The 72,089-nt window shown below is 39.7% G+C and overlaps 1 long non-coding RNA gene across 1 annotated transcript; it reads right to left on the bottom strand.

The window, feature by feature from the left end:
- Window positions 1–34,127: 34,127 nt before the first annotated feature.
- LOC142164917 (uncharacterized) lies at window positions 34,128–53,974 on the bottom strand. The gene is made up of 2 exons (XR_012696004.1): window positions 53,635–53,974; window positions 34,128–34,660 (listed from the first exon to the last, which is right to left on the bottom strand). It is a non-coding gene; the product is annotated as an uncharacterized LOC142164917 (long non-coding RNA).
- Between the last annotated feature and the right edge of the window lie 18,115 nt (window positions 53,975–72,089).

Raw genomic sequence — 72,089 nt, 5'->3', positions numbered from 1 at the left:
ATGTCTAACTCTTGGCCTAAGCATTCTTCCAGGTGTAGGCATGAACCTAAGCCTACTGTCCTGACTTGCTTGAGTGGCTTGAGGTGCTGAACAGTTGATATCATTTGCAACTTGAGGTGCTGACCTGTGTTGACTTGGTTCAGTTTCATGATTTATCAAACAACTTGGCCTCTTCCTTTGCTACTTTCCTTTTGGTTTTGTTGAAGCAGGTGCTGAATTGGTGGCAGCCTGCTCAGTTGTTGCAGCATGTGCTGAACTGGTGGCAGCATGCTCAGTTCTTCTACTCTTACTTTGGTTCTTTCCCTTTGGTTGCAGTTAAAAAGACAAGTTAGAAAATATTCTTCATGTCTAGTATTTAATGCTTTGAAGTTCATGTAAAACAATTACCTGACCAAAGTTCTTGCATTATGAGTTGTTTCTCTACATTTGCTACAAGTCATGATTCTTCCTTTTCTAGACTGTAGCCACACTTCTTATTATGAACCGACTGATTCTTGCATACTATGTCCATATATGCTCTACACCAGGCCTGAGGTGGATACCTCAACAAAGCTTCTGCAGCATCTTTGTTCAAGTCCCCCAATTTTTCTAGCTGATCTTTAAAATATTCTGCATATGTGCACCATGTACACCACCATAAAAGCTTCTTGTTTTCCTCGGTGTTGTACTGTTTGCACCAGTTAGACTCAATATGTCTAACACAATACATGTGATGTGCTTAGGAATCACTGTTTTGACTGCATCAAGTAGTCCTTACAATGGTTATCCAAAAGCTAGTCAAAACATATATCAAGTAAAAAGTAAAAAAAATAGAAGATTGAATTGAGCAGACAGAATTGTTCAGAAACTTCACCTTTTGCATATCTGACATGAAGGTGATTCCTTCCCCTTCCTTGAGGTCCAAAGAAGATTGAAGCAACTATAGGAATCAATTCCACGTATTTTTTTTCTCCTTATCAACAATTGCTCATGCCAAAGGGTAAAAATGATTCTGTGAGTCCTGTCCAACTGCCACTAACATCTGTCACACCTCCTTTTTACCTGCGCCCGCAGGGGCGTAAAGGAGTTTTTTCACTTAAAGGACAATCGGAAAAAGATTTATAATTATTTATTCAGAGTTGCCACTTGGGAGATTAATAGTGTTCCAAGTCACCGGTTGAATCCCGAACCGAGGAAAATATGACTCTGTTAACAGCCCGCGAACCAGAAATCTGAGTAAGGAATTCTGTTAACCCGGGAGAAGGTGTTAGGCATTCCCGAGTTCCGTGGTTCTAGCACGGTCGCTCAACTGTTATATTCAGCTTAATTATCTGATTTTAGTACATGTTCAAACCTATGTGCATTTTTAACCTTAACCGCTTTTATTCATTTTTAGGAAGATTGCAACGTTATTAAAACACGTCTTGAACCACGTCACATAAATGCACCCGTGGTCTTTGACATATTTTAACATTGTTGAGATTTGTATTTGGGTCACATAAATGCGCACCCGAGTTTAAGAAGGTAATATTATTAAATGTCGGGCCTAAAGCAACTAGCGTATTATTAACTTTGGGGGAGGCCATGAAATTCGCTAAATGGCACGTCCCGAGGTTTAAAATATTTTTACTATAATTAATAGGGCCACGCAATGTATGATATTTGTTTGGCGCGGTGCACCTCATTTATTTTAAAGCCAACCTAAAAGAACTATGATTTTTCTATTAAGTATTGTCTCTAAAAGGGCCCTAATTAATTAGCATTGTTAATAAACCATCATTGAAAGTATTACATCACAATATTAAATCAAAAAGCTTTAATAAATAACCTAGTATCTTCAGCAGATTGGGCTTCAAAATCAGCCCCAAAGAAGGAGAATTGTTTAACCTTACAAGAGGGGAAGAGCTGTCTGATGCTGGGCCTTAAGCAGATTCAGGCCCAGATCTTGTTCAAACAGAGGCTGTCACGTTTAGGCTCCTAAATGAGCCTAGATCCCGTACTGATTTTATTTGAATCTCAGCCTACTGATTTTAACTCACAACGGGCTCAATTATTGGTGAACACATAATCATTTCTGAATTCATGCTAATTTCAACATGCTAACTTTGAATCATCACATGCATATTCACTGATTCATACATGGTTAACCAAACATGCTGAAATCTGTCACACAGTTAAAATGAGTAAAATAAATTCCTTTTGGCAGGCACTTCAATTCAAATCTGTTGTGGCTAAGCAACACACATTGATTGTTTGACGAAACAAAAGCAAATTTGTTGAAACTGAACTCAAGGTTATTTGAATCTGCATAACTGGTGACTTTTCTCTTCATTTTAAATGACCTACACGTTAGGTAAGTTTTGAATCTCGATTTGGAATTCACCAGTGATACTAGAATACGTAAAACCACGGCTTAAAATCTTCGTCGAACTATGAATTCATTAATTTAATCGCAGCTCTTCAACATCACTCATATCTCATAGATACTCTGAGGTAGAGTATGAGATGAGTAATTCCAGTCAATATAAGTTCTAAAATACTGATTATTTATAGGAAATTAAAATACACTAGGACTAAAGTAATGAAGCAACATACAGACAATTCTAGTTTGAACAGTCCAATTATACAAACGATACAAAGTTTCAAGTAAACGTGACTGTTTTACACTTTTAAACCAAAACGGAACAGAAGAAATTCAGAGATCAACCCAAACAACACTTTATCATTTAATCCCCAAATCAGACCTATATTGATCCTTTACAGTTCATACGAGATCAAGGGGAGTACCTGGAAATTGCAAAAAGAAAGAAGGTGAAAGCAATGAACAGCAGCAGAACATCCCAGATTTATAGATTGAAACACTACAACCAACTTGAAAATCCAATGGAATTGTGGTTCTTAGCAACTTGAAACAGATAAACTCTTCCAAAACTCAATATCACTCTATATAAACTCTCAGAAAAGTCAGAAACTATGTCAAGACTTGAAAACTTCAGCGATTGACCAAGAAAGGAAAAGGAAGATTCAATGGAACAGGAAAACCTTATTCGTTTCTTTTTTTGGATCCTCCCTCTCTCCTATTTCAGAATTGTTTTCTTTTATTTCTGAAGACCAAACCGTTCTTTCTTCGTCCCGTCTTCCCCGGCTCTTCAACTCTCTTCCCCTCTCCCTCCCCTCAAACTGATCAAAGACCCCCCCTTTTAAAGACCAATGTTAAACTCTTTTTTATTCAAATTTTTCCACTGTTCAGCCTGTTTATTCCCTCCCATGTGCACTCCTTTTAACTTTTATCATTAGCCCATGTTGTTTTCTGATTTCCAGCTCTTAAAAGGTCCTTAAACAAATGTAATTCCCACTACTGATCTTTCTTTTCAATTTTTAATTCCCTCCACTAACTTAGTGCTTTTAATTAATTCAATAGTGTACCACTACCATTTGTTGTCAGACTCAATTAGTAACCCCTCGCGCTAAACTTATACTAGTCAGTTGGTTATTAAAACAAGAAGTTATACCAAACCATTGAACTAATCCTATTGTTCTGACTAAGTGAAAAACGAGATGTAATTTCAATACCTTAAAACAAACTGATATCCTAATTGTATGAAACAAATCCGCAAAACCAATCCTAAAGAAACCACAGTGAATGAAAATAATCTATACAAGGAACTGATGGAATTTCAAATGAAATTGATCATAAACAGAAAAGGAGACGAAGAAGACGAATATCAGAATAAGAGTTAATAGAATACAAACATAGAATCAGGACAGGGACTCACCGGTCATTAGTAATTGAAGAAAACCTTTGAATCTTCAACTTTTAAACCAGATTTTGACTTTAACTATGTGTTCTCATCAAGAACACACGGATAAAGTCCAAATTAGCTTAAAGTATCAGTGACTCTTTGACTCTACAGTTTTAGGTTCAAAACTTAGATTCATTATTCGACAGGTTATGGTTTGATTCGAGGGTAACGAATCGCGGATTAAGGAAGAGGAGAGGGAGGTGGCTTCAGGGTGTTAATTTGGGGTTGATTGGGTTAACTAGGGTTCGGGGTCAAATTTCGATCGAAGATTCGACGATTTTGGCCGTGATTCGAAAGGAACGGTTTAGGGATTTGAGATGCTGAGGTGAAGGAGAATCAACGGTGTAAAGATGGGGTCGTTTGGACCACCGGAACCGCCGTGAGGCGATTTCCGGTGGGCGGAGGGCGGTGGTTGAAGGTGGAGGGTGCTGGGCCTGTCTCTAGGTTAGAGACGAAGGCGAAGGGGGGGTATGGCTTAGAGGGCGTGGGGTGAGGTTTTAGGAATATATAGTGGGGAGGGGATTTGATCTTGGCCGTTGGATCATTCACGATCAATGGCCTGGATTACTTCACTAATGAGAAACGACGTCGTTTGGTTTTGTGAGGGGATCGGGTTAGACGGGTACAGGGAATGGGTCAAAGACAGGTTATGGGAGGGGTGATTTGGACCGTTCGATCAAAACAAATCAAAGGCTCTTATTGGCCAGATATGACGTCGTTTGGTTGAGGCAGGAGACGGGTCTGAGCTAGTTGGGCCAGTTTCGAACGGGTTTGGACGGTTTTCTGATGGGTTTGGACTGGTTTTGTGTTTGGGCTAGGGATTTTTGGCCCAGATCTTGTTTCCTCTCTTTTATTAATTCTCTTTTTTTTTTCTTCCTTTTTCTTTCAATAATTAGGACTTAAAAATCCTAAATTAAGCTATAAAAACCCAAATTACCTTAAAATACTAATTATCTCTAAATAATAATTATCACACATAACTAATACCAAATTAAAAAAAAATCGCAAAATTTGACATTAAATACTAAAATGCAAAAATACGTTATTATTTTTTTGTGAATTTTTTATTTTGTAAAACAATATTTTACTAAATTAACCAAAAAATGTAAAATCAAATCCTAAGTGCATATGCTATATTTTTGTATTTTCATTAATTTAAAAAAACGCATATGCACACACAAATGCAAACAATTACAGAAAATATCACGAAAATTCATAAAATTGCACACAAAAAGAAAGATTTATTTTATTTTGAATTTTTAGGAGTGGTTCGTGTGAGGCAAAAATCACGTGCTCACAGCTGCCCCTCTTTGCTCGCAAACACGAAGAGTTTTCGTGCAAAGACCAAGTGAGCGGACATGCGCGATTTTTGCCCGTTTGAGTACTCTGTGTGAAGCATTTTTGAAAGATTTGACCGAACCTCTGCTTCAAAGGTTTCCTACATATCCTTGGCTGAAAAGGAATCAGGTCAATGTAGTTCGGGAAGTTTCGGTAGCTAGGACTACCATGAACTGTGGTTTCACTTTTACTGCTGCTGCTGCTGATACTACTTACTGAACTCCTTATTACACCTTGATAAAAATAAAGAAGTTATACTAAGCTATGGTCTATGAATTACAAAGATTTATTCTCAAACTTGGTCATGTGACTGTTGTTGCCTTGTTGCCTTGCTGTCTTGTTGCCTTGTGTTTCCTCTGATGTTTCTTTACTTCTGACTTGACTTGTATTCTCTCTTGATTGCCGAATTTGAACTGCTTATTTCTTTCTTGTGAGCTTCGAATTATTTTTCCTTCGAAACTTGAGCTGCCTTTTTCTGACTAGTGTTGCCTTCCTTCCGACTTCTGAACTTTAATTTATGTTGGGGATCTTTGTTGTAACCCTCCGCTTTACTGACTTCAAACTTCAATGTATTCCTCTGTTATACGGGCGGGCCCCCGACTTCAAAACTTGAAAAGTAAAGACTGAAATGTATTCCTCTGTTATATGGGCGGGCTCCCAACACCAAAACTTGAAATGTATAGACTGAAATGTATTCCTCTGTTATATGGGCGGGCTCCCAACTTCAAGACTTGAAAATAAAACGCCATTCCTCTCTTCAGGCGGGCTCCTGACTTCAACAACAACTTAAAAATAAAATGTCATTCCTCTCTTCAGGCGGGCTCCTGACTTCAACAACAACTTAGAAAATAAAACGCCATTCCTCTCTTCCGGCGGGCTCCTGACTTCAACAACAACTTTGAAAATAAAATGCCATTCCTCTCTTCAGGCGGGCTCCTGACTTCAACAACAACTTAGAAAATAAAATGCCATCCCTCTCTTCAGGTGGGCTCCTTTCAATAACAACTTCGAAAATAAAACGCCATTCCTCTCTTCAAGCGGGCTCCTGACTTCAACAACAACTTCGAAAATAAAACACAATTCCTCTGTTATATGGGCGGGCTCCCAACTTCAAAACTTGAAATGTAAAGACTGAAATGTATTCCTCTGTTATATGGGCGGGCTCCCAACTTCAAGACTGGAAAATAAAACGCCATTCCTCTCTTCAGGCGGGCTCCTGACTTCAACAACAACTTAAAAATAAAACGCCATTCCTCTCTTCAGGCGGGCTCCTGACTTCAACAACAACTTCGAAAATAAAACGCCATTCCTCTCTTCAGGCGGGCTCCTGACTTCAACAACAACTTAGAAAATAAAACGCCATTCCTCTCTTCAGGCGGGCTCCTGACTTCAACAACAACTTCGAAAATAAAACGCCATTCCTCTCTTCAGGCGGGCTCCTGACTTCAACAACAACTTAAAAATAAAACGCCATTCCTCTCTTCAGGCGGGCTCCTGACTTTAACAACAACTTCGAAAATAAAATGTCATTCCTCTCTTCAGGCGGGCTCCTGACTTCAACAATAACTTAGAACTGCATTCGTATTGCCATTGTTCCCCCTTGCCTCCTGAACCATTTTCCTTCTAACTTGAATTATCTTTCTTCAGAACTGCTTCCCTCAAAACTTGTATTGTCTTCCTTCTTCAAAACTACTTCCCTCAAAACTGGTGTTTCATTCCTCCGCAAACTGCTGGGGATAACACTTTTTTTTTTCAAAATATGTTATCTTCCTCCTTCAAAGACTACTTCCCTTAAGACTGGTGTTTCATTCTTCTGCAAACTGTTTCCCTCTTTTTCCTTTTTTTTGTTATCTTCTTCCTTCAAAGACTACCTCCCTTAAAACTTGTGTTATCTTCCTTCTTCCTCAAGTGGGTACCTGACTTCAGGAAAATTTTCAAAAATGAACAAAAAATTTTCTGCCCCAATTTGATAACTTTCCTTATATCATACCTTTCCGTCATCAATAGCATTTCCTGTCCCTATTTCAAATCAAATAAAGAATTTGGTCAGTTTAAAACGTGGTGGTTGGTTGTGATACTCCTGCTGAGGATGGGTTTCCTTTTTTTTTTCCATGCTATGCGTTGTCTGACCATCTTGAAACTTGGCTGATACCTTCCGACCTTCTTGACGATTCCTTATTCACAAACCTCTCAACCATTTTCCCAGTCTCCTTATCTGACCCCATGTATTTTTCATGACAGCTGATTTCATTTGAAGATCTTGCATGTTTATTGATTAACCACTTTCTCCATCGTCTGTGTTACTGAAATACCTTTTTCCTATGCAGACCCAATATCTTCTTTTGTGGTACTGTTCGTTAACTGGCATTTCCCCAACCTTTGAATCTCCTATGAATTTCCAAATTATGTCCATCGCTTTCCGCGTTGTTCTTTCTTGATTTCTCCGCTGGCCTTGGACTTATAACCTTCGATTTCTGCTGGGGATATCCTTCTTGACACTGGTCCACCCTTTTGTCAATCTCATCATCGAATATACCCTTGGTTCAATCCCCCTGGCCCTCCTTTTGTTGCACTGTCCCTGAATTGATATGGACCAATCTTGGGTATTTTGCGCGAACCTCAAAGCATGTTGACCATTACCAGCTTATTGCGCTTGTTCTTTCTTGACTTATACCACTTTGATGTACTAGTCAGATCTCGTCTTGCATAATTGGAAAGTTGATGGCAAATTTTGAAATCATTTCTCACTTGTTCTGACCAAAGAGACTCAAGAAGAGGAAATGACAAAGGTAAAAGGAACGGAGTAAAAGACAAAAGAAAGAGATGACTCCTAACAAGAAAACTACAAAGTAAACCCTATCAGATGTGGATACCAACTCTATTGGCCATGACATGCACACGTGGCCTATCCTCCGTCGTTAATCGCCTTTCACAATCTTCGTCTGGTGCTTTCCTATCTGATTCTCAATCTTTATTTGACTTATAGTGAACGAAGGGTTTTCACTATCAAGCCTCTCTCATTTGGTTTTTCTCTCAACTTATAGCCGCCTCAAGGTGCCCATGAAGGTTTTCACCGATAAGACTCACTCATTTTATTACTTTTCTGCCGGGGATCAGAGTGTTATTCTCGACTTCCATTTGCATGACTTGACATCTTTCGAAGACTGGTCAAAAGGTCTTTCTTTGGACCGTAACGTAGGATTTTGGATAGGGCTAAATAAAAGGGTATTAGCGGCTCAAAACGAATCAATTTGGGTTCAAAATTTACAACCTTCAGAACCAGATTTCTTTACATCAAACACAACTTCTGTCCCAGTTTCTTGCTTGGGGATTTTTGATTTTTTGTTACACTATGACCGAGCCGTGAAGCGTCTATGTATCCTCTTTGAGGAATCAGGTCAGACGTAGTTCCCAATTCCTTTTTTGTTTTCCTTTTCACTTATTTATTATTTTCTTTTCTTTTTCTTTTTCTTTCTCTTTTCTCATTTCTCCTTTCTCCTTTCTCCTTTCTCTTTTGTTGTTTTGTTGTTTCTGTTGCTTTCTTTTCCTTTTTCTTTTTCTTTTTCTTTATCTTCCATGCTTGTGTTTTCTAATATTTGCTACCGATTCCGAACGAGGGGTATGAAAGAAAACCAATAAGGCTCAAAGGGTTAACGAAGGATAAAGTGTTTAGATAGAAGAATAAATTGCCTTCGTCATTCCAATCTTCAAAACATGCCAAGCACAAACAACACAATTAAACATTCGCCACCTCTTCTGATTGTGCCAGACTTGATAACCATATCCACACATTCACCTTTTTATTTGTCATTTTTAAAGCACCGTTGGGCAACACTTTCACTTTCGTTACCATGAACGACCCCCTTGTCAATATGGCTAACTTGCTTTTATGGTTTTCTTTATGTTTTACTTGCCCCAGTTTCACGTGGCTCGGGCTTCAAATGATCTCAAGTTGTTCCTATTTCCCTTAAGTGTCCCGATCATCTCCTAATGGCTTTATAATTAACTTTTAAGATTAGGCCTAAACTGTGCGCGCATGTCATGTCACTAGAATCGACGTTTGAACAAAAGAAAACACAAAAGGATAAAAAAGAACTAAACAAAGAAGATGACTGGAGGTAACAAAAGACCAGAATTTGCATTAGACAATCGGTGAAACGGTTCGCACAATAAGACAAGTAAAGCAACTAGAGTACAATCTTGGAACAAACCTGAAACAAACCTGGACAAAACTAAGCAAACCACTATGACAAAATGGAAGGATAAGAGGGTTTGACACAAGACAATATCCATATCACAACCCTAGAATAACCCGGATAACATAAATGACAACAAAATAAACCACCAAAAGCTCTACTCTGGCTGACCAAGGATTGAAGCGTCTTCCCAATTACCAAGCACGTCATCTTAGCCACTAAGCTTCGCATCAATATTTCCAAGACCACTATCCGCTTCAACATCTTCAGCTTTAGTCAATATCCCAAGCGGGTTCACATGCTCTTTATTACTGTCGTCGATCGCAATCACTCCTTCGTGAATCATTCTTTTTATTTCCCTTTTCAACGAATAACAACTCTCAATGCTATGCCCTGGGACATTGGAGTGGTATGCGCATCGTGCAGTAGGATCAAAGCTTCTTGCACGTGGATCTGGAGTATATCCGAGGAGCGGCTCAATCAGGCCAGCATGCTTTAGCCTTTCAAACAGACTTGCATAAGATTCTCCGATAGGGGTGAGAGCCTTTTCTCATTTCAGCAACCTCTCGTTCCTAAATGCCTGATTTGGCCTAAAACCTAATCCGGGGGGTTTCTGGTGTGCTCGTGGGGGTGGATAGGCATTTTGTGGAGCTGGGTACTTGGAAAGTGAAGCATATCTTTGGGAGTCCCATGGAGAGAAATCCGTTGGGGAGGGGAGTAGCGTTGGAAAAATATAGTTGGACGACGAGTGATGGAGCTACTCAGGTGGCTGGGAAAGCCGTCATAAGTGGGTAGATATGGAGAGTATGGAAGATCATCCATTATTGTGTTAGGTGTTTGGGTAAGGATAGAGTTCAGGAAGCTAGGCGGTGGCGGGGGTGGTGCTTTCCCAGTCATCCATGTCCGATACATGTCTGCCACATGCTGTCTCAACATTTTTACCTCTTCTACCAACCCGTAGTCCCGTTCAACCAGCTGTTTCGGGCATCGGTACCAACCCACTTAATTTTGTTGTTCTCTGCCATTGTCTTTTGCCTTTGTGTTGCAGGGAAGCGTCACTTTAGAACCACAACCAACCACCTTTCTGGATTGAAAGAGAACAAAATAGGAGCAACCTGTTAGCATTAGGGTTTTCAACAGATAGGAAAACACACATTGAGGATGCAATGCAACTAGGCAGTTAACCCTTTCTATCATGCATTTGCTTCAGTTACGTGCGTCATTCCGGCTTCTTATAATTGTGCTCCTTTTGAACGCCTTCCTTTATATATATTTTTTCTTTTTGATGGTGGTCGAATCTTATGTGGATTGCCTACGTATCATGTCCCAGCATGAATCAAACCGTGCGTAGTTCTGACCACAAGTGCAAAAAATAAAGACACCATTTTTGGATTTTTCATTCTTCATTAGCAAAACGTTCTATTACAAGGCAAAACATTTTTGAAAGGAAACTGACAGACTTGATACAGACTACAGACTTTATGCAAAAAGGGAAATACAAACTCCAACAGATAACAGACTCTGAAGACAAGGAACATACAAACTTCAAACTGTGAATGTCTCAGAGTTTTGAATTTTGGCGCCCGCGGGGCGTCGTTCGGCCTCGCTGCGGGCTTTGGTACAAGGCCCCTCTGCAGATCTTTCAAATCTTCTATGATCTGGTGGACATAAATCATTATTCAAGCAAAGAAGGTGGTACGGGACATATCCTCATAAGCTAGGCACTTTATGGTGATGTAGTGCCCGATATCGTCGATTCTTCCCTTGATTCTGTCCCTTTCCATAAGCAAACGCTCTATTTGTTGATTCCGTGTCCCTAACACTTGAGCATTGTAAAAGAGTTGATCCTGAAACTCATTCATCTGTTTCTCCATTCGGGCCATCAGATCATAGCAGCGCTTCCTATTTGTTCTGGCATTTTGGGCTTGTCTGAAGATCCGCTCTTTGAGAGTGGATATTGTTTTTCTCAATATAGCGATGTTCCCTTCGTAGTCCCTCTTTATTTGCTGCATATGCTTTGCTGGCGCTTCTGTACCCCTTGCCCATCTGGCTCAGATTCTTGCTAGCTTCCGATCTTTCTAAACCTTTTTGACATTTGGTGATTTGATTTTTTAGCCCATTTATCAACCTTTCGTCCGACCGACTCTTTTGTTGGTTGTCAGCATCTTTTCTTATTTGTCAGATTTGGGTCTTCAGTGCCCCTATTTCTTGGGCCAATTTGTTCTTTTCCCCTTTGTCGGCAGCAGCTTGCACACTGTTTTCAAACTCCAGGTCCCTAATCTGTTGTTTCAGCTTGCCTATTTCTGCCCTGTAGTTTTCTTCTTTTGCAAGCCAACCCCACTGTTTTTGCGATGACTCAGCAAAATCTTGGAGGTGAGGTCTTTTGGTTGGCCGTTCTTGTTCATCTCTTGCAATGCTCTTCTTTCTATACCAGGCGAGATAAGCAGGTGAGACTTTGCCTCTGGATAGGTCACGCACTCGAGTATTTGCCGGCAAATACTGGCATTCGCTCCATATATAACGAATGGTCTTTTCATGAAATTGGCCGTCGTTGCCAACCTCGACTGCATAAATACTGAGATCTTCATCTGGGTGTACCACCTGACATCTTCCCAATTGTCTCATCACCCGGTAAGGCGCATAAGGTTGAATACCTCGGAGTCCCATTAAGAGGAAGTAAGGACCAGTGGCGGGCATATACACAACATGAAGCCAACCCAATGTCCAATCTATTTGTACCGCGGTGATGGAACGGAGATAGGATACCCAGTCTTCAAACCCTTCCGACAATCTAAGCCCTGAAATCCTCTTGTCATATTCTTTACTGCAGCTTTTTTCTGTAGATCTATAGCTCATGCACTGAGGATGATGACACAAGTGCTCGATCATCCACATCTGCAATAACAAACTGCACCCCTCGAAGAAATCTGCCTCGGCTTTACAAGCTGTGAGAGCTCGGTACATCTCGGATACTATCATAGGGGCAAGCGTGCTTTTGTTGTTGGTAATCTGGGTTTTGACGACTCCCGCCACCTTTAAATCAATATTTCTGTCTTTCCGGGGAAACACCACAATGCCCAAGAATGCTACCATGAAGGTGAACCGCCTATGTTCATCCCATTTTGTCCGATTCCCTTTGCTGCAAACCCTGCTTTTTGGATTGTCGAACCCTCCTATATGCCCATGAACTGCAGAGTAGAAAAACCCTATCCAACTCAGAGTACGGGACTCCCTTGCTTTTCTTCAGTAGATCCATGAACTGGTGTGCATTGACGGCTCTTGGAGCAATCAGATATTTGTGCCTTAGCCCCTCAGTAATGTCTATATAACCTGCTACCTCTTCTAAGGTTGGGGTTAGTTCAAAATCTGAGAAGTGGAATACATTGTGGGTCGGGTCCCAAAATGTAACCAAATCCTTTATGATATCCCCCTAGGATTAATCTTCAGCAACCCAGTGAGGCCTCCCAGGTATAGCTTGACCGTGTCGCGCCCTGATTCGCCCAAGTCATCCCACCACATGTGCAACTCCAAAGGGATCTTGTTCACTATTGTTACGTGTAAATTCTGACTTGTGCTCATTCTGCACATTTATTAGGGTGGTTAAGCAAAAATCACGATTCAATTGACTCAAGGATAACATGGACACTTTTCTATTTAAAATAAAACCCGATTTTGCCAATACGGCCTTTCAGTACCTCGGGGTTGAAAATTTTAAGGTTGTGTCGGCTAACCGGTGAAAGCCTTGAAAAAAATGACCACAGGCGGCTGTTCTTGCAAAAATAGCCTTCCGGCGCCCTTTTAGGGACATTCGGCTATTTCTAATAAGAATGGCATCCCCCTAATTATTTTCAAATAAAATTTTTGTTCTTTTGGCTATTTTCGCAAAGAGTGAAGTTGGACCCGATGGGGGTTGCCTACGTATCTCACACCCTGTGAGAATCAAACTGGCGTAGTTCGGGCAGATAAAACAAACTTCTTTTGAAAACAAGACTCTTTTTCATTGGCAAATAAAACTATTTTTTCATAAACAAAACCTTTTTTTCTTTTTCTCTTTTTTTTTCTTTTCTTTTTTTTCATTTTCTAAAAAATTCGGCAAAGTTTCGACATTATTTGGACATTGGTTTTTTTCAAAACAGGCGATTAACTCTTTTTAACCCTCGTACCTCTATCTCTCTTTCCTCAAAATATTCAAAAGCCGGTCAGCATGCAAGTCCGAAGCAAACAAATGCACAAGTAGCAAGTAAGATGCATCAGGATGATCTTTTGTCATTTTTGGTACACCTGTCCTAGACAGACCCAACCCATGTGTTGAGCCTCCAAAGTTAAATGCACGTGATGCAAACAAACGTTCCTACTAGGGATCCGGCATGAAGCTGAGTTATTCTAGGTTCATAACTTGGGATATTTGTTCTAGACTGTGTACCCGAGCGGACAACTCGAGTCGAGGAGGGGGCTACGTACCGGGAACTAAAAGGCCATCCGGCTTAGTAACTTGTCCGAGCCTCTTTCTTATTTCAAGTTATGACACTAACAGAATAGGGAGTCTCGACTAGCGAGCACATCCCCGAAGATGAGAAGAGAAGGGTTTCGTAATAGTTTATATATACAGTTCAGATAATATTAAAGCGATAAAAGCATCACTTAGCACGTTAGGCCCAAACATGTAACAAAATCAGATAAAGCCAAATATAACAATTTATCTAAGCTCGAATTCTGAACCCTGAACCAGAAGTTCTGGGCTCTGATCCCCAACAGAGTCGCCAGAGCTGTCACACCTACTTTTTACCTGCGCCCGCAGGGGCGTAAAGGAGTTTTTTCACTTAAAGGACAATCGGAACGGGATTTATTATTATTTATTCAGAGTCGCCACTTGGGAGATTCATGGTGTCCCAAGTCACTGGTTGAATCCCGAACCGAGGAAAATATGACTCTATTAACAGTCCGCGAACCAGAAATCCGAGTAAGGAATTCTGTTAACCCGGGAGAAGGTGTTAGGCATTCTTTAGTTCCGTGGTTCTAGCACGGTTGCTCAACTGTTATATTCAGCTTAATTATCTGATTTTAGTACATGTTCAAACCTATGTGCATTTTTAACCTTAACCGCTCTTATTCATTTTTAGGAAGATTGCAATGTTATTAAAACACATCTTGAACCACGTCACATAAATGCACCCGTGGTCTTTGACATATTTTAACATTGTTGAGATTTGTATTTGGGTCACATAAATGCACACCCGAGTTTAAGAAGGTAATATTATTAAATGTCGGGCCTAAAGCAACTAGCGTATTATTAACTTTGGGGGAGGCCATGAAATTCGCTAAATGGCACGTCTCGAGGTCTAAAATATTTTTACTATAATTAAGAGGGTCACACAATGTATGATATTTGTTTGGCGCGGCGCACCTCATTTATTTTAAAGCCAACCTAAAAGAACTATGATTTTTCTATTAAGTATTGTCTCTAAAAAGGCCCTAATTAATTAGCATTGTTAATAAACCATCATTGAAAGTATTACATCACAATATTAAATCAAAAAGCTTTAATAAACAACCTAGTATCTTCAGCAGATTGGGCTTCAAAATCAGCCCAAATGAAGGAGAATTGTTTAACTTTACAAGAGGGGAAGGGTTGTCAGACGCTGGGCCTTAAGAAGATTCAGGCCCAGATCTTGTTCAAACAGAGGCTGTCACGTTTAGGCTCCTAAATGAGCCTAGATCCCGTACTGATTTTATTTGAATCTCAGCCTACTGATTTTAACTCACAACGGGCTAAATTATTGGTGAACACATAATCATTTCTGAATTCATGCTAATTTCAACATGCTAACTTTGAATCATCACATGCATATTCACTGATTCATACATGGTTAACCAAACATGCTGAATCTGTCACACAGTTAAAATGAGTAAAATAAATTCATTTTGGCAGGCACTTCAATTCAAATATGTTGTGGCGAAGCAACACACATTGATTGTTTGACGAAACAAAAGCAAATTTGTTGAAACTGAACTCAAGGTTATTTGAATCTGCATAACTGGTGACTTTTCTCTTCATTTTAAATGACCTACACGTTAGGTAACTTTTGAATCACGATTTGGAATTCACCAGTGATACTAGAATACGTAAAACCACGGCTTAAAATCTTCGTCGAACTGTGAATTTATTAATTGAATCGCAGCTCTTCAACAACACTCATATCTCATAGATACTTTGAGGTAGAGTATGAGATGAGTAATTCCAGTCAATATAAGTTCTAAAATATTGATTATTTATAGGAAATTAAAATACACTAGGACTAAACTAATGAAGCAACATACAGACAATTCTAGTTTGAACAGTCCAATTATACAAACGATACAAAGTTTCAAGTAAACGTGACTGTTTTACACCTTTAAACCAAAACAGAACAGAAGAAATTCAGAGATCAACCCAAACAATACTTTATCATTTAATCCCCAAATCATACCTACATTGATCCTTTACAGTTCATACGAGATCAATGGGAGTACCTGGAAATTGCAAAAGGAAAGAAGGTGAAAGCAATGAACAGCAGTAGAACAGCCCAGATTTATTGATTGAAACACTACAACCAGCTTGAAAATTAATTGGAATTGTGGTTCTTAACAACTTGAAATAGATAAACTCTTCCAAAACTCAATATCACTCTATATAAACTCTCAGAATAAGTCAGAAACTATGTCAAGACTTGAAAACTTCAGCGATTGACCAAGAAAGGAAAAGGAAGATTCAATGGAATAGGAAAACCTTATTCGTTTCTTTTTCTGGATCCTCCCTCTCTCCTATTTCAGAATTGTTTTCTTTTATTTCTGAAGACCAAACCGTTCTCTCTTCGTCCCGTCTTCCCTGGCTCTTCAACTTTCTTCCCCTCTCCCTCCCCTCGAACTGATCAAAGACCCCCCCTTTTAAAGACCAATGTTAAACTCTTTTTTATTCAAATTTTTCCATTGTTCAGCCTGTTTATTCCCTCCCATGTGCACTCCTTTTAACTTTTATCATTAGCCCATGTTATTTTCTGATTTCTAGCTCTTAAAAGGTCCTTAAACAAATGTAATTCCCACTACTGATCTTTCTTTTCAATTTTTAATTCCCTTTACTAACTTAGTGCTTTTAATTAATTTAATAGTGTACCACTACCATTTGTTGTCAGACTTAATTAGTAACCCCTCGCGCTAAACTTATACTAGTCAGTTGGTTATTAAAACAAGAAGTTATACCAAACCATTGAACTAATCCTATTGTTCTGACTAAGTGAAAAACGAGATGTAATTTCAATGCCTTAAAACAAATTGATATCCTAATTGTATGAAACAAATCCGCAAAACCAATCCTAAAGAAACCACTGTGAATGAAAATAATCTATACAAGGAACTGATGGAATTTCAAATGAAATTGATCATAAACAGAAAAAGAGACGAAGAAAACGAATATCAGAATAAGTGTTAATAGAATACAAACATAGAATCAGGACAGGGACTCACCGGTCATTAGTAATTGAAGAAAACCTTCGAATCTTCAACTTTTAAACCAGATTTTGACTTTAACTGTGTGTTCTCATCAAGAACACACGGATAAAGTCCAAATTAGCTTAAAGTATCAGCGACTCTTTGACTCTACAGTTTTAGGTTCAAAACTTAGATTCATTATTCGACAGGTTCTGGTTTGATTCGAGGTATCACGGATTAAGGAAGAGGAGAGGGAGGTGGCTTCAAGGTGTTAATTTGGGGTTGATTGGGTTAACTACTGTTCGGGGTCAAATTTCGATCGAATATTCGACAATTTTGGCCGTGATTCGAAAGGAACGGTTTAGGGATTTGAGATGCAGAGGTGAAGGAGAATCAACGGTGTACATATGGGGTCATTTAGACCACCGGAACCGCCGTGAGGCGATTTTCGGTGGGCGAAGGGCGGTGGTTGAAGGCGGAGGGTGCTGGGCCTGTCTCTAGGTTAAAGACGAAGGCGAAGAGGGGGGGGGTATGGCTTAGGGGGCGTGGGGTGAGGTTTTAGGAATATATAGTGGGGTTGGGATTTGATCTTGGTCGTTGGATCATTCACGATCAACGGCCTGGATTACTTCACTAATGAGAAACGACGTCGTTTGGTTTTGTGAGGGGATCGGGTTAGACCGGGTACAGGGAATGGGTCAAAGACGGGTTATGGGAGGGGTGATTTCGACCGTTCGATCAAAACAAATCAAAGGCTTGGATTTATTGGCCAGATACGACGTCGTTTGGTTGAGGTTGGAGACGGGTCTGGGCTAGTTGGGCCAGTTTCGAACGGTTTTCTGATGGGTTTAGACTGGTTTTGTGTTTGGGCTGGGGATATTTGGCCCAGATCTTGTTTCCTCTCTTTTATTAATTCTCTCTTTTTTTCTTTTCTTTTCTTCCTTTTTCTTTCAATAATTAGGACTTAAAAATCCTAAATTAAGCTATAAAAATCCAAATTACCTTAAATTACTAATTATCTCTAAATAATAATTATCACACATAACTAATACCAAATTAAAAGAAAATCGCAAAATTTGACATTAAACACTAAAATGCAAAAATACGTTATTATTTTTTTGTGAATTTTTCATTTTGTAAAACATTATTTTACTAAATTAACCAAAAAATGTAAAATCAAATCCTAAGTGCATATGCTATATTTTTGTATTTTCATTAATTTAAAAAGACGAATATGCACACACAAATGCAAACAATTACAAAAAATATCACGAAAATTCACAAAATTGCACACAAAAAGAAAGATTTATTTTATTTTGAATTTTTAGGAGTGGTTCGTGTGAGGCAAAAATCACGTGCTCACTATAGTTAGCCTTTGGCTTTGCCCTTCAAAAAAGTACCATCCAGACAATTAAAGGTCTCAATCCTAGATTGAAACCCATCTTCAAAGCATGTAAACACGCATACATCCTCAAGAACCTTCTTCTTCCTTCTTCAAGTTCACTTTCTGAAAGGGTAACAACTACATCACTACCGGGGTTACTTTCCGTCAATTCATTGATATAAGCCTCAAGTTTATTATACTCATCTAAAAAATTACCATCTATTGACTCCAATACTATCCTCTTTGCCCTTTCTCACTTTCCATGACTAACATTTAGCTCAAAGATTCTCTTCAAATCTAACATCATCTCCCTTACCTTGTGCTTAGGATTATCTTATAACTTTTTCTTGAAATATTGTGCAATGGTACTAAAATCAACAATTTTGTTATCAAATGCAGTGCCACAATTCAGCATTTAAAGTCTTGATTTTAACCCCACCAAACTTTTCTTTTGATATTAAACAAATAAAGGGACAACCAACAATATCACAACTATACATATGCCTTTCTAGGTCACTTGTAACGACCCGACTAATTATTTTGGGAATCTGCACTCTGCTCGGTATTTGAGGGCTCGAGTATCTCCGCATGATGTATTATAACTTACGTAAATCGTTAGTATTAGTTTTCGAGTTATCCGGAATCGATTTGGAAGAATGAACTTCGAGAGTTGAGTACTAAGTTGGACGAGTTAACCAAGTTTGAACTTTTAGCATTTGACCACTGAATGGAGTTTCATCAGTTCTGTTAGCTTCGTTGGGTGATTTTGGACGTAGGAGCGTGCCCGAATTGTGATTTGGAGGTCCGTAGTAGAATTTGGTGCGAAATGGCGAAAGTTGAATTTTTGGGAAGTTTGAACGGGATGAACTTTTTGATATCGGGGTCGGATTTCAATTTAGGAAGTTGGAGTAGGTCCTTAATGTCAAGTGTGACATGTGTGCTAAATTAGAGGTCAATCAGAGGTGATTTGGTAGGTTTCAGCATCGGTTGTGGAAGTTGAAGTTTCAAAGTTCATTGTTTTCGACTTGAGATGTGATTCATTGTTTCGAGGTTGTCATGCGTGATTTGAAGCTTCGACTAGGTTCGTCTTGTCATATGGAACTTTTCTGCAAAATTTGGCACCATTCGGAGTTGATTTAATATGGTTCGGACGCTCGGTTGTGATTCTAGAAGTTCTTGAAGTTTAGTTTGATTTTCATGCGTTTTGGTATCCGATTCGTGGTTGTAGAAGTTATTTTGATGATTTGAGTGCATGAGCGAGTTCGTGTTACATTTTTATACTTGTGTGCATATTTGGTTTGGAGCTCCGAAGGCTCGGGTGAGTTTCAGATTGGTTTCGAAATGTTCTTGCATAGTTTTTAATTGCTAGTTCTGGTATTTTCGCATTTGCGAGGTTTTGATCGCAAATGCGGCCATCACATTCGCGAAGAAACCCCGCACTTGCAAAGCCTGGGCGACTGGGCAGTTTTTGTATTTGCGATGAACCAGCCGCATTTGCGAAGGCTAGTCTTCGCATTTGCGAAGTTTTCTGTCGCAAATGCGACCTCAACATGCATCCTCCAGGTTTGCAATTGCGATGTATTCTTCGCAATTGCGGGTTCGCAATCACAAATGTGACATCTGCAACCTGTTAAGTGCTGAGAATTCCGGATTTTTTTGCTTTATTCTTCATATTTTTGAACCCTAGCTTCGAGGTGAAGCGATTTTGAGAGGGGATTTTTATGTCAAATCATTGGGTAAGTATCTTTAATCAATTTCGAAGTATATTTCATGATTTTATACAAGATTTAACATCAAATTCATAGGAAAACTATAAAAAAATTGGAAATTTTGTCAAAGTTTTGAAAAATAAAAATTTGAGATTTTTGAGCCGAATAATACTCGGATTTGAAAACAAAATACATATTTGGACTCGTGAGGCTATGGGTAGTCAAGACTTACCCTTGGACCCGAGTTTTGATCGGGCGGGTCTGGGGTTTGACTTTTGTTGACTTTTGGGAAATCTAATAAAAATTACAACTTTATTAATTGAAATTGTTTTCTCTTGCATTGTGTGGTGTATTCAAGTCGTCATTGGCTAGATTGAGTTGAGCGGAGGCGAATTTGTAGAGGAAAAGGCTAAGTTGAGTGTTGAGTTAGCCGAATCGAGGTAAGTGTTTTGCCTAGCTTTGTTGAGGGAATTTTTCCTCCTATTTGTCATTGTTTGCTACATGCGGGAGTGATACATATATGAGGTGACGAGCGCATATGTATGTGCCATGTTAATCGTGCTCGGGGGTGGATTATGTTATAATTGTGTGCGTAGAATTTTGTGACATTCTGCTTAATGCCTTACTTGACTCTTAGATACTAAGGACATAATATTAAATGATAGATATCAAGACTTAGTTTGTTATAACTTGATCACACTAGATGGAAATTGTAAGAATACATTGATGCGTTTAATCCGATCATCTCTATGCGAAATCATTACTACATTACTATAACCGATATTCATGAGATGCTAGACTCTATACTTGTGTTGTGGATCATTTATGAGATTTGTGAAAGTATTTGAATAATATGGTTCTTGAGAGTTGTTGAACCATTGTTGACTTGGAAAGTTGTGATTGGAAATTATTTGGAATATCCGTTAAAACACACTCCTTGATGTCAGTTATGCTTCCTGCCTTATTTGTTACTGTTATATATGCTTGGTAAGGAAGAGTGTAAAGCACGAAGGGTGATGCCGTTCCATATCATTAAGAGTAAAAGCATGAAGGGTGATGTCATGCCATTTCATTGAGAGTAAAAGCACGAAGGGTGATGCCGTGCCATTTCATTTACATTGTTATTGTAGGCATACAGAATTTATTGGATTTAAATCCGTAAAATTAATTTGGACTATATTTTAAATTCAAGACATATTGGACCAAATATATATATTATGAGCTAATATACTTGTATTAATTATATAAGTCCAACATATATGGATTAAATAAATAAATCTTAATCCGTTGGGCTAGCCCATTTAATTGGACTAAAGTGATGAGCTCACTTCATTAAGCCCAAGATGACATCTTCCTAGAGGCCTAGTTTGGTGCCACGTGTCAAATGACGTGGTGCGCCAAGTCAAACGGAAGAGCCAATAGGATCATGTCACATGTCAAAATGACAAGGCATGCCAAGTCACACTAAAAGGCCAATGAAACCGCGCTACATGTGCAAGCGACATACTCTTCCCTTCCACAACTATAATAGTTTCAATTTGATTGATCGGAAAGAGTTTGTTCTTATCATAACTCTTCCCTTCCACAACTATAATAGGGGTCTTCATAACTTAGAAAAGGGACCAGAAGTTATAACAAGAAGCAAGAGAGAGCTCGTGGATCAAACGTCGCAAATTTCTCTACACGTTTCAAGCTTCAAGCAATCAAATTCAAGTTCAAGAACAAAGAACAAATCAAGTTCAAGCTCAAGAACAAAGAACAAATCAAGGTCAAGTTCAAGCAATCAAGCTAAAGCTCAAGAACAAGATCATCGTTCGTGGCAACAAACATAGATTCAAGATCAAGCTCAAAGGCCCTTGAATTTATTTGCTATTGAAAAGAAGAATCAGAGGATCCAAGTCAACGAAATACTCGTCAACGAAAGTGAGAATCACTTATCGACTTTATCAATCGTTGGAGGAATACAAGCCTCAACTGCAAAGATAGGCTTAGTGAAGCTTCAGGCATAGAGATGTGCATCCAAGGCATGCATTGGGGATTGCGCTACATCTTGCAAGGCATTAAACCTGGCACATTTGAAGAACTTGCAACTCGTGCCCATGACATGTAATTGAGCATGGCCTCCACTGGAAATGAAAGGATGCCCATCTATGAACCTCGCAAAGGGAATGACAAGCAAGAAGTCAGGATGTGGGGCAAGTTCGTACCAAAGTCTGAAATCAAAGAAGCTATGAATGTCAATACATCACCTATGAAGTTCATGACGAAGGTGAGCAAGAAGCAGAGTATGAAATCCACTTCTTTTCAAGATAAGCCAAGTAGAAAGTTGGCTCTAAAAGAAATGCAGGAGAAAGAGTACCCATTCCTGGATTCTGATGTGCCAGCCATTTTTGAAGAACTCCTCGAGTTAAATCTTATTGAGCTTTCGGAGATGAAATGACCAAATAAAGCTGGAAAAACAAATGACCCAAATTACTGCAAATATCACCGACTTGTAAGCCACCCTCTGGAGAAGTGCTTTGTCTTCAAGGACAAATTCATGGACTTGGCTCGCGAAAAGAAGATCGTGCTTGAAGATGAGAAAGTAAGCGCAAACCAAGTCTCTATCACCTTTGGCTCATTCGGTCCGGATGAATTATGTGGTTTTAAAGAAAGTAAAGATAAAGAATTACTGGAGAGAGACAAAGCTGAAGTCAATCAACCTGATGATGATGAAGGTTGGACCTTGGTGACTCGTCGTAGGCACCATAAAAGGAGCCCACAAAAAGAATCAATAGAACAACCAACAAGGAAAATGATGGTGAAAAGACCAAGGAGACGGAATCCAGTTAAATATTTGAAGAAAGCAAAAGTGGAGGTGCACCATCCTTAAAAGCCACGACATCCAGTGACCTTGGAGAAGTTCTTACCAAGTTGGTTCCGCACGAATATTTCCCATGAGGGCATTGATGCCTCTTGTTGCTATGCTGACAAAGGGGAAGAAAAGAGTGATGACCTACCATTGGCACCATCTTTGGAAAAGCCCATCGAGTCCACTCCTCAAGAAGTTAATGCTTGTGAGGAAAAGGTTAAGTTCACAAATGACGATCTTTTGCTAGGTGACACTCCTCATAACCGCCCATTGTACCTGGTTGGCTATATGCGCGATGAAAGGGTAAATCGAATTTTGGTTGATGGAGGATACTCAGTGAATATTTTGCCAATCCACACTGTGAAAGAACTTGGTATTCCCATGAACGAACTCTCAGAAAGTCATGTGATGATCCAAGGATTCAACCAAGGGGGGCAAAAAGCCATAGGCGCGATCAGGCTGGAAATCACCATTGAAGATATGCAATCAAGTGCATGGCTACATGTAATCGACGAGAAAACTTCATACAATGTCTTGCTTGGAAGGCCTTGGATACATGAGAATAAAGTGGTTCCATCTACCTACCATCAATGTTTAAAATACTACGAGGGTGAAGTCGAGAAGAAGATAGTTGTTGATGATGAGCCATTTACCGAGGTAGAGTCACACTTTGCTGATGCAAAGTTCTACTTGAAGAACCGCATTGTGAAGGAGATAAAAGTTGATGATGGCATAAAAAGCAAGAATGACGAGCTCATAACTAAAAGGGCTGAGGTGACTATTGTTAAAGCCAAAACTGTTACTGAGGAGGTACACACCAACTTGAATAAATCTCATAAAGGGGGTATTGCGTCTTATGGAAAGTAAGTAAGTCTCACACTCTAATATGTCCCTAAAAGGAAGAAAGATGAGGGCAAATCATCTAATTTCCAAACTAACACGCTGAAGGAGCTAACTCTTCCGGTAAAACAAATTGAGGCAGTAAAGTTGTCCTCGAAGCCGCTTGCAAGATTTGTAGCCCAAAATCCTTTACAGAATGGGGCACTCCCTACAAAGCGAACAGATGAAGGTTTTGGCCCTAACACTTACAAGCTATTTGCAAAAGATGGATACAATCCCAATGAGCCGTCAAAGTTAGGGAAACTCCCATCAGAAGCTGCAACGAGGCAACCACGTGAAGGTTTGGGATACAAGCAACCGTCACCAGTGCGCATCTCCATAAGAAGGTCGAGTAGCAATTATATCACTATTGAAGACAAATCTGCTGCTTCCAACAAGCCTTCTGTCTTTGATCTACTTGGAAAATCACCTGTGAGGACCTCCGTGTTTGAAAGATTAGGTCTATTAAAGAAGGGGAACAAGTTCCAGAGAAATTTTCAAAGCATAAGAACACCCGCTTCCCCCAAAATCCAGAAGATCTCTAAGGATCTCCAAAGTTTGGTTCCTTCTAGAATGAGGCGACATACAAAACTTGTGGTTTCATGTAAAGAAGTACTAAAGGTAAAGCCATATACTGTGGTCTACACTAAGAAGTGTGACGAAGATGAAGGAAGTATGGGTTCTTCGTATCATGTTGTTGTACAAGGCGAGAATGGTGTTCCATCTCCAATGGAGGATAATGTATAATTGGAGGATGTTTCACCATATTATCACATATCCTTTAAGGATGGGGACCCTCAAGAAGATGAAGATGTGAAAGACGCTCCATCCGAACTTGAAGAAGGAGTGAAGATGACAGTTGATGTCTTAAAAGAAGTTAATCTTGGCACCGATGAGGAACCAAGACCCACCTACCTAACTGCTTTGCTAGAAGCTAATGAAGAGAGCACTTATATTGAGTTACTCAAGGAGTTCAGGGATGCCTTTGCTTAGAGTTACAAAGAGATGCCTGGCTTGGACCCGAAAGTAGCAGTCCATCACCTTGCAGTCAGAAATGGTGCTCGCCCTGTTAAACAAGCTCAAAGGCATTTTAGGCCGGACTTGGTTCCCTTGATTGAAACCGAAGTTAACAAACTCATCGAAGTTGGATTTATTTGTGAAGTTAAATACCCAACATGAGTTTCAAGTATTGTCCCTGTAAGGAAGAAAAATGGCCAGATTCGAGTGTGCGTTGACTTTAGGGATCTTAACAATGCATGTCTGAAAGATGAGTTCCGCTTCCCATTCCAGAACTGATGATCGATGCTACTACTGGGTACGAGGCAATGTCATTTATGGACGGTTCATCAGGCTATAACCAAATTTGCATGCACCAAAAGATGAAGAGCTTACTACATTCCGTACCCCCAAGGGTATTTATTGCTACAAGGTAATGCTTTTTGGCTAGAAAAATGCTGGTGCTACTTACTAAAGGGCTATGCAAAATATTTTTGACGATCTTCTCCACAAGAATGTCAAATGCTATGTTAATGACTTGGTGGTAAAATCAAGAGAGAAGGGCGGCCACTTGAAAGACTTGAGAATGGTGTTTGAGTTGCTCCAGAGGTACCAACTTAGGATGAATCCATTGAAATGCGCCTTTGTAGTTACTTCCGTGAAATTCCTTGGTTTCATTGTCCGACATCGAGGGATTGAAATTGATCAAGCCAAAGTAGATGCAATCTTGAAAATGCCTGAGCCTCGGGACATTCACGAATTGAAAAGTCTGCAGGGAAAGTTAGCGTACCTTAGGAGATTCATCTCAAACCTAGATGGGAGGTGCCAACCATTCAGTCACCTTATGAAGAAAGGTGTCCATTTCAAATGGAACCAAACATGTAGCAATGCCTTTGAGATCATTAAATACTACTTGATGAAGCCTCCAGTTCTGGCAGCCCCTATACTTGGAAAGCCGTTGATACTATACATTTCAGCACAAGAAAGGTCTGTTGGAGCACTATTGGCCCAAGAAAATAGTGAAGGGAAAGAAAACTCCCTTTACTACTTGAGCAGGATGATGACACCAAATGAGCTAAATTATTCGCCAATTGAAAAGTTATGTTTGGCGCTAGTCTTCTCAATCCAAAAGTTGAAGCACTACTTTCAAGCTCATGTCATTTGTTTGGTTTCTAGAGCAAATCCTATCAAGTTTGTGATGCCAAAACCTGTGCTTAGTGATCGACTAGCAAGGTGGTACCTCCAGTTTCAACAATTTGAAATCATGTACATCCCTCAAAAGGCTGTAAAAGGACAAACGTTAGCAGACTTCTTGGCAGATCACCCTATACCTGATGACTGGGAGCTAACTGACGAACTACCTAATGAGGACGCCATGGTCATTGAAGTTCAGCCTCCATGGAAGATGTACTTTGATAGTGCTGCACATTGCGTATGAGCTGGTGCTGGTGCTGGTGTAGTATTTGTCCCTTCTCAAGGTGAAGTTTTGCCCTACTCTTTTACGTTGACGCAACTCTGCTCTAACAACATTGCTGAGTATCAAACACTAATACTTGGGCTCAAAATGGCTGTCGAAATGAAGTTGTTGCAATTGCAAGTTTTTGGTGACTCTCAGTTAGTGGTCAATCAACTTTTAGGTAGTTATGAGGTCAAGAAGCCTGAACTACGCCCATATTATGATTACGCTAAAAAGTTAATGGGGTGGCTCGATGATGTGACTATTCAACATGTGCCAAGGAAAGAAAATAAGAAGGCGGATGCTTTAGCTACCCTAGCTTCATCTTTAACCCTACCTGATCAAGTGCAAGTTACTGTCTGCCAAAAATGGGTAGTACCGCTGCCAAATAAGGCTGAAGGTGAAGAAAATGAACTCAAGCATCTTGTCGCTTTTTTTTGAAGTTGAGAAAGAAGAATGGAGACAACCCATTATCGACTACTTGTGCTATGGGATACTTCCAAAAATCCGCGAAGAAGAATTGAAATCCGTCGTTGTGCACCTCGCTTCCTTTATTACAAAAATACCCTATACAGAAGATCTTTCGAGGGAGTACTCTTGCGATGCTTAGGGGAAGATGAAGCACTCCAAGCTTTGCAAGAAGCGCATTCCGGGGTATGTGGGTCACACCAGTCTGGACCAAAACTCCACTTCCATATAAAAAGGATGGGATACTATTGGCCAACGATGGTAAAAGATTGCTTGGACTATGCTCGAAGATGTAAGGCTTGTCAATTCCATACGAATTTTATTCATCAACCTTCTGAAGTGTTGCACCTGACTGTTGCATCTTGGCCGTTTGACGCTTGGGGATTGGATGTTGTTAGACCACTGCCAAAGTCCTCTGGTCACCTATACATCTTGGTTGCAATTGACTACTTCTCAAAATGGGCTGAAGCTGTTGCTCTTAAGGAGGTAAAGAAAGAAAATGTTGCAAGTTTCATCCGAGTAAACATTATGTATAGCTTTGGCATTCCTCGTTACATAATAATAGATAGCGGCAAGTCGTTCGACAGTAGGTTGATGAACAAGATTTGTGATCTCTTTGGCTTCTCTTAGATGTACAATGCTGCCGCCAATGGTTTAGATGAGGTGTTCAACAAAACTTTATGCAACTTGCTAAAGAAAGTCATCTCCAAATCCAAACGAGATTTGAATGGCCGTATGGAAGAAGCTCTATGGGTATATAGGACGACTCACCGCATGCCAACACAAGCGACTCCTTATTCACTGGTTTATGGAGTCGAAGTCGTCTTGCCACTTGAGCATCAAATACCTTCATTACGACTGGCTATTCAAGAAGGGATCACTGATGAAGAAAATGCTCGACTTCGATTAGCAGAGTTGGAGGCCATTGATGAGAAGAGGTTGGAAGCTCAACAGAGTCTTGAATGTTATCAAGCTCGATTATCTCGCGCCTTCAATAAAAGAGTTCGCCCAAGATCCTTTCAAGTAGGAGATCAATTCCTTGCCGTACAAAGACCCATAATTACTTACCATAAACCTGTAGGGAAGTTCACTTCAAAATGGGATGGGCTATATGTCGTACAAGAAGCTTACTCCAGTGGGGTTTACAAGTTAGTTGATGCAGATGACATGCGAATCGGCCCTATCAATGGCAAGTGTTTAAAGAAATATTATCCTTGAAATTGCAATTCTCCTTGACGCATGAGCCTAAAATGCATGTTGCTATACTCTTGGCCCGCAAGAGTATAAACTGTGTACGACCCAAAAAAAAGTTCGCTAGGTTGAAAATCTCGAAAGAGGCGGCCTAGGTAAAAGTTAGGACATTAAAAAATTATAATAAATTACCCGTTCTGAACTACGATATGACTTGATCCTCTTCTCCGAGGTACGTAGGCAGCTTAGAGTTTCATTCTAAGTTCAGTCTCATAAGTTCAAAAGATACGTATTGCCCCAATTGTTGTCCGAGTGAAGTATGGAGGAATGTAAAATCAAGCTGAAACGCCATCCTCCCGTTGAACTTTGATCTCATTTGATTTAAAAGGGGCAAGCTTCCATGGTAAATCGATGTCTTCAATGGATTGATTATAGTCTTTTAGGAGACTGCCAAGTATTTGCAATGAAGCCTGGTGATTCGTTATGCCTTCAAGTTCGTCAAACCTTCAAATTTTTGGTCTTCAAGTTGAAGTCTGCAAATCCGCAAGTCTTCAAGTTGAAGTATTCAAGCCCTTCAAGTCCATCGGCCTTCAAGTTGAAGTCCTTAAGTTCATCAGAATTCAAGTTGAGTTGTTTAAGCCCGCGAAGTCTCCAAGTTGAAATCTTCAAGTCCGTCGGTCTTCAAGTTGAAGTCTTCACGTTCGCCACCCTTCAAGTTGAGATATCTAAACCCTCCAAGTCTCCAAGTTGAAGTCTTCAAGTTGAGGTCCTCAAACTCATCGGTCTTCAAGTGGAAGTATTTGAGCCCTCAAATTTTTTAGATTGAAACATCAAAGTCCGCCAAATCTTCAAGTTTGTCGGTCTTCAAGTTTAAGTCTGCAAAGTCCGCCGAATCTTCAAAGTTTTCCAAGTGTTCAAGTCGACGTCATCAAGTCCATGAAGTCTTCGAGTTGAAGCTTTATAACTTTCCAATCTTAAGGTGGACATATGAGTCCCTTTGCACCTTAAGTTGGCCTCTTCATGGGTTTGTCCTTAAAAGGAACTATAATTTTCCAATCTTAAGGTGGACATATGAGTCCCTTTGCTCCTTAAGTTGGACTCATCGTGGGTTTGTCTTTAAGAGAAATTATAACTTTCCAATCTTATGGTGGACATATGAGTCCCTTTGCACCTTAAGTTGGCCTCTTCGTGGGTTTGTCTTTAAAAGGAACTATAATGTTCGAATCTTAAGGTGGACATTTAAGTCCCTTTGCACCTTAAGTTGGACTCTCCGTGGGGTTTGTCCTTAAAAGGAACTATAACTCTCCAATCTTAAGGTGGACATTTAAGTCCCTTTGTGCCTTAAGTTGGTCTCTTTATGGATTTGCCGGTCTATATAGCGATGTGGATTTGGTCATCTATATGGTGATGGGGATTTGTCCATCTATATGTTGATATGGATTTATCCGTCGATATATTGATGTGGATTTGTCTATCTATATGTTGATATGGATTTGTCCGTCTGTATGGTGATGGGGATTCGTCCACCTATATGTTGATATGGATTTATCCGTCTGTATGTTGATGTAGATTTATCCGTCTATATGTTGATGTGGATTTGTCCGTCTATATGGTGATGGAGATTTGTCCATCTATATATTGGTGTGGATTTATCCGTCTATATGTTGATGTGGATTTATCTGTCTATATGGTGATGGGAATTTGTCCATCTACATATTGATATGGATTTATCCGTCTATATGTTGATGTGAATTTGTCCGTCTATATGTTGCAAGGGATTTGTCCTTCTATATGTTATTGCAGATCTGATCATCTATATATCATGATGAACTTATCCTTATATGGGAAGTCATGGAGTTTCCCGTCAACTTAGCACTCAATGACTTTTTTCTTCTGAGCCTACAAAAAGAAAAAAGACAACAAACGAAAAAAACACAAGAAAAAAAGAAAAAATTACCTTTGTGACAATGCTTTCAAGTCATCAAAAATAGACTGAATGTTGCCTGCAAACGCTGCAGTTGATGCTTATGAGAAGAGCGCATGGCTATATATAGGTGTTGGAGAGGTTGAGGAAATCTGGTTTTGCCTGATGTGGGATAACACTTGCCGCCTTTTGGATGGCACAATTGGTATCCTACTAGAATTTGGTTTACAGGACGATGGAACTTTCGTATAAGGAAAAGATTCTGCCTAAAAGTTGAGGTGAGGAAGTGTTACGTGCAATCTTAGAATGCACAAAAAAATACTAGGGCCTAACCATTGCAATTGGAGAGAATTAATTTTCTAATTATGCAAAAGTGAAAATCCTTGACAAAATTAAAATTCAAGTGCCAAGAGAGTGGTATCAATTATCCATACTTTAATCAAATATGGATTGGGACAGTAATCTAGAATAGTTCTAGCATTACTAATAAGTTGTATGAGCTACATGATTTCTAAAATTTAAAAGGGGGGGGGCATATTTTCATGATACTTCAATCCTTGTTTCTTTTTTTGAATTAAATATACTCGTCCCCCAACACATCTTGAAGTAGGGGTATTTGTAGGCATACAAAAGTTATTGGATTTAAATCCATAAAAATTAATTTGGACTATATTTTAAATTCAAGACATATTGGTCCAAATATATATTATGAGCTAATATAATTGGATTAATTATATAAGTCCAACAAATATGGATTAAATAAATAAATCTTAATCCATTAGGCTAACCCATTTAATTGGGCTAAAGTGATGAGCCCACTTCATTAAGCCCAAAATGACATCTTCCTAGAGCCCTAGTTTGGTGCCACGTGTCAAATGACGTGGCGCGCCAAGTCAAACGGAAGAGCCAATAGGATCATGCCACGTGTCAAAATGACAAGGCATGCCAAATCACACTAAAAGGCCAATGAAACCGCGCCACGTGTGCAAGTGACACGTTCTGGCCAATCAAATGCGGCCATGTCACACTTCAATTTGATTAATTGGAAATAGTTTGTTCTTATCACAACTCCTCCCTTCCACAACTATAAATAAGGGTCTTTATAACCCAGGAAAGGGACCAGAAGTTATAACAAGAAGCAAGAGAGAGCTCGTGGATCAAACGCCGCAAATTTCTCTACAAGTTTCAAGCTTTAAGCAATCAAATTCAAGTTCAAGAACGAAGAACAAATCAAGTTCAAGCTCAAGAACGAAGAACGAATCAAGGTCAAGTTCAAGCAATCAAGCTAAAGCTCAAGAACAAGATCATCGTTCGTGGCAACAAACATAGATTCAAGATCAAGCTCAAAGGCCCTTCAATTTATTTACTATTGAAAAGAAGAATTAGAGGAACCATAGAGATTATAACACTCAAATATTCGAAATAAAATACTACGATTGTTGCGATATTTTTCGGTCTTGATTTTATTTTCTCGACGCAAAGGTTCAATTAGCTATTCTCTATTTTCTTAGTCGTATTGTGTTTTTCATGTTAGTTGGCTTACCTAGCGGGTTGAGTTAGGTGCCATCACGACTTGTGATTTTTGGGCCATGACAAGGTGGTATCAGAGCACTAGGTTTGTAGGTTCTACGAGTCATGAGCAAGTTTCTAGTAGAGTCCTGCGGATCGGTATGATGACATCCATACCTATCCTCGGGAGGCTACAGGGCATTTAGGAAAATTTTTCCTTTCTTTTTTTCTTATCGTGCGGCTTTTCTTCAGCTTGAAATCTACGACTTTGACTCCTCCCGATCGCTCGTATGTGATATTGTGCACTCAGTATTCGCTATGTGTCGACGATCGGTGATGCTGTAGATGGATTATGACGGGCTGAGGATGCCTGATTATCATCGCGATGTGCTATCTAGCCTCAGAAGCAGATGAAATGTTAAATCTTCTAGTCATTCGTTTATGGTAGGGGGCAGGTTCATATGTCTGGTTGGTGAGCACAGATTTGGGAAGATTGGTTGGTGGCCAGGCTATTATGATTAAGGTAAGTTCATGGCAAGACGTCGATTTGAGTTATAACCAGTGGGCCATCTCCTGCATGATGAGTTTGGATCGTGCGTCTTGTATGAGGTTTCCATTCGGTGGAGTGCATATGTTATCATTCCAGAGCATTTGGGAAAGTTGTTTGACTATTGCGATGATGGGTAAGCAGTTGGCAGAATCTTCGGGGTATTCTATGGCTTCGAGCTAAGTGGTGGAGGCTGCTAATGACGATCAGATTGTAGGATCATGGTGTCATACCTCCTTTTTACCCGAGAGGGGAATATAAGGGAGTTTTCCAATTAAAGTGACATTAGTCGAAATGAGTTTATTTATTCTATTCAGAGTCGCCACTTGGGATAATTTATGGTGTCCTAAGTAACCAGTTTATTTTAAGTCCCAAATCGGAGAAATTGACTCTATTTTTACGGTCCGCGAAACACAGAAATTCGGGTAAGAAATTTTGTTAACCCGAGAGAAGGTGTTAGGCATTTGCGGGTTCCGTGGTTTTAATACAGTTGCTCAACTATTAATAGTTGGCCTAATTATCTAATTTTTACATGCTTTAAACCTATTGTGCATTTTAACTTTTTAACCGCTTTTGGTATTTATAAAATTATTTTCTGGAACAAGGCACAATTATCGTACACTTGTCGTTTTTGAACACATTGCGAATCGCGCCGCATGAAATGCACCCGCGGTTTACAACATGCTTATTTTTTTATTATTGTTCGAAGTTGTGGTCGGGTCACATAAAATGGACACCCGAATTGGGATTTAAGTATTGTGACCATGCCACGGGAACCGTACCTATAGTCACGATGATTTATTAATCGCACCTAAGAAAACTACGAGGTTAATGAATTATTTACTAAACTTCTTTGAGATTACGCATGAAAGGCATGTAATTGTGGAGCACTACACTGTCAATACAACATAAGCCAGTATAATAAATTAATTGTCATTTTTAACAATAATTGATGTTTAGGCTAAAAATTTGCACAAACAGTGCATAAAACACAAATTTAATTTTAAAAAAAATTGATTCATAATATGCCAATTAAATATTAACTTAAACTAACTTAAAATCGGTCTCAATAAGAATGCATATTCGACGGAACATCCAGACTAAGAACAAGACAATATGGAAATGAGAAAACCTTCCTTTCTTAATGAGATTCACGAACGTTTCCCTTTAGACTTATTAAGGATTTAGAGAAAAAGCAGAAAAGAATTAAGGAAATGCCTCTACGGTTCAATCTTTTTAAAATATGAACAAAAAATAGTGAGATGTTTTGCTATAGAATTCATTCCATATATTCTAAAGGTAAATCAATAAATCAATCCTACAAATCAACATGAAAAAATGGAGTTATGTGTGTACCTTAAATGCAATTTCTTTTTTTTCCAGAATCTTCCTCCTAAATTCTATCACTGTTTCATTCCTAATCTTCCCTAATCCTCTCTATGTTTTCCGTTTTGTTCCAGTAGTCAGAGAAAAGGAAGCTAGAGAAAGAAAAGGCTGGCTGTTGTCGCTTGAAGAGGGAGATGGCCGCTCGTTCTCTTTCTTTTGGAATTGGGATTCAAGTTACCCTTTTGTGTGTTTTTAGCTGCTGATGGCTTAAGTTCTTTAGATTGAGGAGATGGGAACGATGGGGAGTGGGTCTTTTAGGTCTTAGTTTTTTTTTTTGAAAAATCCAGATTAGGTTCTCCTTGGGGTCCCCCTCTAGTGTAGGAACGACTGCCCTCCTTTTGAAATTAGGAATTCTTTTATAGGGAGTAGGAATTAGGTTAGGTCAAATAGGGAATGAGTATGAGCTCAATATTTTGGGCTATCCTAAATTGGGCCTTTCCAACCCAAAATCTTAATTTTTTTCTACAATTAATGTAAAATCTATACTATAAAATACATAACTAACTCTAATTAATTAAAATAGATAATATTGTATTGTAAAACTATTTTTGATATTTTTCAAGATTATATAAAAATAAAAATAGATAAAAATAAGTGAAAAAAGTATTACTACATTAAGTACTAATTAACCTTAAATTAAATAGACCTGAAACTATATTTTTTTTGTGTTTTCGATTTTTCAAATGCTAAATAAAATAACAATATGAATAGTGTATTAGAATCCTAGAAAAATTCAGATAACTCAAATACATATACAAAATATGCAAAACTGCTAATATAGCTTGAAGATGTGGCGGGTCAAAATTTACATGCCTGAAACTTCCCCTCTTTGACTTAAAACACGAAGAATTTTCAGACAAAGAACGACGAGACAATTTTTTTGACCCGACTCTTATTTAGAGAGACCAAAAACTAAAAGAAAAGAGAATGTGATCGAGCCCTGGTATCTGAGCTGCCTACATATCCTTAGCTATAATGGAATCAGGCCACGTGTAGTTCAGAAGTGAATGAAATGATGGAGTGTGTGGAGAGGACGAGAGATTCGAGTGAGGTTCCGTCAAGGTTCTGAGCCACGGTCTTGTTATTACATTAAAATCAAAAATGAAAAAGACTAACTAAGCCTATCAGCTACGAGTTACAAGATTCATATCTATGAGTCTTCTGAAGCTTGATCTTGAGTCTTGGTTAGTTCTTCATATGGACTCTAATTTGAATCTTGATGCTTGTTAGCTGCAGGTGTTAGTTCATTCTTCCACGACTTCTTCGAATCAAGATCGGACATGCAGTGCTCATGACTTCAGCCATGTCTTGAGCAGTTCACATTTTTCATCTGCTTCGGCATTTGGATTCACTTCCCTCTTTTTTTCTTTTTTGTCTTTTTTTTTCTCTTTTTTTTTGGATTGAGACTTACTTTTTGGTTATCTCGGACTATCGACTCACATTTTTGAGGCGAGCTTCCGCTACTTCTAACTTGAATTGACTTTTGAAATGATTTTCCTTGTTCTCCGGGTGGGCGTCTGCTACTGAATTGAAACTTGAAATAATTCTGAAACGAATTCCCTCGTTCTCCAGGTGGGTGCCTGCAATCAAAACAACAAAACAAACAAAATTTTGGAAGATTTGTGAGTTGTTAGCAAAACTGTAAATCACTTATGCTATTGATGCAATGATGAGAGTAAACTAAAGACTCGACTAGGATGTGCGTCTCCTGTGAGTAAAACCAAGAAACTTTGACTAGCAAATGCGTCTGCTAAAAATAAAACCTGAATGACCCAAATTAGGAAGTGCGTCTCCTACATGAATCCAAACTAGGAAGTGCATCTCCGAAATTTGAGATTGAGCTTGCGAAAAACTATAAACTAAGCTTGACTTAAGTAAAACTCACCCTATTCTCCAAGGGCTAATTTCAAGGAAACTAAAGATTGATAACTTAAGAAAATTAAAAATTGACCCTTTTTGTTTTCAAATCAAGACTTCCCTTTTTTAATTAAAAAAATTATTATCCCAGGAGAAAATTCATCAGACTAGGTTTTCTATCTTAGGAGAAAGATTCATCAAACTAAGATTTTGATCCTAGGAGAAAGTTCATCAAACTAGGTCTTTTTTTTGGTATCTTAGGAGAAAGATTCATCAGACTAAGATTTCTCTCCTAGGAGAAAGTTCATCAGACTAGGCTTTCTTATCTTAGGAGAAAGATTCATCAGACTAAGATGTTTATCCTAGGAGAAAGATTCATCAGACTAAGATTTCGATCCTAGGAGAAAATTCATCAGACTAGGGCCATTTTTGTTATCTTAGGAGAAAGATTCATCATACTAAGATTTCAATCCTAGGAGAAAGTTCATCAGACTAGGTCTTTTTTCTTAGGAGAAAAATTTATCAGACTAAGACGTTTATCCTAGGAGAAAGATTCACCAGACTAGGTTTTTTTTGTTATTTTCGGATAAAGATTCATCAAACTAAGATGTTTATCCTAGGAGAAAGATTCATCAGACTAGTTTTTTTTTTTGTTATCTTAGGAGTAAGGTTCATCAGACTAAGATTTCTATCCTAGGAGAAAATTCATCAGACTAGGTTTCCTATCTTAAGAGAAAAATTCATCAGACTAAGACGTTTCGATCCTAGGAGAAAATTCATCAGACTAGGTCCATTTTTTTTTATTGTCTTAGGAGAAAGATTCATCAGACTAAGATTTCTTATCCTAGGAGAAAATTCATCAGACTAGGTTTTCTTATCTTAGGAGAAAGATTCATCAGACTAGGATTTCTTATCTAGGAAGAAAATCCATTAGACTAGGATGTATTACCCTAGGAGCAAAAATGTGAAGAGCAATGGCTAGATTTTACACACACTAGAAAGACACATAAAGGCAAAGATTTGAGAACTTCCCTTTGCCAGCTCTTTTTTCTTCTTTTTATCTTTCTTTTCTCTTTCATTTTTCATCCTCTTTTTTTTCTTTATTTTCACCCACTTTCCTTGCACTGCTTTGTTTCTGTTTCAAACAAAGAAAATTTTGTCAATTTTGAAAGTGGTGGTCGGTTTTTGGCCTTGAGCCTTTGGCAGCTTGGCTTTTGCTCAATCAGCTTGAGTCAGTTTCAAGAGACTTTTTGCTCTGTATCAACCCTGATTGTTTTTCACCCGGTACCATTTGTATTTGTGGCTCAATCAACCTTATCCCGACTGGAGATCTTTGCTTACATGACCTTTTTTGATATCTTGAATGACTCCCTGCTTTTGAGCAATTTGTCTGTCAGAGAGAATCACAAATTATCTTTGCTTGCGCCAAGTAGGCTGGCAAGAGTCTTTTTTGGGGGACGCCTTTGCATAAATCTTCAAGGCATGTTGATAGTAACAACTGAGTGTGTTGGCCAAATTTACTTTGTGCAACTGAAAAGCTGGTAGCACATTTTGAAATCTTTTCTTACTTGTTTTAACAAGGACTAACTCAGAGTGAAGGACACAATGACACAAAGAAACAATACTAACAAGAAATGCCCCTGTCAGGAAGGACAGAAAAAAGAGCTTTTTTTTCCGATAACTAGCTTTAATGATTATGACATGCATTTTGGACTTAACGGTCTGATCTATCAAACTAATCTAACCTTTCATTTTACCATTCCTATGACCTTTGAAGTCGGACTTATTTATGCCAATTCTTCGCATCTGCTTCACGACTCACTTTCGACTAGTAGTGCCCTGAGGGGTTTTCACCAATAAGTCTCTCTCATTTATTCATCTTTGTTTACTGTCGCCTTACCGTGCCCGTGAGGGTTTTCACTAGTAAGACTCTCTCATTTTTTTCTATTTTCTTTTTCTCTTTCTTTTGTGAGCAACTTAACAGTGTTCTATATTGTGTGAAAACCGTTGCTCATTCATGCTTTTCTTGGCATTCTTGGAGGCCGATCAGGAGGTCTTTATTTGGAAGGTTCTTGGATAGGGTTGGAAAGAAGGGCCGTCATGAAGGCTCAAAGCAGACTCAAAATGGGGGGGTTATAGACTTACAACTCTTGGAATCGACTCTTTCAAAAGTGAAATAAAATCTTTGCCCCAGTTTCAGCTATTGGGTATTTTTTGGAATTTTTTTTCTTTCCTTTTGTTTTTTTTGAATTCTTATTTAATTGGACCGAACCGTGAGGTTGCCTACGTATCTTTTTTATAAAAAGGAATCAGGTCAAACATAGTTCAAAAAATTTGACCTAACTATTTTTTTTCAATATTTCTTTCTGTTTTTTCTTTTCTTTTCTTTTTTTTCTATCTTTTTTCTTTTTGATTTCAAAACAAGTTGCCCCAGCTTCCTTTTTTTGAGGGCACAGACCTTTGACAATTCTTTTCTTCTTCTTTTTTTTTTTCATTTGAACTTTCTAAAATTTGCCCTAGTTTTTACTCTTGGGGCATGAACCTTTTTTCATTTTATTTGAACTTTTGACTCTTAACATGATTCCAAAAGAGGGTGGTCAAAGAAAATAACACAGGACCAAAAGGGGTAACAAAGGGTATAAAGTGTTTGGATAGCAGAAAAAGGGCCTCCCAACCTTGAGAACGCCAAACATAGTATCCTTTCGTGATCACAGCATTGATGAGCATGTCTGACTTCTTGGTGTGTCGTGGTCACAAGACACTTTCTATCCCTTAATGTCAAACTTTCCACCATATTTCAATTGATTCTTCCTCAAACCCGACCTTCATAGTGATTCAAAGTGAATTTTACTCGGGCTTAATTCCAAGGTATTTCAACTCTTTTTCATCCTCAAAAGTGTCAAGTTTTCAGTTATCCAATTCAAGCTTAAATTAATTTTTTAAGATCTGGCCAAAAATTCTGCATGCATGTCATATCACTAAAACTAGTGGGAAAAGAACTACGCGTGGAATGACACAAAAGGACAAACTCTATTTTATTGAGTAAACAACAAGAAAAACAACCTAAAATCTGAGTTACAACCCTAAAATAACCCGGATAATGAAAATAGCAACAAAACAGACAAACAAGACTCACACAAACAGAATAGAGGGATAGAAGGGTTTGACTCAATAAAATAAATAAAATCTGGATGGCAACCCTGAAATAACCCAAATAATAGAAAAAACATCAAAACAAGCTACCAAGATTCCTTCCTAGTGAGGAGAGAATGACTTTTCAATTGCTAAGTTTGACATTTAGCCACAAATTTGCTCATCAGAATCACCATGGCCTTCTCCAATTTCAGTCGGCAAGTTCCCGAGAGGATTCTCATACTCTATGTCACCAGGTATCATCCCCACAAAGTGTGCATCATCATGTGAAAGTAAAGGATTCTGCGTGATATTCTAGGTGTCATTGTCTTGGATCACAATCAATTTTTCCTGGATCATCCTTTCTATTTCTCTTTTCAAATCCTAACAACTTTCAACATTGTGTCTCTGGGCATTGGAATGGTATTCACACCTTTTAGAAGGGTCAAAGCTTCTTGCATGTGGGTCCACATGATTTGGAGGAATGGGTGCAATCATGTCATAATGCTTTAACTTCTCAAATAAGCTTGCATATGACTCTCCTATTGGTGTAAAATTATCTTTCAACCTTTGTTCCCCTCTATACCCCTGACTTGGATGTGGGTTATAGGGCATTTGAAAAATTTGTGGAGGCTGGTGGAGATTTTGCGGTGCTGGTTCTCGCCTTTTGGGGTATCTTGGTGGTTGGACAATATACTGAGGTGGAGCAATAGAGTATTGTGGGTTCTGAGGAGGATAGTAGTGCTTAGGAGCATCATCAGAAAACAGACGAGGCTGGTCATACCTTCGAGATGCTCTCCTAGGACCTCTTCTCGACCCTGATGTCATATGATTTCTTCGTCCTTCTCATTTGTGTCACTAAAATTACTAGATTCAATTTGGATAGCCTGAGTTGCGGCTTTGAGAAATGCTTGACTTATAATTCTGCCTGTCTTAAGACCATTCTCAACCATTTCCCCCATTTTGATTGCTTTCGAAAATGATTTACCCACTGCGGACATCATATTCTGAAAATAATCTGGCTCTTGAGCCTGAAGAAAGACAGTGATTAGCTCGTGGTCATCCATGGGTGGCTTAACTCGAGCTGCTTGCTCTCTCCATTTAATGGCATATTCCCTGAAACTTTCAGTTGGTTTCTTCTTCACGTTTGAAAGGAAATTGCGATCTAGGGTGATGTCGATGTTGTATTGGAACTGTTTGACAAAGGCCTGTGCCATGTCATCCTAGACATACCAGTGAGATGTGTCTTGATCCATAAACCATTCGGAGGCTACTCCCATAAGGCTTTCCCCAAAATAAGCCATCAGTAATTCTTCCTTTCCTCCTGCACCTCTTAGTTGATTACAATACCTTTTTAGGTGGTCTATGGGGTCTCCATGTCCATCATACTTTTCAAATTTGGGGATCTTGAAACCAAGTGGCAAACGAATATCGGGGAACATACATAGATCCTTGAAGGCAATACTCTTCTGACCTGCCAACCCTTGCATGTTTTTCAATTGTTGTTCTAAGCTTTTCAGTTTTTGGGACATTTCTTCCTGTGCCATCTTTCGGGCAGGCTTCTCAATGTTTGCAGGAAGATCAAACAAATACGAATGTGTGATAACCCGACCAATCATCTCATGAGTTTCCACTCCGTTTCCCCCATTTATGCTTCTTATTTCATTGTTTATCGGTTCTATGTGTGATCGGGTTGGTTGGCTCGGGTCCGGAGAGGTTGTGGTAAGGTTTGAGACACTTAGTCTCTTTTGAGGAAGCTTAAGTTAGAAAAGTCAATCGGATCTTGACTTATGTGTTAAAGGGCTCGTATGCGAGTTCTGATGGTTTGGACAGCTTCGGGAGGTGATTTGGGACTTAGGAGCGTGGCCAGAATGTGTTTTGGAGGTCCGGAGTGGATTTAGGCTTGAATTGGCAAAATTGAAATTTTGGCATTTTCTGTTTGGTAGGTGAGAATTTGATATAGGGGTCGGAATGGAATTCCGGAAATTTCAGTAGGACCGTTGTGTCATTTGGGATGTGTGTGCAAAATTTTAGGTTATTCGGACGTGGTTTGATAGTTCATCAAAAGCGAAATTTAGAAGATTTTGGAATTCTTAGGCTTGGATCCGATGCGAATTTAGTGTTTTGATATTGTTTTGAGCGTTCCGAAGGTTGGAACAAGTTTGAATAAGGCTATGGGATATGTTGGCATATTTGGTTGAGGTCCCGAGGACCTCGGGTTAGTTTCGGGTGGTCAAACGGACTATTTCAAGTTATTGAAAGTTGCAGAAAAATATGCTGAAGTGTTGGAGACAGCAGTGCTTCACGTTCGCGAAAGGACCCTCGCGTTCGCGAAGGGTTAGCAGGTGAGGTTGAAGTTTTGGCCTTCGCATTCGCGATGGAGGTCCCATGCTCATGAAGGGCTGGGCCATTGAGCTACGCGTTCGCGAGAAGAGGAGCCACGTTCGCGAAGGGTTAGAGTCAGGAGGCATCACGTTCACGGGAGATCAGACGCGTTCGCGAAGGAGGAAAATGTGGTCAACGTCAGTTTGTGCTTCGCGAACGCAAGTGTTTGACTGTGTTCACGAAGAAGGATTTGAATGCCTGGGTAGAATGTTTAAATAGCCATTGTCCGCGATTTTGGGGCTAACTTTCATCATTTTTGGGTGATTTTGAAGCTTTTTTAAGAGGATTAAAGAGGGATTCAAGGGGGGAACACTTGGAGGTAAGATTTATGGACTTAACACTCAACTCTAATTTGAATTCTAACTAATTACTCATGTAATTTAAGCCTAATATTGAAGAACTAGGGCTTGTAATTGGAGACCTAAAATTTGGGATTTCTGGGGTCATTTATGGTTAGATTTTGATGCTTTTGATATGAATGAACTCGGGGAGTGACAAGGAGTCTATTGATGTAAATTTTATCGGAATTCGAGACATAGGCCCGGGGGTTGGGTTTGGCCAATTTCGGGATTTGTGTTGTAATTTGATTTTTTTCGAGTGTCCTTTGTTCCCTTAGCATACTTTGATGGTTTTGCACTGATTTTGGTTAGATTTGGAGCATCTGGAGGTCGATTCGAGAGGCAAAGGCATCGCAGCCTAGAGATTGGACCGGATAGAGGTAAGTAATGATTATAAATGTTGTCCTGAGGGTATGAAACCCCGGATTACACACCGTTGTGCTATATTGAGGTGGCACACACGCTAGATGACGAGCGTGAGGTCGTGCACTATTGGGGATTTCAACTTAGTCCATCCCAAATGACTGTTTTACCGCGTATTTGATTGAAAACTGTTTGCTATCATCATGTTTTGGGATGAATGCCATATTTTGGCCTTATGACTACTATTTGAACCCTTAGGGGATTTTTACTGATATTTCCTCACTGTTTTGACTTTACACTTGTACTCAGTCATGCTATATTCTACTGTTTTCATAACTCAGCCATGTTTACTCCATTTTAACACATTAAATGATATTCTAAATGATAATTTGGGCTGAGCATCATGTTTTACTGTTGCCCGAGTGGATGATGAGATTCTGACTGAGTAAGGCCAAGGGTCTTTGTTGTGAGGATACACTGATTTATGATTATGAGGCTGAGGGCTTGAGATTGTACGCCACGAGGTGGCTTGGTGATATGAGGCCGATAGCCTATTGATTACGCCACGAGATGGCTTGACATTGTGCTTGGGCCGTAAAGGGCCCCTCCTAGAGTTTGTACACCCCCAATGAGCGCGGGTACCCATTATGATATAAGATATAGCTCGAGGGGTGGTGTTGTTCCACGATATTGCCCGAGGGGCGGATTCTGTTGACATTGTGCCTGAGGGGCAGATTTTTATGTGTTTATCTGTTCTACCTACTTTTCATTTAATTGCTTAACTGTTACAAAGGTGTTTTAAAGAAGCTTATTATGAACTAAGGTGTCTTTATATGTTTTCATTGTTTCATTGCTTTTACTGGTTTTATACTACTTCTTTATAGCATGTTGTTATGTTTTACGTGATTTCATATCGCTCAGTCTCCATTTATTATTATTACTCACTGAGTTAGAGTACTCACTTTACTCCCTGCACCCTGTGTGCAGATTCAAGAATTTCAGGTCCCACTAGCGAGTGTTGATTCTTCTAGCTCAGGCGAATTAAGAGATTCACTAGGTAGATGCTCGGCGTTTGCAGCCCAGTGCTTCTCCCTTAAATTATTTTCTCTTGTTTTAGTTCTATAATAGATTATGTTGACCCTTCCCGTTTTTAATCGGTTAGTAGATGCTCATGACTGTTGACACCTCAATGTCGGGCTATGTCTATTCTGCAATTGTACTGTTTCGCCTTATTTTGGGATTATTATTATGTTAAAGACTAAATTTGTATTATTTTAATTGCTTAAAATGAATTGGGAGTGTGTTGGCTCGCCTTGTCTTCATGAGAGGCGCCATCACGACCGAGTCTGGGTTTAGGGTCGTGACAAGTTGGTATCAGAGCCTAGGTTACATAGGTCTCACGAGTCATGAGCAGGTTTAGTAGAGTTTCGCAGATCGGTATAGAGACGTCTGTATTTATCCTTGAGAGGCTGCAGAACCTTTAGGAAAAACTTCATATTCTTTAAATTCTTGTCATGCGAATCTGTTGATCCGGGTACTAAACATCTGTTATTCTATTCTCTCACACATAGTGAGGACATGCGCTACCGATTAGGATGGACGACCACCAGTACCACCAGCTAAGGCCACTAGAGGCCGAGGATGCGGTCGCGGTCGCGGTAGGGGCAGGGGTGTGGCTCGCACAACAGCTAGGGCAACACTTGTAGATCCAATAGCCGCCCTAGTTCAGGATTAGGTCCTAGTTGTGGACACTCCAACAGCACTAGCTCAGGCACTAGCTGTGCCCATTATGATTCCGGGTCTTCAAGAGGCCTTGGCTCAGATTCTATCAGTATGCACTGGTCTAGCTCAGGCGGTCTAAGTTACTACAGCCGAAGCTGCTTCTCAGGCTGGGGAAGGCAATCAGACTCCCGCCGCTCGCACACCTGAGCAGGTCGTGCAGGGACTTTAGACATCGGGGGCACATCTAGCCCAGCCGGTTGCAGCTGCTCAGGACTATGTAGCTCCTACCATGCCATAGGACGAGCAGCGTAGGTTGGAGAGGTTTGGTAGACTTCAGCCTCCGACTTTTAGTGATGCATAGGGCGAGGATGCCCAGGGTTTCTTGGACAAGTGTCAGCAGATTCTTCGCACATCGAGTATTCTGGAGACCAGCGGGGTCGCTTTCACTACTTTTCAGTTTTTTGGAGCTGCTTTCACTTGGTGGGAGGCTTATGAGAGGCGTAGGCCTGTTGGTGCAGCACCCCTTACCTGGCAGCAGTTCTCCATTCTCTTTCTAGAGAAGTATGTGCCATAGTCTCACATAGAGGAGCTGCACAGGTAGTTTGAGTGGTTGCGTCATTAGATGACTGTGATGTAGTATGAGATGAGGTTTTTCGAGTTAGCTCGTCATGCGATTTGGTTGGTTTCGACAGATAGAGAGAGGATTAGGAGGTTTGTGGATGGCCTCACTTATCAGCTTCATATTCTCACGACCATGGAGAGGGTGTCTGGTACTACCTTTGAGGAGGTTGTTGACATTGCTCGGGAGATTAAGTCAGTTCGTCGCTAGGAGCGAGATGAGAGAAAGGCCAAGAGGCCTCGGGGGTCTGGTAGTTATGGTGGTGCTCCTTTGAGAGGTCAATTTTAGAGCGACAGAGGCCTTCCATTCAGGCATGCTCAGCCAGCTCGCCCAGGTTATCGTGGGGCATCATCGAGTCATGGTTCTCATAGTTCTCATTAGGGGCAGTCATCACTTAGTGCCCTTCTAGCTCAGAGTTCGTCCCGTGCTCCATTTGTTCCGGGCACTTCTTTGCCAGGTACATCTGCTAGTCATTCAGGTGCTAGGGTTCCCTTCAGTCCCCGTCTCCAACACTCAGGAGTTGCTATAAGTGTGGAGAGATGTGTCATATGTGGAGGTAGTGTCCTCGTCGTCTTGCAGGTTTATCTCAGTAGAGGAGTCAACCATCAGCTTCAGCACTAGTTACTTCACCACCACCTGCCCAGCCAGCTAGGGGTGGAGGTCGGTCAGCTAGGGGCCACCCTAGAGGGGGAGGTCGATCAGGTGGCGGTTAGGCCCGTTTCTATGCACTTCCAGCTACACCCGATGCTATTGCTTCCGATGTTGTTATTACAGGTATTGTCTCAGTCTGCCACAGAGGTGCTTTTGTATTATTTGATCCCGGTTCCACCTTTTCTTATGTGTCATCATACTTTGCTCGTTATTTGGATATACCCCATAAGTCTCTTGTTTCACCTGTTCATGTATCTATTCTGGTGGGCGATACTGTTGTGGTAGACCATGTTTACCGGTCATGTGTGGTGACTATTAGGGTCTGGAGACCCGAGTGGATCTATTGTAATTGTGTATGGTAGACTTTGATGTTATTTTGGGCATGGATTGGCTATCTCTGTGTCGTGCTATTCTGGACTGTCATGCTAAGATAGTGACATTGGCTATACCGGGTGTGCCACGGATTGAGTGGCGAGGTTTGACTGATTATGTTCCTAGTAGGGTAATCTCATTCTTGAAGGCCTAGCGTATGGTTGGGAAGGGTTGTCTTTCGTATCTAACCTTTGTGAGGGATGTCGGTGCAGAGATTCCCAGTATTGATTCTATTCCAGTTGTGGGGTATTTTTCCGATGTGTTTCCTGCAGACTTGTCGGGCATGCTATCGGACAGGGATATTGATTTTGGTATTGAACTAGTGTTGGGCACTCAGCCTATTTCTATTCCACCGTATCGTATGGCACCAGCGGAGTTGAAGGAGTTAAAGGAGCAGCTTTAGGAACTCCTTAATAAGGGGTTCATTCGGCCTAGTGTGTCACCTTGGGGTGCACCAGTTCTATTTGTGAAGAAGAAGGATGGCACTATGAAGATGTGCCTTGATTATAGGCAGTTGAATAAAGTAACAATTAAGAACAAGTATCTTTTGCCTCACATTGATGATTTATTCGACCAGCTTCAAGGAGCGAGAGTGTTCTCCAAGAATGATCTCTGTTCAGGTTATCACTAGTTGAAGATCAGGGACTCAAATATTCTTAAGACAACTTTCAGGACTCGATATGGTCATTATGAGTTCTTGGTGATGTCTTTTGGGCTGACCAATGCCCCAACAACGTCCATGCATTTGATGAACAATGTGTTTCGATCTTATCTCAACTCTTTTGTTATAGTTTTCATTGATGATATTCTGGTGTACTCGCATAGTCAGGAGGAGCACGCGGAGCATTTGAGAGTTGTGTTGCAGAGATTGAGGGAGGAGAAGCTTTATGCAAAATTCTCCAAGTGTGAGTTTTGGCTTAGTTCAGTGGCTTTCTTAGGGCACGTGGTGTCCAATGAGGGTATACAGGTTGATCCAAAGAAGATAGAGGCGGTTCAGAGTTGGCCCAGACCGTCCTCAGCCACATAGATTCGCAGCTTTCTTGGTTTGGCAGGCTATTATCGCCGGTTTGTTCATAGATTTTCATCTATCACATCGCCCTTGACCAAGTTGACTTAGAAGGGCGCTTCATTTGCATGGTCGGAGGAGTGTGAGGAGAGCTTTCAGAAGCTCAAGACAACCTTGACCACAACTCCAATATTAGTTTTGCCATCAGCTTCAGGTTCATATACCGTGTATTGTGATGCTTCGAGGGTTGGTATTGGATGTGTTTTGATGCAGGAGGGTAAAGTTATTGCTTATGCTTCTCACCAGTTGAAGCCCCATAGAACTACCTTGTTCATGATTTAGAGTTGGCTGCCATTATGCACGCATTGAAGATTTGGAGGCATTATTTGTATGGTGTGTCTTGTGAGGTGTTTACTGATTATCATAGCCTCCAGCACTTGTTCAAGCAGAAGGATCTCAATTTGAGGTAGCAGAGATGGTTGGAGTTGCTAAAGGATTATGATATTACTATATTGTACCATCCGGGGAAGGCCAATGTGGTGACCGATGCTTTGAGCCGAAAGGTAGTGAGTATGGGGAGTTTGGCATATATTCTAATTGGGGAGAGATCTCTTGTAGTTGATGTTTAGGCTTGGCTAATCAGTTCGTGAGGTTAGATATTTCGGAGCCCAGTCGGGTATTGGCTTGCGTGATTTCTCAGTCTTCCTTATATGCTCGCATCAGAGAGGGCCATTATGATGATCCTCATTTGCTTGTCCTTAAGGACAGTTTTCAGCACGATGATGCCAGAGATGTGACTTTTGGTGATGATGGGGTATTGAGGATGTAAGGCCGGATATGTGTGCCCAATGTAGATGGGCTTCGGGAGTTGATTCTATAGCTCGCGGTATTCCATTCATCCGGGTGTCGCGAAGATGTATCAGAATCTAAGACAACATTATTGGTGGAGGAGAATGAAGAAGGACATTGTGGGATTTGTAGCTCTGTGTCTCAATTGTCAGCAGATGAAATACGAGCATCAGAGACCGAGTAACTTGCTTCAGCAGATGGATATTCCAGAGTGGAAGTGGGAACGGATCACCATGGACTTTGTAGTTGGGCTCCCATGGATTTTGAAGAAGTTTGATGTTATTTGGGTGATTGTGGATCGGCTGACCAAGTCCGCGCTCTTCATTCCTGTGTGTACTACCTATTCTTCAGAGCGGTTGGCAGAGATCTATATTCGGGAGATTGTTTGTTTGCATGGTGTCCCAGTTTCCATCATTTCAGATAGGGGCACTCAGTTTACTTCGCAGTTTTGGAGGTCTGTGCAATGAGAGTTGGGTACTCAGGTTGAGTTGAGCACATATTTTCACCTTCAGACGGACGGACAGTCTGAGCGCACTATTCAAATATTGGAAGACATGTTGCGTTCTTGTGTCATTGATTTTGGAGGGTCATGGGATCAGTTTCTACCGCTCGTAGAGTTTGCTTATAACAACAGCTACCAATCGAGTATTCAGATGGCTCCATATGAGGCTTTGTATGGGAAGTAGTGTAGATCTCCAGTTGGTTGGTTGGAGCCGGGTGAGGCTAGGCTATTGGGGACAGACTTGGTACAGGATACTTTAGAAAAGGTGAAGGTAATTCAAGAGAGGCTCCGTACAACACAATCGAGACAAAAGAGTTATGCTGACCGGAAGGTTCGAGATGTGTCCTACATGGTTGGTGAGAAGGTTCTGTTGAAGGTTTCGCCCATGAAGGATGTTATGAGATTTGGGAAGAAGGGTAAATTGAGTCCTCGGTTAATTGGGAATTTTGAGGTGATTCGGAGGATTGGGGAAGTGGCTTATGAGCTTGCTTTTCCACCCAGCTTGTCGAGTGTGCATCCGGTATTTCATGTCTCTATACTCAGGAAGTATATTGGGGATCTATATCATGTTCTGGATTTCAACACAATTCAGTTAGATGGTGATCTGACTTATGATGTGGAGCAAGTAGCTATTTTGGGGCATCAGGTTCGAAAGTTGAGATCAAAGGATACAGCTTCAGTGAAAGTGCAGTGGAGAGGTCAGCCCGTGGAGGAGGCTACTTAGGAGACCGAGCAAGAGATGCGGAGCAGATATCCTCACTTGTTTGAGGGTTCAGGTATGTTTCTTGACTCGTTCGAGGATGAACGTTTGTTTAAGAGGGGAAGGATGTGATGACCCGACCAGTCGTCTCATGAGTTACTGCTCTATTTCCCCCATTTTTGCTTCTTATTGCTTTGTTTATTGGTTCTATGTGTTATCGAGTTGGTTGGCTCGGGTTCGGAGAGGTTTTGTTAAGGTTTGAGACACTTAGTCTCTTTTAAGAAAGCTTAAGTTAGAAAAGTCAACCGGATGTTGATTTATGTGTTAAAGGGATCTGATGTGAGTTCCGATAGTTCGGACAGCTTCGGGAGGTTATTTGGGACTTAGGAGCATGGTCGGAATGTGTTTTGGAAGTCCGGAGTGGATTTAGGCTTGAATTGGCGAAATTGGAATTTTAGCGTTTTTTGGTTGGTAGGTGAGAGTTTGATGTAGGGGTCAGAATGGAATTCCGGAAATTTCAGTAAATCCGTTGTGTCATTTGGGATGTGTGTGCAAAATTTCAGTTCATTCGGACGTGGTTTGATAGACCTTTTGATCGAAAGCGGAATTTAGAAGATTTTGGGATTCTTAGGCTTGAATCCAATGTGAATTTGGTGTTTTGATGTTGTTTCGAGCGTTCTAAAGGTTGGAACAAGTTTGAATGAGGTTATGGGATATGTTGGCATGTTTGGTTGAGGTTTCGAGGGCCTCGGGTGAGTTTCGGGTGGTCAAACGGACTATTTCAAGTTATTGGAAGTTGCAAACAAATCTGCTGAAATGTTGGAGACAGTAGTGCTTCGCGTTCGTGAGTGGACCCTCGCGTTCACGAAGGGTTAGCAGGTGAGGCTGAAGTTTTGAACTTCGCGTTCGCGAGGAAGGTCCCGCGTTCGCGAAGGGCTGGGCCATTGAGCTACGCGTTCGCGAGAAGGGGAGCCACATTCGCGAAGGGTTGGAGTTAGGAGGCATCACATTTGCGAGAGGTCGACGCGTTCGCGAAGGAGGAAAATGTGGTCAACATCAGTTTGTGCGAGGCTTTGACCGCGTTCGCGAAGAAGGATTTGAATGCTTGGGCCGAATGTTTAAATAGCCATTGTCTGCGATTTTGGGGCTAACTTTCACCATTTTGGGGCAATTTTGAAGCTTTTTGAAGAGGATTGAAGAGGGATTCAAGGGGGAACACTAGTAGGTAAGATTTATGGATTTAAAACTTGACTCTAATGTGAATTCTACCTAATTAATCATGGAATTTAAGCCTAATATTGAAGAACTAGAGCTTGTAATTGGAGACCTAAAATATGGGATTTGAGGGGTCGTTTGTGGTTGGATTTTGATGCTTTTGATATGAATGAACTCGGGGAGTGACAAGGAGTCTATTGATGTAAATTGTATCGGAATTCGAGACGTGGGCCCGGGGTCGGGTTTGGCCAATTTCGGGATTTGTGTTGTAATTTGATTTCTTTCGAGTAGGCTTTGTTCCCTTAGCATATTTTGATGGTTTTGCACTGATTTTGGTTAGATTTTGGAGCATCTGGAGGTCACTTCGAGAGGCAAAGGCATCGCGGGCTATAGATTGGACCGGATAGAGGTGAGTAATGATTGTAAATGTTATCCTGAGGGTATGAAACCCCGTATTACACATCATTGTGCTATATTGAGGTGAAGCACATGCTAGATGACGAGCGTGAGGTTGTGCACCGTTGGAGATTTTGACTTAGTCCATCCCGAATGACTGTTTCACCGCGTATTTGATTAAAAACTGTTTGCTATCATCATGTGTTGGGCTGAGTGCCATATTTGGGCCTCGTACCAACTATTTGAACCCTTAAGGGATTTTTACTGATAGTTTCTCACTGTTTTGACTTTATACTTGTACTCAGTCATGCTATATTCTACTATTTTCATAACTCAGCCATGTTTACTCCGTTTTAACACATTAAATGATATTCTAAATGATAATTTGGGCTGAGCATCATATTTTACTGTTGCCCGAGTGGATGATGAGATTCTGACTAAGTAAGGCCGAGAGTTTGTGTTGTGAGGATACACTGATTTATGATTATGAGACCGAGGTCCTGAGATTGTATGCCACGAGATGGATTGATATTACACTTGGGTCGTAAGGGGCCCCTCCCGGAGTCTGTACACCCCAGTGAGCGCGAGTACCCATTGTGATATGAGATATAGCTTGAGGGGTTGGTGTTGTTCCACGATATTGCCCGAATGACGGATTCTATTGACATTGTGCCCGAGAGACGAATTTTTATGTGTTTATCTGTTCTACCTGCTTTTCATTTAATTGCTTAACTGTTACAAAGGTGTTTTAAAGAAGCTTATTCTGAACTAAAGTGTCTTTATATGTTTTCACTATTTCATTGCTTTTACTGGTTTTATACTGCTTCTTTATAGCATGTTGTTGTGTTTTACGTGATTTCATATCGCTTAGTCTTCATTTATTATTATTACTCACTGAGTTGGAGTACTCACTTTACTCCATGCACCCTATGTGCAGATTTAGGCGCTTCAGGTCCCGCTAGCGAGTGTTGATTCTTCCAGCTCAGGCGAATTCAGAGATTCACTAGGTGGCTGCTCGGCGTTCGCAGCCCAGTGCTTTTCCCTCTATCTTATTTTCTCTTGTTTAGGTTCTGTAATCGACTATGTAGACCATTCCCATTTTTAATCAGTTAGTAGATGCTCATGACTGGTGACACCCCGATGTCGGGCTATGTCTATTCCACAATTGTATTGTTTCGCCTTATTTTGGGATTATTATTATGTTATAGACTAAATTTGTATTATTTTAATTTGTTAAAATGAATTGGAAGTGTGTCGGCTGGCCTTGTCTTCACAAGAGGCGTCATCACGACCGGGTCTGGGTTTAGGGTCGTGATAGAGTGGTACTTAGGAGAGTGGTACTGCTCTTGCTGGGTAGCAAATTGTGACTCATGAGTGTTCTTCTGCACCATCGTCGGTTGTGGGATGGTCAATACGGACATAACAGTAGTAGTTGTCTGATTGGTTCTCAATGGCAAACTTTGGGAGCGCACAACAGAAGTTCTAGCTGTAGTCGTATACTTGGGATAATGACTGAACCCAAGTGGATAGGATTGATCAGACAATGAGACCGAAATGGCAGTAGTCAAAATGGGTGTGAACTCTGGGTAACCATGAGAAGAAAAGGGCGGTCTTGGCCATTGGCCCATGCTTGACACATTTCAGATATTTGCTGCTTTAGCACCCTATTTTCCCCAACCACAATAGTCTTTTGTTGAACCCTCTGACCCTGAGTCTCTTGAGCACTAGTAACAGCTTCGATGTCAGTTGTCATTAGCATTTTTCTTTTGATCTTGTGAATTATGGATGGGTTGCCAACTTACCACAAACCGACCACCTCAAACATTCTTCACAATTCAAAACAAACAACATGTTCTAGGTCACTCTTCTTCTTCTTTTTTTTCTTTTTTTTTCTTTTCTTTATTTTCTCTCTTCTTCTTTTTTGTTTCTTTTTTTCTTTTAAACTATTCGATCGAACCTGATGTGGGTTGCCTACGTATCATGATGCCGCATGAATTAGATCTTTCGTAGTTCGGGAAGATCAGGAATAAAGTATATAAACTAACTCTTTTTTTTGAATTTTGAATTTTTTGATTTTTTTTAAAAACTTCTGAAGAAAGACTTATAAAGAAGAAAGAAAATATATTTGGATTTTGATTTGTCTTTTTTTAAAGAATTTTTGAAAAGAAAAACTTCTAAAGAGGAAGGAAAATATTTTTTTTTGAATTTTAACTCTTTTTTTTGGGAATTTCGAAAGAAAAACTTCTAAAGAAGAAAGGAAATATTTTTTTTGAGTTTTGGACTTTTACTTTGAATTTATGAAAGAAATACTTCGAAAGAAAAGAGAAAATATTTTTTGAATCTTGAGTTTTATTTTGACTTTTCGAAAGAAGAATGAAATTATTTTTGGATTTTGAGAGAGATTAAAAAAAAATGTTTTTGTATTTTTAAAAATTGGAGTCTAAAAGAAAAACTTTCTAAAGAAGGAAGTAAAGAAAAATATTTTTGGATTTTTTAAAATGGTGGGCCGGAACCGATGAGGTTTGCCTACGTATCTCACATCCGGTGAAAATCAGACGCGCCTAGTTCTGTCCTTTTTTGACCGAACAGGGAAACATGACTTTTGAAAACATGCACTTATTTTCTTTCTCTTTTTTTTTTTTTTGAAAATTTCAGCAGTTTCGGAATTTTCCCAATACCTTCCTCTCACTCTTTTTTTTATTCGTTTTCCTTTCTTTTCTTTCCCTATTCTAGAAGCCAGTCGACATGTAAGGCGAAACAAACAAATGCGCAAGTAGCACGTAAGATGCATCAGGATGGTCTTTTTAATTTGGGTACACCTGTCCTAGACGGACCCAACCCTTGTGTTGAGTCCCCAAAGTCAAATGCACGTGATGCAAACAAACGTACCTACTAGAGATCCGGCATGAGGCTATATTATTCTAGTTTTAAAAATTTGGGTGTATTATTCTAGACTTGGCTTACACGAGCGGACAACTCGAGTCGGGGGAAGGGGCAGCATACCGGGAATACAGAAGCTTCACCAGCTTGCAACTTGTCCAAACCTCGTTTTAAAATTGGGATATGACTCTAACAGAAAAGAAGCCATGCGAAGCACACGCTTCCCAGGAGATTTAGAAAACTCAGAGAGAAGAGGGGTTTCGTAACAATTTATATACAGTTCAATCAATATCAAAACGGTAAAAAACGACATTTAGCACATTAGGCTCAAACATATAAAAATCAGATAATAGATAAAAGCCCATTATAACAGTTATTCTAAGCTCGAATTCTGAACCCTGAACCAGAAGTTCTGGGTTCTTATCCCCAACAGAGTTGCCAGAACTGTCACACCTCCTTTTTACCCGAGAGGGGGATATAAGGGAGTTTTTCCAATTAAAGTAACATTAATCGAAATGAGATTATTTATTTTATTCAGAGTCGCCACTTGGGATAATTTATGGTGTCCCAAGTCACCGATTTATTTTAAATCCCAAATTGAGGAAATTGACTCTATTTTTACGGTCCGCGAAATAGAGAAATTCGGGTAAGGAATTCTGGTAACCCGAGAGAAGGTATTAGGCATTCCCGGGTTCCATGGTTTTAGCACGGTCGCTCAACTATTAATAATTGGCCTAATTATCTGATTTTTACATGCCTTAAACCTATTGTGCATTTTTAACCTTTTAACCGCTTTTAGTATTTATGGAATTATTTTCTGGAACAAGGCACGATTGTCGTACACTTGTCGTTTTTGAACACATTGTGAATCGTGTCTCATGAAATGCACCCACGGTTTACAACATGCTTATTTATTATTATTGTTCAAAGTTGTGGTCGGGTCACATGAAATGCACACCCGAATTTGGGATTTAAGTATCGTGACCATGCCACGGGAACCGTACTCATAGTCACGATGATTTATTAATCGTGCCTAAGCAAACTACGAGGTTAATGAATAATAACTTCTTTGAGATTACGCGTGAAAAACATGTAATTATGGAGCACTACACTATCAATACAACTTAACCCAGCATAATAAATTAATTGTCATTTTTAACAATAATTGATGTTTAGGCTAAACATTTGCACAAACAGTGCATAAAACACAAATTTAATTTTAAAAAAAAATTGATTCATGACATGCTAAATTAGATATTAACTTAAACTAACCTACAGTCGGTCTCAATAAGAATACATATTCAACGGAACATCCAGACTAAGAACAAGGCAATATGGCAATGAGAAAACCTTCCTTTCTTAATGAGATTCACGAACATTTCCCTTTAGACTTATTAAGGATTTAGAGAAAAAAGCAGAAAAGAATTAAGGAAATGCCTGTATGGTTCAATCTTTTTAAATTATGAACACAAAATAGTGAGATGTTTTGCTACAGAATTCATTCCATATATTCCAAAGGTAAATCAATCCTACAAATCAACATGAAAAAATGGAGTTCTGTGTGTACCTTAAATGCAATCTCTTTTTATCCAGAATCTTCCTCCCAAATTCTGTCACTATTTCGTTCCTAATCTTCCCTAATCCTCTCTATGTTTTCCATTTTGTTCCAGTAGTCAGAGAAAAGGACGCTAGAGAAAGAAAAGGCTGGTTGCTGTCACTTGAAGAGGGAGATGGCCGCTCGTACTCTTTCTTTTGGAATTGAGATTCAAGTTACCCTTTTGTGTGTTTTTAGCTGCTGATGGCTTAAGTTCTTGGGATGGAGGAGATGGGAACGGCAGGGAGGGGGTCTTTTAGGTCTTAACTGTTTTTTGGAAAATCCAGATTAGGTTCTTCTTGGGGTCCCCCTCTAGTGTAGGAACGACTGCCCTCTTTTTGGAATTAGAAATTCTTTTATAGGGAGTACGAATTAGGTTAGGTCAAATGGGGAATTGGTATGGCTCAATGTTTTGGGCTATCCGAAATTGGGCCTTTCCAACCCAAAATCTTAATTCTTTTCTACAATTAATGTAAAATCTATACTATAAAATACATAACTAACTCTAATTAATTAAAATAGATAATATTATATTGTAAAACTATTTTTGGTATTTTTCAAGATTATATAAAAATAAAAATAGGTGAAAATAGTATTACTACATTAAGTACTAATTAACATTAAATTAAATAGATTTGAAACTATTTTTTTTTGTGTTTTTGATTTTTCAAATGCTAAATAAAATAACAATAAGAATAGTGTATCAGAATCCTAGAAAAATTCAATTAACTCAAATACATATATTAAATATGTGAAACTGCTAATATAGCTTGAAGACGTGGCAGGTCAAAAATTACATGTCTACACATGGGCCGTATCAGTTTTCGGACCGAGAGCTTTCATGGTTATTTCTTTGAATGGGCATATGCTGGTGAAGCACGGGTTTCTCAACACGTATTAGTTGCGTATTGAAGATCATAATAAGATGAGTGAATTTAGGGGCTTTTGAATTTATCTATGGAGCAGTGAATGGTAATCGGATTGGCGGTATTTCCTTGTCAAGAAAGGTCTATAAGTCAATATTGGGGTGATGCAAGAAATGGCTTCGGGTTCCCAGGAGGTTCCCTCAGGGCAGGCATATTGGATTGAGTTACTTTCAGGCTGACAGTCTGCGTAACTCAGTTGAGTTAGAGGCGATTGGTTCTTATTCCTCAATTATGTGTTAATGAGTTCCAAAATATTTATCATGGTTATGACCACAGTCAGAGTTGATGCTTTCTATAGATATAAAGGCTATATTGCATGTGGTGGTGTTTTCTTGGATTGGGTTAAATGAAACATTCCCGGTTGATGGGTGTTCAATTTGCTTATGGTTCAGAGTTGGCTATGACATTTTCGTAGTGTTGCAAATTGACTGCTTCAGTGTCACTCAAATTGGGCTTAGGTTTCTCTTCGAACTGGCTCAACTCTCTGTTTATCTCTTCGAAGGCATCATCCTCCTCGTATTCTGATTCATCATCGTAATCAATCTCTTGTGCGATCCATCGAAATAGAGTTTGCCTATTGGCAGGTACATTGTGTTTTGTCCTATGGGTGTTTCTCCGTGAGATGATGGAGTATGAATTACATGTCAGCTATTTGAGTGGCAGTGTTGATATTGGGTATGAAAATTCTGGTATTCGTGAGGCTCAGAGACTGAATGTTCTTGTTGGCGGACTATTCCTTGATTGCGAGTTGTGAAGGAATGAAGCAGATTGGATGATTAACGGTAGGTGTTATGGAAAGGTTGTTGTAGAATTTTGGAAGGTTTATTACATGTTCGAGGAAGATCGGAATTTGGTTTGGGGATTATTTTGAGCTTAATGAGAGTGTGTATTTTGTATCGGATCTGACCTATTTGTTTTGCGCAGTTATTGCCATGTGTATACATCAGGTGGAATGGATGTCATTCACGCCTTGGTTTATGTTATATGTTTCCCTCTTATACTATGGCGGGTTGTGAGGGTTACATGATTCTTCGCATGCATATTGTGATTCAGTTTAGACTTCATGGCACTATGGGCGAGGTGGCCTTTGTGAAATTTATTTGCTTATTGCACCATAGTTGTGCTTGTCCTTCTCAGTATTGTTTGTTCCTAATGATTTTTCTTATAGTTAAATTTTTGTGCACTCTATTGTGCTTGATGTTGTCGCATATATGATCAGTGAGCCCGAGAATTATGGCTTGAAGGGTACCCTATGTAGATTGATACGATGGGATCGGGTTGCACGCCGCAACGGTACAGTGATGAAAAGTGACACCTTATTTCACCTTGTTGAGGATAGTTCATAGTAAAATGCTAAGATTTTCCCTGCCTATTTAACCTGCTTAGTAGTTTTCCTATTTAGTTTCTTACTATTATCTGTTTTGTCTGAATTATTACTTGTTAGTGTTCGGAACCGGGTAGTGTGTGGCTCTATATGCTTATAGCTCGTCACTTGTCGGTTTGGCTGCTGGTATTGGCTGAGATGAGGTTCCTAGACCTGAGATTTGCACTATTGTATTGGGGTGAAGAAGGTTTGGAGGAATAACACTATGATTTGTTGAGGATTTGTACAATGGCCCTGGTCGGGCAAATGGGTTTCTTGGATTATTGATCAGATGGGTGGTTAAGCGGTTATGTGTGTTTCTTTCATCATCGGTAGGGTATGAAGGTTTTGAACGAGGTGCTAATCAGTATGAGGTTTACTACCGGCACCGAATTTGTGTTGGGCAATATTGGTGGTCATCAGTTCCTACTGTGAGCATCTAAGTGATGGGGTATATCGTATGATTACATCCTGTGTTATGATTGTGACTTGATACAGCTTTTTCAGACCTATACAGTGTATGGCTATGGGATTCGGGTCTTGTAATGAATTCTAGATTGTAGAGATTGGGTTCTAAGTTTTAAGGACCAAGGTTGAAAACAAAGATCTCTAATGGTCTTGTGTTGGCGGGATTATGTGGAGTAGGGTGACGTGGGATCACCCCCGGGTTTATGCTTAGTATGATTACACCGTGATTTGATAGCTTTGGAACGACTCCTAGCACATTCGAGGATGAACGTGAGTTTAAGTGGTGGAAGATGTAACGACCCGACTGGTTGTTTTGGGAATCTGCACTTCGCTCGGTATTTGAGGGCTCGAGTATCTCCGCATGATGTATTATGACTTGCGTAAATCATTGATATTGGTTTTCAAGTTATCCAGAATCGATTTGGAAGAATGAACTTCAAGAGTTGAGTACTAAGTTGGAAGAGTTGACCAAGTTTGATCTTTTAGCATTTGACCTCGGAATGGAGTTTCGTCAGTTCCATTAGCTTCGTTGGGAGATTTTGGACTTAGGAGCATGCCCGGATTGTGATTTCGAGGGCCGTAGTTGAATTTGGCACGAAATGGCGAAAGTTGGATTTTTGGGAAGTTTGACCAGGAGTGGACTTTTTGATATCAGGGTCGGATTTTAATTTTGGAAATTGGAGTAGGTGTGTAATGTCAAGTGTGACATGTGTGTGAAATTTGAGGTCAATCGGAGGTGATTTGGTAGGTTTCGGCATCGGTTCTAGAAGCTAAAGTTTCAAAGTTCATTGGTTTCGACTTGAGGTGTGATTCATCGTTTCGAGATTGTCGTGCGTGATTTGAAGCTTCGAGCAGGTTCGTATTGTCATATGGAACTTGTCTATAAAATTTGGCGCCATTCGGAGTTGATTTGGTATGGTTTGGACGCTCGGTTGTGATTTTAGAAGTTCTTGAAGTTTAGTTTGATTTTCATGCATTTTGGCGTCCAATTTGTAGTTGTAGAAGTTATTTTGGTGATTTGAGTGCGCGAGCGAGTTCGTGTTATGATTTTAGACTTGTGTGCATATTTGGTTTGGAGCCCCAACGGCTCGGGTGCGTTTCGGATTGGTTTCGAAATGTTCTTACATAGTTTTTAATTGCTGGTATTGGTATTTTCGCATTTGCGAGGTTTTGATCGCAAATGCGGCCATCGCATTTGCGAAGAAACCCCGCATTTGCGAAGCCTGGGTGACTAGGCAGTTTTCGCATTTGCGATGAACCACCCATACTTGTGAAGGCTGGTCTTCGCATTTGCGAAGTTTTCTGTCGCAAATGCCACCTCAACAGGCATCCTTCAGGTTCGCAACTGCGATGTATTCTTTGCAATTGTGATGGAACCCCTGGTCGCAAATGCGACATCTACAACCTGTTAAGTGCTGAGAATTCAAGGTTTTTTTGCTTAATTCTTCATATTTTTGAACCCTAACTTCGAGGTGAAGCGATTTTGAGAGGGGATTTTCATGCCAAATCATTGGGTAGGTATTTTTAATCAATTTCCAACTATATTTCATGATTTTATACAAGATTTTCATGGGAAAACTATGAAAAAATTTGGGAATTTTGTCAAAGTTTTGAAAAATGAAAATTTGAGATTTTGGAGTCGAATAAGACTCGGATTTGAAAACAAAATACTGTGAGCACCTAATTTTTGCCCTACATGAAAATAACTCCTAAAATAGGCAAAAAATAAGTTTAACTGATTTTTAGAAGTTTTTCTTTATTTAATTGCATTCCATGCATCTTTAATATTTTAAAATCATAAAAAATGTCACGTTTTAATTTCATGTCATCTTAGGCTCAATTTGCATGTAGGAATTAATTTTATTAAGTAAAAAATTACAAAAAATGGTCATTTTTACATATTTAGATTTTAGCCTTTAAAATTAGCATTTTTCTTTAGTTTTAAGTTAATTAATTGTTTTAATGCTAAAAATATATAAAGAATTTTAATTTCTACAAAAAATTATTAATTTAAGATTTTAATTAATTAAAGAAAAGGAAAAAATAAATAGAAGAAAATAGAAAAAAATGTTTGGTCTTGTTTATTCAAAATTGGGCCAATCTTTAAATTGACCCAAATTAATTAATCCAAGTCCAATCCTTTAGCGCAAGCCCAAATCCTACCTACCCAATTAGACCCCCTCACATTAAAATAGAGCTAGCAAAATAAGATCAGATTAGAGATGACCTAGACCCTTAGAAAATACAGAGCAAAAGAAACGGGCATCTGGGTTTTTAGAGTCTTCTTCTCTATTTTTCATCAAAAACCATCAGAAGATCTCCCCCCTCCTTCACAATCTCTCATCTTCTTCCTCAGAATAAACACACACACACACACACATAGAAACCTAGAGAAGAAGATCAATCGCCCCCTCTAACCTCATCCCTCATATAAAAACCTCAATCGCACCCATCTCTCAAAAAACAGTGAAGAAAACAAAAAAAAGAAGAGAAAAAGAAAAAGAAGCTGAAAAACGAAAAATGGGGTTCGGAGAGAAAAAAGGGAGAGTTCTTGCTGCGTTGTTTTGTTGTTGAATCTGCTTCTGTTGGGTTCCGAATTTCTCTTCTTTGTTATCACAACTGTTGAGATTTCCATTTCAGTTTCATTTGGATAATTTTGAGTTGTATTTTTGTTGTTTTATGGTAGTCAAAAGAAGCTATAAAGCAAGTTATAATCAGATTCCTATATATACTCAAATTTGTCGATTAAATGGTCAATTAATGCGATTTTGCTTTTGTTTTTGCTGTGATAAGTGGCTGGAGCTTCATCCCTCATTTTATTGGCTTTTGTTTGGTCCAACTCTATTTTCTTGGTCATTTTGAGGGTGAATTAGAAGAGGCCTTACAGAAGTTTCAACTTCTTGTTACAAAGAACCCAAGAGACTTCAAGCCTTATTTGTGCCAGGTGCTTCTCCCTGTTAATTCTATTGCACTTTGTTGATACATTGGTGCAAAGATGACAAGTATAAATGGTCAATTTTGGTTCCTGAGAATGTCTTGTGAAAGAGAACCAAAAAATCATTTTGCCGATTGCCCAATGTTCGTTGCAGCTGCTCTCAAGTCAGCAACTCGCAGCTGATTCCACTTTCTGCTGTTATCTAGCTGAAAAGGCATTATTCTTACTCTCTTTTAGTTCCATTATATTATATTTTTTCCTGAAATTGATGTTTTTGTCTGTTTGGGGATGTGTATATGACTCTCTATTTTATATGTTGCATGAGCTTGGGGCTGTGAAATTGTCGTGTTTATGTCTTGATATAGTTTGATTTCGCAATGTATTTCTAGTTACGCTGCTGGCTAAGTATATGTATTTAGATTGTAAAAAGTTTTACATGATTACAATTACTCCATGATGGCTTTTGTCTAATTTTTTTGCACTCTATATGTGGAAACATAAATTGGAGGAATAAAATCACACGGCCTTAGCTGCTGATTCCATTTGAAGTGTAATGGACACATGGAATTAGTTTTGAGATTAATAAATCATGTACTTCATATTATCGATTGTTAATTCTTTATAATTATTTGTTTGAATAGATTTACAAGACTATGAAATGTGTTTATATTTGTTTTTTTCTTTGTGGCCCATTTTCAGTATTGTTTAGGTTTACTATGGAAGCCAAAATTCTTCTAGAACCATAATGGGTGAACTCAGTCATCCACGGTGCTAATTGACAAGCTTAATGTTGAGTTTAACCCCATTACTGTAAATCAATAACTAAGCATTAGGAATTATGGACACGTACGCATGACATGATTTTTGACGTGCCAAATAAAATGGGTATACGTATTACTTTAATTGAGTACATGTCTTTTAAAATAAATTGAGGTATGCCATCCATAAATGAAATCCATAATCCATCGCCCTCACATTAATATTGTAACAAGTGTCGAAATAATCACCCTTGAACATCTGTGGCTTGCTTTAGGCGTGTTTTATAATAAATCATCGTGGCTATGGGTACAGTTCCCGTGACATAGTCATGATACCTAATTCCCAAAATCAGGGGTGCATTTCATGTAACCCGATCATAACAACTCCGAATATTAATAACATAAATATTTCGTGAATCGCAGGTGCATTTCATGTAGCGTGGTTCGCGGCGTGTTCCAAAACAAACAAGTGTACGACAATCATAACTTGTTCAAGAGATAAATTCCATAAATCGTAAAAAGCGGTTTTAAACAAATAAAAGCAGTTATAAAGCTAAAAATGCACAATAGGTTTAAATGTGTAGTAAATCAGATAATAGGCTAATTATTAATAGTTTAAGCGACCGTGCTAGAACCACGGAACCCGGGAATGCCTAACACCTTCTCCCGAGTTAACAGAATTCCTTATCTAGAATTTCTGGTTCGTAGGCTTTTAAAATAAAGTCAAAATTTCCTCGATTTGGTATTTTAAAATAAACCGGTGACTTGGGACACCCAAATAAATTATTCCAAGTGGCGACTCTGATAAAATAAATTAATTAATCCCATTTCGAATAATGTCACTTTAATTGAAAAAACTCACTTATATGCCCTTTCGGGATGGTTAAAAGGAGGTGTGACAGCTCTGGCGATGCCTCCTATGGTTCCACCACACTATTATCCCCTTCAAGATGATGCTTATACCGTGGCACCGCCTCCTTATGTGGTGATGAGCGCGCAATCTTACACCCAGCCACAACATTACACAAACCAAGCTCCACCTCCCAGAAATACCCATCCTTACCAAGCTCCATATAACTCTCAACCAAATGATCCCCAATACAATCCTCACCCAAGAGAGCCTTTCAGAAAGAATCAGTTCACCCCTATTGGTGAATCGTATTCGAGCTTGTTCCAAAAGCTAATCAGGCTAAATCTATTGCCAGTGGCCCCAAACAGGCCAAACCCCGAGTCCCCCTTACATCGAGCTGATGCTATATGTGAATACTACTCTGGAGCAGTGGGACACAGTACAGAGGACTGTTGGACTCTCAAAAGGGCAGTTGAAGATTTGATTGAAGCTGAAAGAATTGTTTTTCAGGATGAAGAAGCTCCTGATGTGATGAACAATTTGTTGCCTGCCCACAATAGCGGGCCAATAGTCGAAATGATTTGTGAAGCTGAGGAATTTGATCCGACACTGAAGGCTATTGCAGCCATTGCCGAAATAGAAGAAAAGCCGAAATACTGTCGCCAAGCCTGGATGTTCCCCATCAGACGAAAGTCTCGGTAGCTAGTCTTGTTATCCTTTCTGCATCCGGATTACCTCAAGGTGTGATTCGAATGTTTTACTTTATTGTCTTACTTTCCTATGTGAACCCTTCTGTCTTCAAAAATTGAAAAAAAAATCAAAATAGAAAAAATCAAAAATCAAAAATCAAATAAAATTAATATTTCATTGTCTAGGAATGTCTCTTTTCTTAATCTTGTCATTTTTCTTATTCTCTGTTTAGTTCTGTTCAATACAGACTTCAATAACATGACATGCTTGCGGACTTCATGCCCAGATCCCAAAACGCTGTCAGACTTTGAAATAATGAATCAGGAGTCAAAATGCAAAGAAGATAAGTTTGAGGAAATAAAACAAAGAGTTGGAATAGCTGAAGGAAAATTGGTTCCAGATTGGAAAGGTCCATACAATGCAACAAGAGTACTGCCAAAAGAGTGCGTTGTACTTGGGGCACATCGAAGGAAATGTCCCAGAAACAACTGTCACTACAAATGCAATCAAAAGGTACCATGTTGGATCCTCTATATAGCATTAATGTTCTCCGGTTGGGATGACGAAGAATTTCATTCTCGCTACTCAAACACCATTAACCCTTTTGTAAACCATTTGAGCCTGTCACTCTTCTTTGGTTACCCTCTTTGGAACCTGAAAATGTTATTGAAAAAAAAATATTTGAAAAAATGAAATGAAAAAAATAAAAAGGAGAAGAAAAAGAAAGATACAAAAAAAAAGGAAGAAAAAACAAAGAAATGAAAGAAAAATAATGAAAAAAGAGAAAAAAGGAAAGGAAAAAGAATGAGAAAACAAAACAGAAGAAAAAGCAAAAGAAAACAAAATAAAAAAAAAAGTTCCCTGAACTACGTTCGACTTGATTCCGAAAGGATACGTAGGCAGCCTCTCTTTGGGGTTCAGTTACACCAAAATAAAACTCCAAAGTTCCCAAAAAAGCGAAATTGGGGCAGATGTTATAATGATTTGGCGATGATCCCGCCCAAAAGGTTCCAAAGTTGTAACTCAGTCCACATCCTTTTTTACCCAAACCCTGTTCAAGTCCTTCCGATCAATTGGTGAGAATGTTCAAGGACCGAAGAATACAGTTACTTGGATCCGATATAGTCAAAATGAGAGAAATAAAATGAGAGAGTCTTATTGGTGAAAACCCACACGGGCACCATGAGGCGACATTAAGCAGAGAAACTAGAAATGAGAGAGTCTTGTTAGTGAAAACTCGCAAAGAGCACTATTAGGCGATGGTGAGAAGAGAAATAAGAGGTCAGCTTGTGAAAACCCGCAAAAGGCTCCTATGGTCGAAAAGAAGATCCTCACAGCTATCGGCATCAACAGAGTCCTGGCAAGGTTTCTCGATTTTGAGGCAAAAGTTGTGATGAATTTCTGAGAGCCGGATGGTTTACACAGATCAGACATCTAGTCCAAAAGGCATGTCATGTTCATTGAAGTCCGCATGTACTCCATACAAGTCTTTCTTTCCTTTCCCTGAAAGGGACACATCTTGTTTAAACTCATTCTCCATTCCCTTGTTTTTTTTCTTTGAATCCCTTTCGGTCTAACTCTATTCCGAAACAAAGACAAAGAAGAGATAGCAAGATTGATTTACAGGGCTTTTGTTTGATACGAGCCAATATTCAAGAAGATACGCAGCCTCGCCAGGTGCATCGAGTCGACCTCGACTGGCCATGATGGTCGATGCTTTGAAATAAAAAGAAACTCCAGAAAAGAAAGGAAATCAAAGTCAAATGGCCAAAAAGGCAAAATAAAGTTGGAAAATGTTAAGTCTCACGTGGCTAACCGTCTCGACAAAAAATTAAAAAGCCAAGGTACCCTAAATGCTCTGAAATTGAAGTTGGAACAAAGAAGCAAGAAATGAAAGGCCTATAAAGGCAAAATAAAGTTGGAAAAGGTTAAGTCCCACGTGACTAGCCGTTGCAGCAAGTTTGATGAGCCAAAAGTTCCCCAATGCTCCGAATGGTTAAAAACAAAAACAAAAAAACAAGTCAAAAGTGAAAGACATACGAAGGCAAAATAAAGTTCAAAAGTGAAAGACATACGAAGGCAAAATAAAGTTGAAAAGGTTGAGTTCCACCTACCAACCGTCATGGCAAAATATGGAAAAAAACCAGAGGTTCTCGGGGCTAAAATGAAATCGGTCCCCAGGAAACGAGCAGTTACAATTGAGATCTTTATCAAAGAAGCCGGGCCGAGATCAAGTGATTGAAACAGTCAAGGCCACAAAACCAACCACCGTTTCAAACTAACAAATGTTCTTTGATTGAAAACATGAAACGGGTGCAATCCAAAGCAACCTTGCAAGAAGCAGGTGCAACCAAAAGAAACTGCGCAAGGGCTAGAAACAGCTTTGCAGCAATAACCAATCCAAAAAGGAAGTCTCCTCCGAATTCTTTCCTGTATTTTTACTCATTTTCTTAAAACAAAAAAAAAGAAAAAAAAAAGAAAATAATGGTAGACTAGGGTCTCCACTCCCCAGTTGAGTTTATTTTTAGACATAGGGTCTCCACTCCTTAGTCGCCTTTGCCAACATAGGGTCTCCACTCCCTAGTTGAGTTTATTTTTAGACATAGGGTCTCCACTCCCTAGTCGCCTTTTCCATCATAGGGTCTCCACTCCCTAGTTGAGTTTATTTTTAGACATAGGGTCTCCACTCCTTAGTCGCTTTTGCCAACATAGGGTCTCCACTCCCTAGTTGAGTTTATTTTAGACATAGGGTCTCCACTCCCTAGTCGCCTTTCCGACATAGGGTCTCTAATCCCTAGTTGAGTTTATTTTTAGACATAGGGTCTTCACTCCTGATGTGCTGGAGAATTTCGGCACATTTGATACAAATTACTTAGATTGTAGCTTGTTTTAGATGCAATTATCTTTTATACTTATGTAATTTTAGTATTTTTGCAGTGTATGAGATTTAAGGACTTAAGAGCATGGAATATGAATTCAAAAAGCCACAAAAAGATAAGAAAAGAGTATAAAGGCATCGCAAATGTGGATATGTGATCGCAAAGCCAACATGCGAGCCGCAGAATGCACAATGAAATCGCAAACCACAATAGTTTTCTGGGCTAAGTCCAGCACCAGAAATGCGGTCCAGTCTGCGATCGCATAACCTGTTTGCGAGCCACATAATGGACTGCAAACTTAACATAAAGGTTGCTGAAGGTAGAAAATGTGACGCGAAATGCGATCGCATTTCTACAATGCGGGCCGCAAACCATAAATGCGATGAAGGTCTGGAAACTAGGGTTAAAATATGCGATGGCCATGTCAAGAATGCGGACCGTATGTCTGTTATGCGACAGATATTGCATATTTAACCGGAAAGGATATTTTTATCCAAATTTTGTCCCGAGTTTTGACCCACTATAAATAGATTTATTGGGGTTTTGTGGGGGCATCTAGTCTGATTTTGGAGCTACATTCCAAGACTTTATTACTCCTCTCTTTTGGAAGCTTTTGGGTGAAGAATCTTGCACTTTGTAAGCTTTATGGCGTTAAATATTCTTCTCTTTTTGTATTTTAGCATGTGTAGCTAACTTTAAATACTAAGGTTGTGAACCCTAAATGGGTGTTATGTTAATGAGTGTTTAACATTGAATATATGCATAATGGTTGGTTGATATTTATTTACTTTTCATTCTTCACTTATTGTTGGTGGTTGCAAACATTAACAAGTGCCATTAAATTCTTACTTTACTTGGGAAAGTGGGTTGGAATTTGGTAGAAGTAAATATCAAAGACTCAAGGCTTTAAACCTTGTTTAATAGAATCGCTTAGGAATAAACGAGTTTTATTTGACATATATTGATTGTTCTTAATTGCAACTCTTTTATATTTGGAAAAATCATAAAGAGGAACTACTACCCAACTATTGAAAAATATTGGGTAGTTATTTAGACATTATTTGCAAATCAAAAGAACCTTTCATTAGAAATATATCATATTAACACCGATAGAATTACACTTCATTGAAGGGGACACAACCTTGGTTTATTTAATCAAATTATTTACACTCTAAATATCACAATTAGTTATTTCTTCAAACCAAACTCAATTCATACATTTGTTACTATTAACCGAATAGAATTATGACTTTAGTCAAGTAACATACTATTTGGGTAACCTTTTCACACCTATTCCCTGTGGGATTCGACCCCAACCTTGTTAGGTTATTATATTTGACATCGATCACCTTACACTATTTAATTAAAGTGTAATTTGAGCGTATCAAATTTTGGCGTTGTTGCCGGGGAATACAGTTTTGAAAATACTAATTAGTGTGTGCTTTACTTTACGTCTTATTCTATTCCATCACACTTTACTTGTTTTGCTTGGTGTTGATAGGAAAACATGGCCGAATATGAAGAAGAAATGGAGGCGGAAATGGAAGAAAATCCTTTTGCGGACATAGAGGAGTATATTGAGGATACTAATGCTATTGTACCACCAGCCGTTGGTGCTGCAACTTTCAAAGTGGAACATGGTTTAATCCTTATGCTCAAAGCGGAGGGGTTTTTCAAGAATTCTACTGATGATGATCCGACACAACATCTTAGAAATTTCTTGGGTGTGTGTGCGATAAATAAGCAGAACCACGTCTCGGATGATGCTCTAAGGTTGAGGTGCTTCAAATACTCACTAGCTGGGGACGCAAGGAGATGGCTTCAAAATTTTCCACCAAACTCCATTCATTCTTGGCCTGAACTTGTCCGAGCATTCTTAGCTAAATGGTTCCCGCAAAGTAAGAAGTCTGAGCTCCGGGATAAAATTTTCTTTTTCAAGAAAGTACCGGAAGAACATCTACATGATGCATGGGATCGGTTCAAGTTATATTTGGTGAGTTTTCCCAACCATGGTTTTCCGGATTCAATCTTGTTGGAAAAATTCTACATGGGCTTGGATCCTATGAACCAATCTATAGCCAAGAATGCAGCTGATGGATCTTTCATGGACAAATCATTCGCAAGGGTCACACAAATACTTGACAAAATGACAAAGCATAATCAAGCATGGCATTTAGAGGACGCCACAGGTGGAATTGCATATGGGTCCCCTTCCTTGGCCACTATGATCAAGGAAAACCAAGAGAGGAATCAAGTGATTGCATGGCTTGCCACAAATGTCAATGTATTGACAAAGATGTTCACAGAAAGCCAGACAAAGAAAGTAAATGTGGTGGAAGATGTGCAACCCTTATCAAATGAGGACTTTGAGGAGGCAAACTATGTCAACAACTCTCAAGGTGGATATCAAAGGCAACAATACCAAGGTCAAGGACAAAAAAATCAATGGAGGCCTCACCCGTAAGGGCAAGGCAACCAACAGTGGAGAAATGACCAAGGCGGCTCAAATCAAGGTAACTGGAACAACAACAACAACTTCCCAAATCAGAGTTCCAACCCTTATGTTCCTCCAAAGGGTCAATATTCAAATCAAGGTTCCTCAAGTGAGTCTAAGTTGGAAGGCATGCTTGAACGGATATTGTAAAATCAAGAAAAGTCCAACACTTCTATAAGGAATATGACCTAGCTTGTTGGTTCTCATACCGCATCCATTCAAAAATTGGAGATAAAAATGAGAGACCTCTCTAGGGAACAAAATCCGAAGCAAAAAGGGACACTTCCAAGTGACACAATTGCGAACCCCAAGGGTAATGGGAGTGGTCCAACTTCTCATGTCATGGCGATTACTACTCGGAGTGGGAAGGTACTACAAGGAGGGAGTAAACAAGTGGTTGAAGTTGAAGAGTCCAAACATGAAGTTGAGGTTGAATAGCAAAGGGTTGTTGAAGTTGAAAAGGTTTCAGAAGAGTTGAAAGTGCAACAAGAAAACCAGAGCGAAGTAAAAGAAAAGGTGAAAGAGACACCAAAAACTCTACCACCTATTCCTAGACCTCCTCCTCCATTCCCTCAAAGACTTGCTAGGAAGGTTGATGATAGCAAACTTGAAAAGTTCTATGACATTCTCAAGCAATTATCGGTGAATATTCCATTTGTGGAAGCATTTCAAGAGATGTAGGGTTTTGCTAAATATTTGGAAGATTTGATTACCAACAAGAGAACCACCAAAAATGAAGTGGTGAATGTGACTCACCGGTTAGTTCCATCATTGTAACATCTAACGTTCAAAAGAAAGAAGACCCGGGAGCTTTTACCATTCCTTGTACTATTGGGGCACATGACTTTGCAAGAGCCCTTTGTGATAATGAGGCTAGCATAAACTTAATGCCTCTTGCCATTTACAAGCAAGTGGGGTTGGGTATGCCAAGTCCCACAAGTATGAGATTGCAAATGGTCGATCGTTCCATAAAGAGACCAGTTGGAATTGTTGATGATGTGATTGTTAAAGTGGGAAAGTTTCATTTACCCGCCAATTTCGTAATCCTTGATTATGCGGTTGACAAAGAGATCCCTATCATTTTAGGGAGACCATTCCTAGCCACAGGAAGAGCATTAATAGATTTGAAACAGAATGAGATCAAGTTTCTTGTGAATGATGAAGAGGTCACATTCCAAGCAAGCAAGGGTATGAAACTACCACATGAATATGAGAGCATCTCGGTGATTGGTGTTGTTGATAAAGTCGAAGTAAGCTCCTGGCTCGCCCCTATCTCTAAAGGGGCTTACGAACGAGCGGAGTGCTTACGGCCGTGGTAGCTGCGAGCCTCCTGGGTCTTGCTCTCTCGTCTTTTTTCCTCCGCCTTCCTCTTGTAATTGACCCTTTCTTTTCTGCTACGCCTATCCATCCGTCAGATTGACATCCAGCCGGGTGAGCGATAGCGGCTCCTGTTTACTAATAGATCTGCCGCCGCTAGTATAAAAAAAAAGCCCGGCCGGAGAGCCTCCGGGACAAGGAGGGGAAGAACAATGCCTTGGTGAGGCGTTGACGGCTATTTTGGTAAACTTTCATGGTGAAGATATGGAAGGATATATGGAATCGGTAAATGCATTGGAGGAGAATAGAGCCACTCCTCCTGAAAAGCCTTCTATTATTGAGCCACTGCAACTAGATCTCAAACCACTTCCACAACACTTGAGGTATAAATTTCTTGGCTCAAATGATACTTTACCAGTAATCGTTTCTTCTTTGTTGAATGATGTGCAGGTAGAACAATTGTTGGAAGTGTTGAAGGAGCATAGGCAAGCTATTGGATGGACAATTGTGGATATTCGAGGGATCCCCCTCAAAATTTGCGAACACAAGATCCAATTGGAGAGTGAGACAAAACCAAATGTGGAACATCAACGATGGTTGAACCCATCCATGCAAGAGGTGGTAAAGAAAGAAATCATCAAGTGGTTGGATGTCGAGGTAGTCTACCCTATTGCCGATAGTTCTTGGGTAAGCCCGGTACAATGTGTGCCGAAAAAGGGAGGCATGACCGTGGTTGAAAATGATAAAAATGAGCTCATCCCAACAAGAATGGTGATCGGATGGAGGGTGTGCATAGATTATCGGAAGCTCAACAGTGCCACATGCAAAGACCATTTCCTTATGCCTTTTATTGATCAAATGCTTGATCGGCTAGCGGGAAGGTTATTCTATTGGTTTCTTGATGGATATTCAGGGTACAACCAAATCAACATCGCATTGAAGGATCAAGAAAAGACAACTTTCACTTGCCCTTATGGGACTTTTGCTTTTAGCCGGATGCCATTTGGTTTGTGCAATGCTCCGGCTACTTTTCAAAGATATATGATATCCATTTTCTCCGACATGGTGGAGGATTTTCTAGAGGTTTTCATGGATGACTTCTCAGTGGTAGGTGAATCTTTTGAGCATTGTCTTAGCAATCTTAGACAAGTGCTTAAGAGATGTGAAGAGACCAACCTTGTGCTCAATTGGGAGAAATGCCATTTCATGGTGGATGAAGGTATTGTATTGGGGCATAAAATTTCAAAACATGGCATAGAGGTTGACCGGGATAAGATCGAGATTATTTCCAAGCTTCCTCCACCTACTTCCATTAAAGGTATTCGAAGTTTCTTGGGGCATGCTGGGTTCTATAGGCGTTTCATCAATGTTTTTTCCAAGATTGCGAATCCTATGTGCAAACTCCTCGAGAAAGATGCCAAATTTGTGTTTGCGAGAAATGCCTCAAAGCCTTTGAGGAATTGAAGCAAACTCTCACCACGACACCTATTATTGTCACACCCGATTGGTCTCTTCCTTTCGAACTCATGTGTGATGCCAGTGGTGTAGCTATTGGAGTAATGCTCGGCCAATATCACAACAAGGTTCTCCACTTGGTCTATTATGCAAGCAATACACTCAATGGAGTGCAAATGAATTACACAGTGATTGAGCAAGAACTTCTTGCCATTGTCTATGCGTTTGAGAAGTTCCAGGCTTATTTGTTGGGATCCAAGGTGATAGTGTACACACATCATGCTACTTTTCACTATCTCATGGCAAAGAAGGATGCAAAGCCTCGGTTGATTCGATGGGTCTTGTTATTGCAAGAATTTGACTTTGAGGTCAAGGATCACAAGGGAACTCAAAATCAAGTAGCGGATCATTTATCAAGGCTTGAAGAGGCAGGGAGGCCAAAGAGAGATCTTGAGATCAACGATGCATTCCCAAATAAACACATATTGGCACTTTCTAGCACTTTTGCTCCTTGTTATGCCGATATTTCCAACTACTTGGTTAGTGACCTTATTCCGGATGGATTGGAATGCTATCAAAAGAAGAAGTTTTTGAGAGATTGTTGGCAATACTATTGGGAAGAGCCATTCTTGTTCCATGTTTGTGCTGACAACATCATCAGAAGGTGTGTTCCAGAAGAAGAGATTATCCAATTCTAAAGGCATGCCACGACTCACCAGTTGGGGGTCATCATGGGGGAAATCGAACAGCGGCTAAGGTGCTTAAATGTGGTTACTATTGGCCGTCAATCTATCATGATGCCAATCAAATGGTCAAGGCTTGTGACCAATGTCAAAGGCAAGGATCAATCTCCAAGAGGTATGAAATGCCAATGCACTTTGTGATGGAGATAGAAATCTTCGACTTGTGGGGAATTGATTTTATGGGTCCCTTTGTGAGCTCTTGTAGGATGAAATATATCTTGGTGGCTGTGGACTATGTGTCCAAATAGGTTGAAGCAATTGCCTTACCAAACAACGAGGAAGTGTGACCGCATTCTTGAAGAAAAACATATTCACTCGGTTTGGCACTCTTAGGGCCATTCTTAGTGATGGTGGGTCTCATTTCTGCAATAAGGCTTTCATGGGGCTACTAGAGAAATATGGCGTCAAGCACAAGGTGGCCACACCTTATCATCCCCAATCAAGTGGTCAAGTTGAAGTTACCAACCTGGAGATAAAGAGCATTCTAGCAAAGACCGTCAATGCAAACAGGACCGATTGGTCAAGAAAACTAGATGACGCATTATGGGCATACCGCACGGCATACAAAACTCCTATTGGCACTTCTCCTTATCGGTTAGTCTTCGGCAAAGCTTGTCATCTACCTGTAGAACTGAAACACAAAGCCATGTGGGCCCTGAAGAGGTTGAAGTTGGATTGGGCTGAAGCTGCAAATTTGAGGTTAACACAACTCAATGAAATGGAGGAATTCAGTTTCCATGCATATGAAAGTGCAGCTGTGTATAAAGAAACGATGAAGTTCGTCCACGATAAAAAGATCTTGAAGAGGGAGTTCAAGTCGGGTGACTTGGTTTTGCTTTTTAACTCAAGGCTAAAATTGTTTTCGGGCAAGCTTAAATCAAAATGGTCCGGTCCCTTCAAGGTGGTAAATGTCTCTCTTTTTGGAGCTGTGGAACTAGAATCGGAGGATGGGTTCCGAACCTTCAAAGTGAATGGCCAGCGAGTCAAGCACTACTTGGGCATAGATGGAGAAAAACATTTGGTGGAGCAGCTAGCTCTCAAAGATGGTCCGTGCTCGACCAATGAGTGAATCCAAAGGAACGCCAACTTCGTCGTGCCGCAACGTTAAATCAAGTGCTTTATGGCAAGCAACCCATGTGTGGTAACACCCTTTTTGGCCTTTAAGTTTTAAATTTTTTGTTAGATATATTTAATTGAGCAATTTAAAGTGTGTGTTAGAGTGCAGGGGATTCAAAAGATCATAACACGGGGTAAGATTGCATGAAAAAGGGAAGAAAAATCACCTTGGGTAGTTTGCTTCACATATGCGGTCCCATTTTCACTATGCGGACCGCATTTTTGTCGTAAACCAACACAGTGTGTTTGGGTAAAATTGGTTATAAAGATTCTACAAGTTGGTGCATTTTGCAGACCACATTTCCACTATGCGATCGCATAGTGCACCGCACTTTTGGCTCTCCAGCAACTCTCTTGATTCCACTGCATAACACTTATGTGGTCGCATAGTGTGTTATGCAGTGACTTTCCCACCGCAAATCGTGCAGGTATCC

Source organism: Nicotiana tabacum, chromosome 10, assembly GCF_000715075.1.
Source record: "Nicotiana tabacum cultivar K326 chromosome 10, ASM71507v2, whole genome shotgun sequence".
NCBI classification, from domain to species: domain Eukaryota; kingdom Viridiplantae; phylum Streptophyta; class Magnoliopsida; order Solanales; family Solanaceae; genus Nicotiana; species Nicotiana tabacum.
The sequence above is the reverse complement of the archived record's forward strand: the minus strand, read 5'-3'. Positions and strand labels throughout refer to the sequence as shown.